Source organism: Cupressus sempervirens, chromosome 3, assembly GCF_028749045.1.
Source record: "Cupressus sempervirens isolate cs-2001-9-10 chromosome 3, ASM2874904v1, whole genome shotgun sequence".
In the NCBI taxonomy this organism is placed as follows: domain Eukaryota; kingdom Viridiplantae; phylum Streptophyta; class Pinopsida; order Cupressales; family Cupressaceae; genus Cupressus; species Cupressus sempervirens.
In genome coordinates, this window is record NC_143120.1 from 188,265,415 (window position 1) to 188,337,503 (window position 72,089).

At 35.7% G+C, this 72,089-nt stretch overlaps 1 protein-coding gene across 4 annotated transcripts; it reads left to right on the plus strand.

Annotated features, from left to right (window-relative positions):
• Positions 1–25,212: 25,212 nt before the first annotated feature.
• Positions 25,213–48,180, plus strand: LOC149565435 (ADP-ribosylation factor GTPase-activating protein AGD5-like). 4 transcript variants are annotated; one of them, XM_089818966.1, is made up of 12 exons: positions 25,213–25,411; positions 27,566–27,624; positions 34,754–34,844; positions 36,379–36,465; positions 36,999–37,053; positions 37,210–37,318; positions 37,557–37,893; positions 45,888–46,077; positions 46,221–46,441; positions 46,532–46,816; positions 46,921–46,979; positions 47,723–48,180. In XM_089818966.1, the coding sequence occupies exons 6-12, from the start codon at positions 37,212–37,214 to the stop codon at positions 47,898–47,900; spliced, it is 1,377 nt and encodes a 458-aa protein (XP_089675092.1). In that variant the 5' UTR covers positions 25,213–25,411; positions 27,566–27,624; positions 34,754–34,844; positions 36,379–36,465; positions 36,999–37,053; positions 37,210–37,211; the 3' UTR covers positions 47,901–48,180. The 4 variants fall into 4 exon arrangements, with proteins under 4 accessions (XP_089675092.1, XP_089675093.1, XP_089675089.1 ...); XM_089818967.1 differs by having other exon boundaries at positions 45,891–46,077; XM_089818963.1 differs by lacking the exon at positions 36,379–36,465.
• The last annotated feature ends 23,909 nt before the right edge of the window (positions 48,181–72,089 follow it).

The following is a 72,089-nucleotide window of genomic DNA, read 5'->3' on the forward strand; positions in this document are numbered from 1 at the left end:
TTAAAAATTTGAAATCGCAAGAGCGCACATCATGCATTAAATTTAAATAAAGTAAAGAAAGGAAATGGGTGGGGGTCACGTGACTTTCTCCCCTAGCAAACACAAAAAAAAAAATTCTTATGTTAAAAGTTTATCTTTGATATATGTTTTGATTTGGTGGGAAACTAAAAGTTCAATGTATTTAGTTTAGTTTGTTTTTTATTTTAAAGATTAATTCTAAATCACTTTTTCTTTTTTTTTTTGAAAAAAGAGGGGTAAAAATTTATTCATTGAAAGCTAAGTTACAAGACAAGGGCCAAAGGCCCAAAATAGCATTACATACTCTTGTCCTCTAGTAACATCTGATGAATGATCTCACAATACTCAAAAGGTAACTCATCCCTACCATTAATAACCCATCTTCCCACATTCTCTGAAGCCCACTTTGCAAGACAATCTGCCACTATGTTCCATTCACAAGGGATATGACGAAAGGAGACCGAGTCTAAGGAACTACATATACTAAGAATTTGTTTGGCCAAAGAGGCAAGTTGCCAACTAACATCTTCCAACCTCCGGTTATTCAGCATATCCACAACAATCTGAGAGTCAAACTCGAAAATGATCTTCCTCCACCCTAACAAACATCCATGCTCAATAGCAACTTTAATAGCCAAGGCCTCCATCAGGTTATTAGAGTGTTGACCCTTATAAACAGAGAGGAGAAAAATCGCTCCACCATCATTGCCTCTACCAATAGCCCCAATACCAGCATGACTCGAGTTCCCTTGAGAAGACCCATCTGTATTGATCTTCAAGAACCCAGTCGGGGGAGGAGACCACCTCCCATCTTGACACACCCACTGCTTACCATGGCTTGGTGTTTTACTGGGAGTACATCCTTGCTAGTTATCTCTCAAGTTCAGATTCTTTACAATAACCTGATCCCCATGATCTATATTAACAGACATATCACACTTTGCATAGATTGTCTCCTGGAGCCTATTAAGAATCAACTTCCACAATTGGGAACTTCCTAGTTTGGAATCACAAAAGATTATGTGATTCCTTTCTAGCCAGAGGTTCCAATGAATGAAGATTGGACCCACCAACCAGGCAATCTATAAGAAGGAGGTCTTCGCTGGAGGTCTGCCCAAGCTTTCCCATAACTCAATAATGGAAGAAGCATGAATACAACCATGACAGCAAGCCTCCCACCATCTATGCCATATCTCTCTCGAAAAAGGGCAGAGGAAAAACAAGTGGGAGACACACTCTTCATTATGCATACATAGAACGCAAACCAAAGGTCCCTGAAAACCTCATTTGTGAAGATTCTCCCAAGTGAGGCATTTCTTCTGAGCTAACAACCATAAGAAAAAGTTACACTTGAACCACAAAAAGTTGTTCCAAACCTTCTTCCACCAGTTCACTTCAACCAGACCGTATAAGTTCCTGTCAAGAATAGCATAGCCTTGAGCCACTGTAAATTTACCTTTTGGACTAGGACTCCAAGCCAAGCTATCCCTCCCATTGAGAGAGCTACAAAACCTATCCTCCAGAACTCTAGAGAGAAGGGTTTGATCCTCATCAGAGCCACCCATCAGCCACTCCTAAGAATCCTTCCAGCAAGTCATCTCAATCTACCCCAGGTGCTTAACAGTCTTAAAATGCTCCACTTTAAGCCAACCTGCATCAGTGAAAGATTGGGAAAGGGGGAGAAGCTAGGGATAACTAGAGAGAATGGGAGGATGTCCATCCCACGAGTCCTACCAGATAAAAGTATTTGAGCCCCTGTGACAAATCCAGAAGAGCCCCTCCTTAACTAGTTGGGCTCCCTTCTTAAGAGTATCACCCAAGGAAGACGTGGCACCTCAGAGCAATCTACACCAGGAAAGTACTTATGGGAAAGAATCATATCCCAATCTTGATCTTGATTGTTACACCATCACTAGTATAATTTGGCACCCAAGGTCGTGACAACAAGTGCCATCGAGCAAAGCCTAAGGCCACCCGCATGTTTCGGCCTACACACATACTCCCACCTGACCAGACCAAAGGAATTGTCGAGATAAGGCATCAAATTCCCTTACAAAATTAGAGGGGGGAACTTGAACACAACACCTGTAAATGGGAAGAGATTGCACCACAATCTTAAGCAACACCACTCACCCAACAGAAGATAACCATCTATACATCCAGTGACCTACCTTACTCTTGAATTTTTCCAAAATAGCCTACCAATAAGCCATCCACTAAGCACCTAAGACCAAAGGAACTCCAAGATACATTAGAGGAAGGGAACCAATTTGGAATCTAAGAATTATGGCAATCCTATTTTGAATAAGTTGAGGAGTATTAAAGAAATAAATAGAAGACTTTTCATCATTAAGTCTCTGTCTTGAGGCTTTTAGATAGATATCCAAAGCTTTCCTGATATTCACTATCTCACTGATTCTAGCCATGCCCATCAATTCGGTATCATCCACAAACTGAAGATGAGAACATGAAGGAAAGTTCCTATTCCAATTCCAACCTTGGATAAAACCCTGTTGCACCCGAGCTTTTAAAAATCACCTTCTGCCATGATAATGAACAAGTAGGGAGAAAGGGGGTCACCTTGTCGAAGTTCCTGAGAGGCACCAAACAGCTCTGAAGGCTCTCCATTAATGAGAACTGAGTAGGATGGCAATGCCACATAGCTAAGAACCCATTCGACCCACTCCACAGCAAACCCAAAAGTCAAAAGAATTTTTTGTAAGAACTCCCAACTCACCCGATCATAAGCCTTGGCCATGTCCAATTTAATGAACATAGCTTTCTCCTTAGAAGTAGCCATAGAGTGGACTACCTCCATTGCTATCACATTTCCATCCAAAATTTTTCTTCCATCCACAAAGCCACCCTATTCAACAGAGATCAAAAAACCAAGGAATGGCTTGAGCCTCTCAGCAATCAATTTGGTGATGATCTTGTAGACAACATTGCATAATGCTATAGGCCTAAATTGGTCCAACCGATCAGCCCCTTCCTTCTAAGGTATGAGAGCCAAGAAGGTAGAATTTAAAGACTTCAGCATTTGTTTATTCATGTATGATTCCTGGACCATGTCCAGGAGATCATACTTTACTATCTCCCAAAATTCTTGGAAAAACTTAATCGAAAACCTGTATGGACCAGGGGCCTTACCTTTCTTCATATTGAACATAATTTTCTCCATTTTTAGAAGCAAGATAGGGCTTAAAAGGGTGGCATTCATCTCTACAGAGACTAGGTGAGGGATACAATCCAATTTATCACGCTCCTCAGGCCCAACACAAGGATCCTCCCTAGAAAAGAGACCAGAGAAGTAATTGACCACTTCCCTAGAAATATCTTCACAAAAAAAAATATGAATTCCATCCTCTAAGACAAGAGAGGAGATAGAGTTCCCATGCCTTCGAGTCTTCACAAAGTTGTGGAAAAAGGCAGTGTTCCTATCCCCTTCCTAGAGCAAATCAATATGGGATTTCTACTTTCAAAAAATCTCCTCCCGAAGCTCCCATTCTTCCAGCTCCTTAAGAGCTAGGGACTCAACTTCACTCATCTTAGAATTCAATCCTAGGTCCCAAATTTGATGGGTAATCCTATCTAGCTTGGTTTAAGTAGTAGTCTTCTGGGCATGTAGATACCCGAAGCATTGTTTATTCCATCTCTTAAGCCTATATTTCACATGTTGAAGTCTCTTACTAAAAGTATACATGGCTATACCATGACCAGGCATCCCCTCATACCACCAATCCACCATAAGATTAGGTAAAGACAAGTCTTTGAGCCACATCAGTTGGAATTTGAAAGATGGATTCTTGGTGACTCTGTATGAAGTGATGGAAAGCTTAATGGGCCAATGATCTGATCCCCTCCAGTCAAGAATTTTAGAACTGGTGATCCACCTGTTGTCCATCCAATAACAAGAAACCAAAAATCTGTCAAGCCTTTCTGAGATAGCCTCACCACCACATGTACGGTTATTCCAAGTAAAGACACCATTAAATGAGTTCACATCAATGAGAAACAATGAGCCAATCATATATCTGAGCAGATTTGAGGATTGGTCCAGCCTAGCTAACCCTCCTCTTTTTTCCCCCAGGCTAATAACTGCATTAAAATATCCTACCATAATCCATGGGAGATAAGGTTCCAGGGATCTGATGAATCTAATATGGATCCATAACAGGGATTTACCTGGAAAGTCCATAGGAGCATAAATATTGGATAAGAAGCATCTTTCTCCATTCTCAAAGCTAGTGGCAACCAAAGAAATGGAAGACCGGCTGGAGATCCACCATAATGGGGAGACTTTCCTTGGGTCCCATAAGCATGCCACCCCTCCTAAACTATTCACGACACCCACCCCTTGCCAAGAGCCCTAGGGCTAGATATACGCAACACAATTAGCCAATTCATCCAATGAAAGTTTAGTTTCCTGAATGAAGACCATATCAGGAGACTAAGACTCAATTAATTTGCAAACAACCTTTTGTCTAGGGATATTGTTCAACCCCCTTACATTCCATGATAACACAATCATTTATGGGGTTGAGAAAAATGAGAATCAATGTGTATCATAGACCCAGACTCCACCAAATTTTCCCCCATTATCTTCACTTTCTCTTGATCAGTCTTCCTACCACTTTTAACTGGTTTGTCTAAAGGCCCCTTCTTAAAGGGTTTCTATAGAATGCCTAAAACAATAGGAGCCTTATTACTTTTTGCAGAGTCTGATGTCCCCTTAGACCTATGGGAGTCAGTGGCCACCAAGACTGGTCCCTGCGAACCCTGTGAACCACGAAGATCCTCGATAACCTGAACGGGAGGGGGCAAATCAATATCCAACTGCTCGACTTGTAGGTCCCCTATAACTAGAATCTGATCCTCTCTCTGCATATCTACTTCTTGAGTCTCATACTGAACTTTGGCCTCAGAAGAGAACTCGACTAGAATACCTTCCTCTTGGACCATATCTCCAAGAGCCTCAGACTTGTTAAATGTGCCATCAGTCTGCTTGTTTGTCCAAGTTCTCTTCTTACCTTTGCCCTTATTACAGGATTTAACCTGAGTAAGCCCCTCACTGTCAATGGGTCTATTAGATACCTTGGCCTTTCCCTTATCCTCTCTAGGAGGACTAGGAGCATCCAAGGGAGGGTTCTTATACCTGGGGCATTTGTGAAGAAGATGCCCATATTCACGAAAAATTTTGCATCTAAATGGTAGGGTCTCGTAATCCAACTATTGAATCTAGGAAACAGAACTCAAACATATCTCCATAGAATCTTGCAATGGATTATTTAAATCAACTTCTACACAAATACGAGCAAAAGAAATTACCTTTCGATCTTGAGTCCGTGTAGCCGATCCCATAGGTTTTCCAAGAAGCATAGAGATTGAGTGAAGAATATCTTCCCTGCAGAATTCCAAAGAAAGTCTCGGCAAGTGAACCCACACCAGGACCTGAGAGGGGATTTCTTCGGCAAAGTTAAAGCCCGTGTGCCAAGGCTTGACAAATAGCCCCACCTGGTTAAAGGAATAAGGGCCACCTTCAAAGGCCTTATTCCTATTCGACATGCATGAGAAGATGACCATAAAGTAATTGTTAGCCGCTAACAGAATCTCCATATCTCCCTCCAGGTTCCACACACGACGAGCTCGGGAATCCAACAAAGGTAGCGAAAGGTGAAGGTCGAAAAATTTGCAAATAAGAGCATGATTGCACCAGTACTCGACATCCTTCGAAACTTGTTTAGGTTTAATAACCAATATTGGCCGGCCCTCGACTTTCTATAGACATCCATTAGTTTTTTGTAATTGGAACTTCCCATTTAAGGAGGTTTCTCCTTCCCCTAATTGGGGTTTACCCTTCAGAGCCATACTACTGGCATGCACCCCTAAATCCAGTTCACCCATCTCCAACTCTCCACCAGAAGGTAGGGGAGAGGCGACACTAAGATCCCCCATTCACCCCAAACCCCGATTAAGAAAAAGAAGAGGGAAAGACGTGGAAAAAGCCCCTCAACCCCTCACCACCACCGACCCTCCCCATAGACGCAGCTAAGGTCAAAGCCGCTGTAGGCTTTCACCCACGGGTAGAAAAAGAAAAAAGATACAGTGCAAAAAATGTGCTCCCAAACTACAGCACGTAGCAGCCCCCGCACCAGAGGAAACACACCTTAGGGACCAAGGGAGATTGCAGGTCAGGCCTACGTGCCCTAGCACAATAGACGTGCGTTGTTTTCCTTCATCGCAGTCCTACTCTCTCCTTAGAAGCTGGAGTATTTATCAATTCTAAATCACTTTAAGTAGTAAGTAGTTTAAGTTGTTTTATTTTATTGCAATTCATAAATGATATTGAATTTTATTATTATTGTTAAATATATTATAAGTTAGTATTATTTATTATTTGTTCGTATATATGTGTATTTATTTTTCTTAGAAAAATAAAAATAAAATGTATATAATATTTATTAATTTTAGTTTAAAAAAATATGTTTAAAAGAAGAAGGTACATATTTATTTATCTGAAATTTGAGTAATGATTTATTTGTTGTGTTAAATTAGTAGGGAAAATTTTAAACAATATATTTTTGGTCAAAATTGAACTTCAATTATCAAATTGGTTATTTTAATCAATTGGATTCAAATTTGTTATAGGTTCTTTTGGTATACCTTCTTGCATGAGGTGATATATATATATGGTTGATTTGAAATCTTGATGTGATTTTTTTTTGTGTGAGTTGTGTAGTCTGTAGTTGACCAATTAGGTGAACACCAGATGCTTTTGTAATTCTTTGTATAATTTTTATTTGTTTTGGATGTTGTAATGGGCTTATGTTTTAAGCTGGAAGTTGCACTTATGGGTTTTTCTATGTGTTGCATTTATGTTTACTTGGATTAGGAGAACCAACTTGTTGTCAAGTTGCTTGTTAAGGAGCCGAGTTTGATCTTTATGGGTGTTGTGGTATAAGACACAATTGTGTTGTATGTGCTTAGGAGAGGTTGTCTAGGTACATGTCTTTGGGAGCAGCTTGTAGTAGGGGTCTGAGACCTGAAGTGGTCAGTGCTAGGGTAACCTATTGTAACTTATGTAATAAGTGATAATCTAGTAATTAATATTTTGGGGAAACACACTAAAAAGATAAGTTAGAGATATTTGCCTTGCCCATGCCTTGAGTGCTTGTATAAACTAAGGATGAGAATGGGATGACAATATGACTAGTTTTCCTTGTCTTCTTGAGAGGGTTTTCTAGTTTCACATGTGTCATATTGAGGGTCCAGGGTTTAGAGTAACCAGTCCAGGGTAACTCAATGCTTGAGGGTCGGGGGTCTATTGAGAGATCGGTCTAGGGTAACTCAAGTAGTTTGACCATGTGATGACAATCCCTAAAATGTAGCTTGAGTCTCCTCTATAGTTTTTTTATCTATTTTCCATTAGTGGTGTCGTTATTGGTGGTGTACTTATTGTTGGATGTATTTAATGTGGTTATTTATTTTGATTGATGGTGATTGGTGATTTATGGTTGATGTGCTTTTGACATGTGGCTTTTGTCTTGAGGTGGATATCTTTCGTTGACTTTATCTTATGATCTTGGTATTCAATTTATGCTTGGTTCATTTATGATGTTTGGATATGCGGTGTTGGTATTGGATTGAGTGTTCTTTCTTTTTGGATTATCTTATCTTCTTGAGTAGTATGTGTTACCTTTGAAGTAGTTTTGGCTTTTAGGATTCCTATCCTAGGAATGTTTTATGTTTGATTAGCCATTTGTGGATTGTTCATTATCTTCCCTGCACAGTGGGAGTGGAAGCTTGATTAGGTAACCACACAGTTGGGAGGTAGTGTCTTCTTACCATTTGGGTCCCCCTCACATTGCTAGCTATGAGATGTTCATTACAGGAGATGTACCTTTATCATTCTTATTTCTTATCTTAGAGACTTTTTTTCAGTTGATGTAATAATGCTATCATGTATTCTAATGTATTATATCTATTCTCACATACTTTGTGACATGTGTAGTGGATGTTATTTATTGGATGTACTTTCATTGTATTAGTTATACTTATGCATTTGCTTCTGAATGTAGAAAATATGGTTTTGATTAAATAACCAAGTAGAGGAGTAATATATGGTGTATGCTGATAGTATCTTTTGGAAAACTTGTACTCTTCTAGATAGAGATATGTAATTGTAATTCCATTTGTTGAGTTTATTGACAATCTTCTCCTCGATCCATTCCCACATTGAACTCAAATTTGGTAGGACTGAAAAAGGTATTCCCAAATATCTCACAATGTGTGTATGGCCTCCCTAGAAAAAACCAAACTTACAATACCATGTTGGAGGCTACACCTCCCATCCTAGCATTATGGACTTTGCTATGGACACTTTGCTTCTTGAGGCTTTACAAAATATATCCAACTTATTCGATAGATTACTAATGTTGTCCTCTATCAGTTCATTGAGGAGAGAAGAGTCATCTGCAAATTACACATTGTTGATTTCCTCCATGTTAGGTAACCTAATTTCTCTGACCCTAGGTGACAGAGTATTTTCTCTGAGGATGTAATGCAAACTATCAGTTGTAATTACAAATACGGAGGGGGCAAGAGGGCAACCTTGTCTTATAGATCTTGTAAGTCTAAAAGGTTCTTATATAATGACATTGACTTCTATAGTAGTGTTGGCTTCTTCTATTAGGGTGAGCACCATTTTGATAAAATTCCTTGGGGAATCCCAAGCATCCCATTATTAGCTCTATGAATTTCCACTCAATTCTATCATATTCCTTTTCATAGTCTATCATAAAGATACTTGCATGTTACCTAGATTCTTTGGCCCATTCCATAGTTTCCCAACAGGTAATAAGGTTTTCTAGAATGTCTCTACCTTTGAAAAATCTAGTTTGTGTGGAGTTAATCACATATGGTAACACTTCTTTGAGCCTAAGGGAAAGTATTTTTGTAAGGATTTTGTATGGGACATTTAGGAGTGTGATAGGTCTCTAGCTCTTGATCAGGGTTTTATCACTTTCCTTGGGCATGAGCTTGATAAGTCCTAAATTGATACTAGCCCCTAGTGATCCATGTTTTATACCTTCTTGATATAACATCAACAGGTCTTGCTAGATCCATTCTATGTGTGTTTTGTAGAATTCCATTGGTATTATATCTAGCCCTGGGGCATCATTATTCATCTAAGATATGGCTTGAATAATCTCTTGTTTAGAGATAGGGGCACTTGGTCTATATTTATCTTCACCTGACACCTTTTCTAGGGTTAGTTTCCTAATTTTGATTCTTTCAATTTCCACACCCAACATTTATTCTTTTGATGTAAATAGGCTATGATAAAATTGAGCAAAAGCTTCTACAATCCCTCTAGGTTCAACAACTAGATTGTCACCCTCTCTGATAGTTCCAATTTTGTCTCTACCCTCTTTATTCTTAAGAATCTTAAAAAAGTATTTAGAATGTTTGTCTCCATGCTCAATCCAATTAATCCTTGCTCTAGTTTTAGCCCCTCAATCTTTATATGTTGGATTCTTCTTAGTGCATCTCTAGCTTCTACTAGAGCCTATTGGAGAGAACAATCTTGTGTATTAGATTGTAGGTTTCCTTCTGCTTCAACTAGAATATTATGTTGTCTCCTTTCTTCTCATATCTTTGGCCCTCTTTTTCCCCATAGGCTTAAATACTTGTTTCCAACTTTCAATCATTGTGTTCCACCTAATGTTAGCATCTAGATGTTTAACTACATAATGGTTGAACCATCTTACCATAATTATGGCAACATTGAGATCATCATCTTTTAGAAGGGTTATATTTAGGGAAAATCCTTCAACTCTAGGTATGTCATCCTTTGACTTGCTAATCTAGATAATATTGGAAATAATGGGATGATGATCAGATAGTGTAAAGGGGAAAACCAACACACTAGACTCATCCTCTAAATTTTGGAAGCTAAAAGTATTTCTATTGACATAGAATATGTTTGGCCTAGAATAGATTTTATTTTTTCCTTTCTAGAAGTTAGTACATGTACACCAAATTCCTTTATGTTCATTTCTCTTACTAGTTGTTGGATCAAAATAGTAGATGTTTTCCTATCATTTTGTTCCAAAAAAACTTCTCTTCTCCTTTCCACTCAAATCTGCATCCCCCTGTCTTGTCTTGCTAGTCCTCTATCATGTTGAAGTTACAACAACTATCTAGGGTATATTGTGTATCAGGGTTATCAATTTCCATAGAGAGATCCTATTTGTATGGTCATTTGGTACATATATTAAGAAAATCCCAAACTTCTCACCTAGATGATCTAATACTATCCAAACAACCCTATTATAGGGTGAGGGGGCCCAATCAATAACAAGGTTCTTCCACTTTAGGCTAACTAGTATCATAGTCCCTCCTCTACCTTTCTCATGATTAGTAAGGTAGGGCTTTGCATCTTCCCAAATATGTTTCAATGCAATGTCAATCTAGAAACCAATAGCCTTGATTTCCTGAAGCATTAAAAAATCTACGTCCTTTGTTGACATTACAGTTAGGTTTGTTTATTAGTGACACACACTTATTTAGACAGCTAATAGTTATCAAGCTTATTGTATAGTTAATAGTATTAACCAAGCATTTTAGACTCTACCAAGTTCTACAGTTGCTACCAAGTTCAAGGAATAGTATTCAGTTTACATCGAGTAGTTTATACTAGGTTGGTGATTATCAATGTAAACCAAACTTCTTAGTGTTTACCTAGTTTCTTAGTGCAAACTGAGTTCTACAGTGGTTACCGAGTTTGCAGTTATAGTGATGTGAATCCAATGTTGACCAAGCCACATAGTGTCAACCAAGTGATTTAGTTTATACCGAGCTCATAGTAATAGCATTGACCAGGTTATGTAGTGTGAATCAAGTGATTCAGTTTATATGCCAAGTTTCATAGCATTCACCAAATCACCACTGTAGACCAAGTTCAAACTATTTGGAAGTGATCAATATGGATTGAGCTTCTATGTCTACCAAATGCATGATGATGACGAGCATTGATAGTGGATGCCATGTATTAGAACCTCACTGAGTTAATCTTCAAAACCCAAGTTCTTGTAGTTGGGCCAACTTTGTGTATTTTGTGTAAACTTTTATTGTAGCTGACTTTGATAATTAGTAAATTGGATTGGCATATATGTAATGTATTGTATCACATCCAAATATGATATGTAATGTGTAAATAATGATATAAAGAGCAGAAGCATGAAGTAAAAGGCTACAGTTGTATAAGGAGAAACAAATAGTTATCTATCACAACAAGGTTATCATTACACTCAAAGGAATCTCATTTAGCAAATCAAGTTGCAGATTAGAGATCAGAAACTGGTTCATCCTAATAGGTGGAACAGTTAAATCCTTTCACAAGGTAGACTTAACAATCTTTTGTAAATCTCTTTACTGAGTGCATACTTTATTGTATGCTTGTAAATCCTTTTGCAAGGTGGACCTAGCAGTATTTATTGCTCCCCATAGGGCAGATCATCAGAAGTGATCATTCTAAGCCTTAATAGGCCAACTTTATACTGCAGCACTAAAGCTTTTAGGTATCATCCCCACCCCAGTTTTACTTTCTATTTGGAAGGTTTTTGGGTCACCATATTGTGTGTCAAAGTGTTATGAATGTTTTAATGCTTTCAGTTTTTCATGCGTGCAATTAGATCATAATACACATAAAGGATTAATTGGTAAATAAGGATTAAGTTTTATTGGTTACTAATTCACCCCTCCCCTCTCAATAACTTAGCCTATCACATATATTTCAAACAATTGGTATCAAAGCATTGTGGTTCTTAGGAAAGAAGTTTAACAGCTTGAGCAAAGATTTAAAGCAATGGAGGTATTCGGACTTGACAAGGCTATTGAGAATGAAAAGCTAGATTTGGAATCGGCTATTGGGTAACTCAAGAAAGCAAAAGAGAAACTCTCTCACTCCTTGAAAAGAAGAAAAGATCTTGCAATTTAAATGAATGACCAACTTTACATTGAAGAAAGAATTGAAGACATCCATTTAGAAAGTAATTTAGATGAAGCAAATGAAGCAATCAAAGAACTATTAGAAAAGAATGGTAAACTTCAAGAAGAAGTTAGAAAACTGAAAAGAAAGCAAGAAATTCAATCAGTAAAATTGTGTGAAGTCATGGAAGAGAAAAAAAAGATAAAAGAAGAGTTAGAAGGAAAGAATAATGAAAGTCAATACCTATCTCTTTAGCAGGTAGACTTCATTGATTAGCTTACCAATGCACATGAAGAAATCATGAATCTAAGATCAGAGAATGAAATATTGTAGAATGATCTAAACATTGAAAGGCAAACCAATGAGAGGATGATGAAATCTCAAGCATACATGGATCAACTAAATGAGAAAATCCAATACAAACAAAAAGGAAAAGCAGGAATTGGATATATAGAAGAAGGTGAATCATCTAAGCAAGCAGCTCAAAAGAATCAAAGACCTACTTGTAGTCATTGTGGTAAACTAGGTCATAAATCAAACAAATGTTGGAGAAATAGGAAAGCTAAATTCAATGGAAAATGCTACAACTGTAATCAACATGGTCATAGAGCTAATGAATTAAAGAGAAATCTAAATTTGAAGGCAAATGTCACAAATCCTCTATATGCAAAACAAAGATATTGAATCGAGTAGAATAGATTGTAAAGGCTATATTTGGTTGGGACTATAACACTTGGTGCAAATGTCATTATTGTGGAGAATTTGGACATTGGAATGAATTGTGTAAATAAGGACAAGAGACACCACTAGGAAATGTTTTATTCATATAGAACTTGGTCATCTTGCCAAGAACTGTATGAATACTAGAAGAATTGAAGATGAAAAGAAAGCCAAGGTTGACAACATCAAAAAGTAGATGAGACAACAATAGATTCTAAAATCTTCTGAGAATGCAAGTCTTAGCAATGAAGCACATCTCACTCAAGAATTGGGTGACTCAAGCATTTCTACTTGATCTCCCACAAGGAGAATTGGAACTAGGTTTCTGAAGTAGACATCTTACATCAGTTCTAGTCAGCATAATGGAAGATCCATATCAGCATTCAAGATGTAAAGGGATCACCGAGTATCATAGAAAATACTAGTCATTACTGAGCGAGGTTGGGTTGCAAGATCCTACCAAGTAAGGTCAGGAGATACTAAGTTTTGTGAGGACATCGAGTCGTGAATGTTCCTACCGAGCATTTAATGCAAGCCGAGTGGAAGACATTTTGTCATCAACCAAGTGATCATACCAAGTATTTATGGTGAAGGCAAATTTTGATAAAAATGGCAAAATCAAATTCATTTGTCATCGTGAATTTTCAAGAGCTATTTGTGCATAGCGATTTTAGTACATTTGAGCGATCTGTGTGAATTGCTATTGAAGATTTTCATTTTTTTTAAAACCTACCAAGCGATGGCATCCTCCAACAACAAGACAAAGAAAGGGTCAGAAATATTGTTTCGAGGCGTTGAATAGAAGGCACCTAACTTCAAGCTTAGTCCGGTAGTTGCAGAAACCTTAGATCCAACTGGAGCACAATCTCCAATCCTAGCCAAGGTACTATTGATTAATGTTATTCTTTCACATTTTTTATGTTCTATCCAAGATATAGGAACCCTAGAAATGGATGAAACATTGGAGAAATTGTGTGTGAATGGTGTGTTAAAACCAGAGCATCAACATCTATAAGCGAAGGGTTTGACTCACATTCCACATATGCCACGAGATTTTCATATTAAGTGGATAAGATTTATCCTCAACTGCATGCATAATGGGAAATTATGGTTGGAGCAACCTATTATGATAACAAAGAAAATGATCCATAGGATCAAAGGTCTTCCAATGCTAACCAAGACAAAAATGATAAAACCCTAAGTCAGGTAGAATTGGAGAAGAAAACCCTTGCCAAATGGGATGGAAGGGGAGTGAAGATCAGTTGTGTTGCTGATATGGAGCTAAAGTTTGGAATACATGTCATTGCACATAAGATATACAACTCTAGTTGTCTAAGCAATGTATCTTGTGAAGAAGTGGATCTCACATTCAAAGTGGTCAAGAACAATATGTCATTTGATCTTTACCAAGTTGATTTTGAATCAGTTCAACAAAAATATGGAAAGCATCAAAACTTCAAAGAACAACCCTTGTAAGTTTGGTTCACTCTTAGCTTGTTTATTTTTCTTTGTGCAAAAGTTCTTCCTATCAAAAGGTGCAATTGTATGAAGAAAAGATGTACCTATTCATTACCAAATCAATGAGTATGTAGCAGAAATGGGAGAAAACAATGTCAGTATAATGGATAACCATTTTGATGCATTTAAGGACAAGATGCATAATATATTCAATATATCTAAGAAACTTGTAGAAGACTACAAAGATGATATTTGTTTAATGGTTGATTGTGATAAAGTGTATATACAAGCAATCAAACCAAGAATTGTATGGATCAAGCCTCTAAGTTTTGAGGTTAATATAGATGAAACCAAAGATAATATTGAAGCATTATTAAATGAGCTAGTTGATCCAAAGGCCACGTATTTTGGCACATATGAAAGCTAAGGCTAGAATTGAAGTTGAAATAAAACTCCCTCAGGTAGTCAACAAAGGGAAGAAAAGAATAGCAAAACTGAAACAAGCAAGCTCTACTCACCTACTGAGAGAAGGTAAAGGAGATGACATTGAAGAAGATGATGTAGAAGATGGAGAGAATTTGGAAGAAGAAGAGCTTGTCAAGAAGAAAGGTAAGGTTATTATAACCAAACTTGCAAAGATGACATCTACTACAGTATTTACAAGGAGGACATCTAGAAAGTAACTAAAGTTGGGTGAAGAAGCAGAGGATATAATTTTCAAAAAGCCTCTACCCACCTTTCAGGAAAGATTAAAAGAAATTGATTCGGGAGCTGACATAACAAATTTCATATTATTGAGATATGAAATCAGAACTACAGAGGAGAAGCAACAAGTTGAAGACATGATTGTGTCAAAGCTAGGTAAATGGAAATACTCTCTAGATCAACTTGCACAATAGATTCCCAATTAACTAATGGAGAAAATTAAGCCAAGATGGGAGCATGCAAAGAAAGCTACAAAAGATATTTTTGATCAGACCCTGAGGTGACTCATGCTGAGCTTGAATGATAAAGAAATAAAAGATTCCATCAAGAAGAATGAAGAAAAACTTACTTTGAGATTTAACACTTGTCTGATATTGATAAATGACATTGAACATGTGGTAAGGAATGCAACCAACACATGGAAGAACATTTATAATCATCACAAACATAGTGATTTTTTTGTTGATGTCAGTGACAAGGAAGATGACAAGGAAGATAAAATTGATGATGACGAGATAACACATTATGACAATATACTTGATGAGGAACAAGAACATGAAGCTACTAAGGAAGATCTCCCTAAGGTTCAAAACATTAAGGAGACCAACCCTAAGAAGATTGTAGTAGTGGTCGTAGCCTCTCTTCCTCATTCTCCAAGCAAAAGATTGAAGACATCAAGTTCAGAGAAAGCTACTGTAGAATTGGTTGTGTCAAACATTGCAAGTTCAAGGACTCAACCAATCTTCACACCTGTTCAGCTCAATATTTCATTGACATAAGTGACTAGCACTTCATCTATCGAGCAGTCAGTACTTCCTCCTCCATTAGTTTTGATCACTCAACATCAAGGTATTTCTTTAATAAATGTAATATCTACTTTTTCTACTAGTCTTACTATTTCTACTATTGTTTTTATTCCTAGCATGCAAATAATAAGTACAAGGACAGTTGAGACCAAGCCTCAACTGAGTATACAATTTTTAAGTAAAGGCAAAGAAAAGGAAGAAGACATTTATCTTGATGAGGAGATAGTTATCCCAAATTGGGATATCTCCATTCTCAATCCTGATCAAATGCATATAGTTGGAGAGCTACTACAAAAGGAAGCTAAGCAACAAAGGCTTAGAGAAGAAAGAAATAAAGAATTTCAAGTACTTGAAGATGCAAAGAATATTCTTGCAAAGGCACCCAACACTAAGGTTGACACTTCTCAACAAATTTTGGCTCACTTAGCAGAAGTAGTCCAGAAATTCAACGAAGATTTGAATGGACAAGAGAAATTGTTGCAAAGAGCAGAGAAGAAATTTGAGAATAAAGTTTTGGAGCTAGTAGCATAAAAGATTGCAATTCGCCAAGTAGACTTGTCAACTATTCTAGGATCATTGGAAACCTTTTGCAACCTATTCAGTAAACTTTGTGACACGTCAATTTTCACCAACGAAATTAAAGATAAACTTTCAAAGATTGATGAAGATTTGAAGGTAAGTGCACAACAGTTGTCACTTGATTCGAGTTTAGTTTTTCTCACTATACAAAGATTAGATTTCTAACTGATATGCAGGCATAATTGCTAAGGGAAGAAGCCAGGATAAGAGCTACACTTGTAGACATACAAGGCATGATTCTCCTGAACATGGATGCATTGCAAAAACATATTGCACATGCTAAAACCCTCATCCATGATAACAACTTCTCCATTGCTAACCACATGATAGGACTATCAGTAGAAGTTCAAATTGCATTGCACACAAACAAGGTGTTGCAAGAAAATTGGGACAAGACAATGACACTGATTCTAAAGGTACATTCTAATTTCTTGTCACATTTTGGTATTACTATATAGAATACACCTTTGGCATTTATGTCAAAATGGGGGAGAAGATGTATATAAAATATGTTAAGGGGGAGAAGATGTAAATGTATAACATGTAAAACATATTGTCAAAGATGAGAAGATGTGATGTATAAAGGGGAGAAGATGAGAAGATGTGTGTGTGTGTGTGTGTGTGTGTATACATAAATATTGATATATAAAAGTATGGGGGAGCATCATAATATCATACCATCATATTATATACATGTACAGATATTTAGATAAACATCTCTTACAAAAGCAATTTTGAAAAATCTAAAAAACATAATACTTTATAGAATTGGAGACATAGAATGAAGACCAAAGATTGTTTGAATTTTTGAGAATTTAGTTTGATTGATTAAGTTTTTTTGTCACTAATGCCAAAGGGGGGTATTGTTGACATTACAATCAAGTTTTTTTATTAGTGAGACACACTTATTTAGACAGCCAAAAGCCACTGAGCTTATTGTACAGTTAATAGTGTTAACCAAGCATTTCAGACTCTACCAAGTTCTATAGTTGCTACCGATTTCAAGGAACAAGATTCAGTTTACACCAAGAAATTTCTACCAAGTTGGTGATTATCAGTGTAAACCGAGCTTCTTGGTGTTTACCAAGTTTTTTAGTGCAAACCGAGTTCTATAGTGGTTATCAAGTTCGCAGTTATAGTAATGTGAATCTAGTGTTGACCGAGCCATATAGTGTCAACCAAGTGATTCAGTTTATACCAAGCTTGTAGTAATAGCATTGACCAAGTTATGCTGTGTGAATCAAGTGATTCGGTTTATATGCCTTGTTTTGCAGTATTCATCGAGTCACTAGTGCAGATCAAGTTTAGACTACTTGGAAGTGATCAGTATGGATTTAGCTTCTATGTCTACAGAATGCATGATGATGTCGAGCATTGACAGTGGATGTCAAGTATTAGAATCTCACCAAGTTAGTCTTTAGAACTTGAGTTCTTGCAATTGGGTCGACTTTGTGTATTTTGTGTAAACTTGTATTGTAGTAGACTTTGATGATTTATAAATTGGATTGGTATATATGTAATGTATTGTATCACATCCAGATATGATATGTAATTTGTGAACAATGATATGAAGAGCAGAAGTGCAAAGTAAAAGACTACAACAATATAAGGAGCAACAAAGATTTATCTATCACAACAAGGTGATCATTGCACTCAAGGGAATCTCATTCAACAAATCAAGTTGCAGATCAGAGATCAACCATTGGTTTATCCTAATAGGTGGAACAACTAAATCCTTTCACAAGGTAGACTTAACAATCTTTCGTAAATCTCTTTACTAAGTGCATACTTCATTTAATGTTTGTAAATCCTTTTGCAAGGTGGACCTAACAGTCCTTATTGCTCCTAATAGGGCAGATCATCAGAAGTGATCATTGTAAGCCTTAACAGGCCAACTTTATACTATAATACTAAAGCTTGTGGGTATCATCCCCACCCGAGTTTTACTTTCTATTTGGAGGGTTTTTGGGTCACCATATTGCATGTCAAAGTGTTATGAATGTTTTAATGCTTTCAATTTTCAATGCATGTAATTAGATTAGAATACACATAAATGATTAAAAGGTAAGTGAGGATTAAGTTTTATTGGTTACTGATTCACCCCTCCCCTCTCAATAACTTAGCCTATCATATATATTTCCAACAGTCCTTATGTGCTTTGAGAAACCTTTTGATTACGTATTTCCTATTTTAGGATTCTAGACCCCTAACATTCCATGAGATGTATTTGGCCATTAGAAAATGGATTGATAGATAAGTTTACCTTTAAGAGATTTAAATCTTTTGAAATATTTAGCCAAGTGATCTTTCTAAGTCATAGATTGCTTGGTCATGGTGGAAGCTTTATGGGGTCTTCCTTGCATTCTACTACTCCCTTGTTCGCCATCCTTCAACTTATCCCTCGGGATTCCTTCATCAGTTTTATCCTCCAACTTCCTCCTAGGTCTCCACTCTTTTTTCCTTGCATTAAACATGAAATTTACCTTTCCCTCCATGCAACTTCTCTAGGAGTCTAACTTTTCTTTTGCCTTGTCTTCCATATCCCGATCTTCCTTACCAATTTCACTCAAAGTTCTATTTCAAAGGCTATCTTTCTCCTACACTACCCACACATCGAGATTACACATGGATCTTCACCAGCTAGGATGACTATCATCTCAAAATCATTAAGTTTATCCTCTGCTTCATATGAGTCTATGGTGGTGACAAGCCCATCACTCATGGGTAACTCTGTAAGGTTATTCTATTCATCCCTATCAGAGGTAGGGGGAGATATCCTAGAATCTTACCCCTTAAGGAGAGCTTCTACTTCCTATGGTAGAGGTAAAACTGGGTAGCAATTGGAGTCTGTTATGAATTCTTGACCTGATCTTTTCTTGATTTTCTCCAGCACAATTTGTTGGGCATTCATTGTTCTATGTGACAGATTCCTTAGGGCCAACTTAGTGGTTTCTGGTGAAAGGATAGGTAAGGAAGGGTTAAAAGGATCTTGGGTAGATGACCAAATATCATTCTCAATTAGGGGTTTGAAGGAGGCTTGAAGGGCATCCAACTCTAAATAAAGGTTCTCTGAAACCTTATGAGAGTCAATGTTCAAATTAGGGATCCTATCAAGAAAGTCCTTTCTATCTTTAATAATATATTTGGTTTTCCCTTTCATGTTTCTCGAGTATTTATGGCTTCCCAAGTTTTCGATTAGTTTATTATTGTGAATTAGGGGACAGTTCTTCTGGATGTAGCCATTCTTCCTGTATAGAAAACAGGAATTGACACCAACCAGATACAACATAGGAAAAATGCAATTCTTATCCTGAATAAGGAAGGAAATATCACAAGGGAGATCTTTACCTGGGTCAATGGCAATTACAATCCTAACATCCAAGTGAGTTAGTAGATTGGACGATTTATTAATTTTTATTACTTTTCTTATTGGGTCATAAGATTGTGGGACAACATTCCAAAGAAAAGGTGGGAATTTTCTAATTGACACCCTCCAAGGTGCTGAGAGGGCCATGATTTCATTATTAGCAACATTGGGAGACTACAGGATGACACAAACCATTGAGTTTCCAATTCTCCAAAATTGTCTCTCCACCATAATTTTTTTGAGATCTAGGGTCTTCAAAAATGATTAAAAAGAGGTCACTTTGAATCATTCTACAAAACAAAAACTTAAATCCTAGTTTCTTTACCCACTGGTTTTGCAACCATTCGTTTAGGTATGTCCCGACAAGGAGTTTTTTGATATCTTAGGTGGCTAGGAAGATGGTAGTGTCTCTAAAGCCTGCTAATTTCATTCTCTATTACTTTGTTCATCTATAAATTATGAACAAGGACATATGAGAGAGGGGACAAATCCTTATCTGCACCTCCTTCTCAATCGATATCTCCATTTCCTTGCCTCACCCTTTCAAATTTCGCTCCATCAAGAATCTCTGGCTCATTCCTTAACCCTTGTGCAAATGATCTTGAGAACCTTGTAAGTTGAGAGAGATTTTTGTTGGTTTGCAAGTGGTGTATCTTGCAACGTGTTGCCTAGAGATGAAGTACCCATTACAACCCCAAATTATATGCAACATTAAATGCCCCAGGCAATTTGATTTGTCACCTAGGGCAAGTTGCAGGGCTCGTACCCTTGGTTGTAGAGAAATTTTTTCCATCATGGACTTTAAATATTAGCATTAGTTAAATTAATAAATATGTTTTCTAAAAATGTCTTTCTTATTAAAAAATGAAGTGGGAATAATTTAAATAAAGTTTATTCTAATTAAAAGTAAAAAGCATGCACAAGGAAATTAAATAAATTTTAAAAAAAAAAGTTTATTTAATGAGAGGCCTTTGCATGGTAAAAAATAAAAAAACCTACATAGAGTTAAAACTATTTATCAAGAGATTTGAGCTCATTTCCACACACATAGGTCTTGGGGAGCAAAATTTGGAATTGGAGCAGAAGATTTGTTGAAAGTTTTTGAGGGTTTGGATTTGCATTCATTCATAGGTTGTCTCAAATTTTAGTTGTTGTTTTGAGGTAGGGTTTGAAAACCCATTGTAGAATTTTATGAAAAAATTTGTTGACTTTGTGTCTTCCTGGGTGCTTGCATAATGCTTATTAATTTATTGTATCAATTTTTGGATAAGGATTATGTTGTAGATTTTGAAAAGGAAAACTTATTAATTAAGAAAACATGAATGAGAAAAATTTAGAAAATTATTATGACTGTATTCTTTTAAAACCCTTTATAATATAGGAAAAATTCAATTATAGAAATTGGAAGAAAATAAAAAGAACAACTAGGTTTCGAACTTTAAATTTGTCATGTGATTAACATGAATTTTCTAAATAAAAATAAGTATTCTTCTTATATCTAAAATAATGCAATTATAAAATTTATTAGAAAAATAAAAGATCAACTGAGAGGAAAGCATGTCGTAGCTAAAGTTATACATACATATAAAAATAAATATACTAAATATAGAAAACTAGGTATATTATGGTTGCATGATTTGATTCCAGGTATATTATGGTTGCATGATTTGAGGAATCAAAGGCATGCGAAACTACTAATTGCATGCTTATTTTTATTTTATAAAAATATATCTAATTTTTAATATTTATTTAAAAAATATTTTTTTAATGATTAATTATTAATTTCAGATATTAAAAAAATATTAACTAAAAAAATTATTTATTTATTTTAAAAATTAAATAAATAAATAATACTTATTTTCTTATTAGTGAGTTTTTAATATTAATTCTTTTAAAAAAACTCTTTGTGGGTTATAATTTGTTATGTATTTATTAATGTAATTGGAGTTATAAGTTAATAAATATATATTTGTGACATAACCTATATTTTGAGAAAAGTCATAGTTGAGTTAACTATATAATCATCTAGTTATGAATATTTAAATATTATAAGAGAAATTGTAAATAGTTTAATTATAATAATAATTTCAAGTTTGAGTTATCTCAAGTTGCATTATGAATTAAATGAAAAGTAAATATTAATATTAGACTTAAATAGAAATCAAATAAATATTTTAGAAATGAAATTGATATTAAGATTTAATTTAATAATATACATTTATGTTATTGTATAAATGATTCATGATTTAAGATTGTTTATAATTAATAACATGATAATATTGCATGATTGATACCTTTATCCAACTGTGAAACAATTATAAAATTAAAAACTTGAATTTGACGCAAATCATTTTTTATGGAATTATATTTTTTTAAAAAGGACTAAATAACTACACGGGTTTTAAATGTATGTCAAAATGTCATGTTTTATCTTGTGATGTTTTTTCTGGGGAAACCTAGTGGTTTGGCCAAATAGGATTGTTTACCAAAGGCTTGGGAAGTGATGGTCTTATGATGTTGCTATGTGATATTGTTTTGTCATGATTATTTTATTCCCAACCAATGTGCTATATTCACATATTTTTGTGATGAGACTAAGTTCTTTTTTGTAAGCTCTTGCATTGTGATTTTCTTGGTGTAACCTATGAGGTTTTTGATCAATTATCTATTGGTGCTTTCTAGTTGCTTGTATAGGACTGAGGTGAATATTGTGATTTTCTTGGTGTGACCTATGAGGTTTCGATTAATTATCTATCGGTACTTTCCAGTTTCTTGTATAGGACTGAGGTGAATATTGTGATTTTATGAGTTATACTTTTTATGAGCTTATGGTACCTATTATCTATGTGTATGCTGGGAAGTGGCTTGCAATGGAGCCCGAAGCCCCAAATAGTTTGTCTAGGTAAGTCATTATAAGTTGTATTGATAAGTGATAACATTTCATTAATGGGGTTAAAATGAATTAACAAGAGTCAATATATTACCTCGCCCATGCCTCAAGTTATAGTATAGGCTAGGATGGGAGTAGAGAGCATGCTTGGTTGCGTCATTACCTTATTAGTATGCCTTGTCTGTAAGGAAGGATATTGATGCCACATATAATTACTAGGGGGACGAAGTCCAGAGAGACTGCCAGGGTAACCTTAGAGTTGACTTGTGTGATGATACTTGCCCACACACATATTAGGTTTCCTATGTGTCTTTGTTGCCTCTGGGATAAGATTTTACTTGTGTAATTGGTACTTTTGAGATAGATTGCTATCAGGATTCCTTGACCTAGATTTTGTTATGACTTTTGGATTGTTATTTGTTTGGGACTTGGGATTATCTCCTCAACATAATGGGAGGGGGCCATTTAGGTTCCACAAGGTTTGGGTGGTAGTGTTTCTTATACCATTGAGATTTGACAATTGGATGTTGATGTTGGATGTACATTGTGCAGTTGTTCTATTCTTCTTATCATGTGATTCTGTTCTATGGTCATATTCTGGTATATTGTATTTTGATTATTTGAGATCTTATGGGATGTTGTATCTTATCATGATGTATATTATTTTAGCATTTCATACCATGTGACTTGCACAAAGGATGATTATGAATTTTGGTTATGTCACGTGACATCTTATGTACTTGTATATTCTTTCATGTATTTTTTTACATGTGGTTATTCCTTGACATGGACTTTGTTTACTTATAAGATTTAATCTTATTAAAACTTATGTATGTGGTTCACCAATATGGAACCCTTGAGAGATGTGATTGTTATTATACAACTTATGTATGCATATGATTTATTGCTTCTGCAATGTTAACTCTTGATTGTTTTAAACTTACACAAAAAATGTTTAGCAAACTTAGTGACATAATAAGTTAATTTCTTTTGGGTTCCTTGGCGAGGCATTGCAAGAGGTATCATATGTTCCTAAAGAACTCATCGACACAATGCTAATGACTTCATTTACAACCCATAAATAGTGATCCTAGAAAACCAAAATAGTTAAGACACTTGACCCAATGATCATTAATATAACACTTCATAATGCTATTACTTCTTCCTACTCGGTTTAGATGAACTCAACATTGACACTAATAGGAACTAGACAATACATGTCCCTTGTTTCTATATATATTATTTAAAAACAATTTTTATATTTTAAATAAATTAAATATTTTTATAATAGAGAAAAAAATCTTGTATATGATTTACTAAAAATGTAATTTTAAACATGAAGTTAGCTATAGCCCCTTCTTATAGTTCTGTGATTAGAACCAATAATGGACATTGGGATTAATCTATAAAATTTCCTTACAGTTCTCAAATCAATGTATGGATGAATCCAAAATAATATGCATGTAGTAACTATATAAATACAAAATGAGTGTAATTTTTTTTCTTCTAATATTATATTTATCACAATCTTATAAATCATATATTATTCTCCTTAAATATTTATAAATAAAATAAAAAAGCTAACAAATATTTATGACATGTTATTTTAAGACTAAAAGATGTAACTTTTAAAAACACAAGTTGAAGAAAGTATATGTCAAAATAAAAATAACAAATGAAAAAAAAATTGAAATTTGTTCATAAGATTGTTCTCAATTATAACAAGTGACATGTAGTGGCGTGTACTTGATGTTTTAGTGAATTGCAATACAAATGAAAATGTATAAGCATAGTAATAACTTTTATTATAAGATTATTTTATTTGTTTGTTAATAGCTAAAACTTGAGACAATAATTGTTTATTTTTAATTTTAAAATTAAAATTTTATTTGAAGTATAATATTTGTTCATGTAATTTAAAATAGCTTTGTTTTAATATATATTATGTTTGAAATAATTCACAAATCTAATTATTCTTCTTAAAATAAATAAATCCTTAATATTTGATAAGTTAATGAAAAATTCTAAAAATATTTATTTTTATTCTTTAACATTTATTTTAATTGTTAAAGAACACTTACATTAATATTATTCCTTTCTTGTTCAAAACTACTAAACCACTATTCTTATTATAGTTAATTGATTTTAAAATAACACATTAAAATATCTATTAACATCTTTCACATAATTTTATGTAAGATAGTAAATTAATGATACCACTAAAAATCTTCTACATTAAAAAAAATATTCCTTTCACAATTTCTAATTATTATTATTATTTTAAAAGCCACATTCCTATTAAAAACTTGAAATACGATTATTGAATTATATATCGTGAACCAAAAATCAGCAGCTCTCCCAAGGTCCATCTGTTTTTTCGGGTCCATTTGTTTTTTTGGAGATCTGTTTTTAGGGTCCATTTGTTTTTTCGGATGCTGGTTTCCAAATTTTATTAATAATAATAATATACAGTCAAATATGCGTATGCTGGATAGACAGGTGCCCTACTTTTGAAGGTCAAAGCGTGTGATGGAGATATACTCCACCAATTCCTCTCAATCATTATAAGAATCATTTCTTTTATGCCCACTACTCTCCAACCGATCAATGACGCGGCATTGCCAAGATAATACAAGCCCAAAAATCCATAACAGGGATAAAAATAAAATTAAAACCTAATTTGAATTCGATCTTGATCGTGCGGGCGCTGCATTTTGGACATTACCAAATTTCCTTTTCCGACTTCTGGTCTGTCTATCGACGTTTGTATATTCTTTCGCTTTGTGTTTTCCAAATCCAATTCATTGCAGCCAATGAGTATGGTGTCCAACGATAAGGCCGCTGTAACGAAAGAGCTTAATGACAAGCACCGACGGGTAACTGAATTATGCTTGGTTACCCCTTCATTTTTCTTTAAATTGTATGCCTTTTGGGGTTTCTCGCTCGCCCGATCTGTAAATCTAATGTTCGATTTATATACGATGATTTAGGTTTTGTGGTACCACATAGTTAGTTGTTAAAATTGTTAAAAAAAAACATTGTTGAGTTCTTTCATCGTTATAGATTTAGGGCTGTTGAATTGTTCGCTTCCAATTAATTTTATATCAATGAATTGTGTCTATGTTAACGACGTCAAACTTGGGGTAGCGATTGCACATTCGGATGAATCGAAATCAAATGATAATCGAAGTGCCAAAACCAGAAAATAATTGTGAAAACGTATCATTAAATGTTTCAATGCTTTCTATTTTGGCATGTTATTCAAGATAGTTTCTTTTATTCGATAAGAATTTTACAGATAGAACAAGGCTTTAAGAAAAATGTTAGGGTCTCAGACGTACTTATCAAAGAAATGGGGCAAATGTCAAAAGACCGTGACATATGACAACTTAAGGTATGACCATGAATATCTGCAATCAGGGTCACTTGTATTTTTGACCATGCTTCTTTGAAAGGACATACTTTTGATATTCTCCCTTTGGTCTCCGAAAGAGCTTCTCTGAATTAGAATATATTGAACACCCAAAGCTTCCTCATTTTGAATCGGATGGGGTTTAATTGTCACGAATTTGTTCTCCCATAGCCACTTTGCTCGACTCTGGTTGAGGAGGTAAATGATCTGTATATTTATTGTCCTTTTTTGACTCCCCACTTCTCGAAAATTTGGAAAGTGGCGTTGGCAACCCTTTTCCTTGACGTTACAATCAGAAGGGCATCAACATCAGTGTCAGAGTGGGATTTCAGACATTAGACTCTTATTCGTCATGTAAGCATAAATCCTTTGAGTCAATTCTGAGTGCGGTGCTTGGGCATTTTTATGTTCACTTAGTTGTCTCTTTGATGTCCATTGTAATTGTCTGCTTGCTATCAAGAATGCTATTGGGATCCTTATCTATTATGGTTCCATCCTTCTCCATCACTTACCAAGCTTTCTATTCAGAATTCAATGAGCTTTGCGTTCTCTCTTTTTTTTTTGTTTTTGGGAGAAAAATGCCCTGAATACTTGTAGTTGAAGTGGAATCGACATTTCAAAGCTAGTTTTTTGTTCTATTGTTGTATTAAACATGTCATCCATCAGTATTAGCACTGATTGACGAGGCTTCCATGAGGCAATCATGCCACGAGATAAGAGCCCAGAGGATACCCATGAATATATTTCATAATTTGTGATGAAGCGTGGCAAGTCTAACACACAACTAGCTATGTTTTGAAACAAATTGTTGAATACTTAATAATCAAACTGGCTTGGCCCATTATCGCTATACCATTCTTGAATATTTAGCCGTTGTTAGCACATTCGTAAGCATAACTACAATGCTCCAACAAAGCAAAATAATAGTTATAAATATTAAAATTCTCATTTAAAATGCCTGAGAAAGACTTAAATACTTACACAGTATAGACAACTGGTTTGCAGTTTAGTTAATTTCATATCGGCTAGAATTGTAAGCCAGTAGTGAATTATATAGTATTATAAGCTCCAATATCTTTAACAATGAAGAAAGAAATTAAAGGGTGAAAGTCCCGGAAAAATGGGTGCTCGCATGTAAGTGGGCTCTCTTGCCTTGTAATTATCATAACTAGGAAAGAATAATGTCAGTATGAATGTCTATACATAGAGGTGATAGTCCAATGACAGAAAACATACACAGCTTTAATCCCGTAAGAATTAAAATTCTGACATGATAAAGTTAATTTGTTCCTGTTTTGGTTTTTTATTATGTCCCACCATTCATATTATAAATTTTTAAATTTTCAATGTTGGTCATCTCCATCTAATACAGTGTACACCAAGTTTCCTGGTGCTAAATTAAGCCACTAGATTAATTTTGTTTTCTCTGTAAGTTCAACTCAATAAAACTGATTGTGTGATGTTTTGTAAATGAACGATCAGTATGGTTTTCTTTTAATCTAATCTGCAAGTAATACACATTTCCTGGTCTCTCTTATATCACTTTTATATTTACAAATTGACGTGTATTTTTTTGTCACCATGTCTCAAATTGTCAATGGAAATGTCTGTGATGCAGATATTGGAAAGTCTTCTAAGGCTGCCTGACAATAGGGAGTGTGCTGATTGCAAAAGCAAGTATGTATTCAGTAAACTGCAGGTTTTCTTGAATAAGTAGACAGTTTTTTTTTGATTAAACGTACACATTTTGTTTGATAGTGAATTTGGGTGTCGTTTGGTGTATATAAAATTTTCTTTTACTTCACATGAGCTGCATACAAGTAATCCATATTTTATTTATTATTTCAGAAGCTGGAGAATAATAAAATCCAGAAGATGATGAGCTACAATTTTTACATAAATTTTGTTAAAACTCAGCTATTTAAGATTAATGGAGCCATGGAAAAAGGAGTAGCAAGGTGTATTATTGTGAAGATTAGCTGTTACAATTTTTTTGAAAATGTGCTTTTTTAAGATCAAGGCAGCCATGGGAAAAGGAGTAGAAAGGTGCACTGCATATAAAATTTTCTTTTACTTCACATGAGCTGCATACAAGTAATCCATATTTTATTTATTATTTCAGAAGCTGGAGAATAATAAAATCCAGAAGATGATGAGCTACAATTATTACATAAATTTTGTTAAAACACATCTTTTTAAGATTAATGGAGCCATGGAAAAAGGAGTAGCAAGGTGTATTATTGTGAAGATTAGCTGTTACAATTTTTTTGAAAATGTGCTTTTTTAAGATTAAGGCAGCCATGGGAAAAGGAGTAGAAAGGTGCACTGCATATAATGTTCATATTATCTGATATATTTTGTAGCTTGCTGCACATTTATGATTGTATTCTTGTATGAGGTGCTATTTTTCACGGGCTATATGGGTCATTTTTAATACTCTATACATTTTCACACAATGTAGTTATAAAAATATTTATCTAATTAAATCTATCAATACATCTTTGGATGTTATTTTCTGTATGTGAATATAATGCTTAGTTGCATATTTTTAATTTTAAATCTGCAACCAGGGCTAGCACTTTTTAAAGTATTTTGGTATTCTTAGAAAAATACCCAAAAGTCCAAATATATTCCAATACATATTATATAAATATAATAGAATGATCAATCTATTATTTATCATTATCCAATAATGATAAATAATGATAAATCTATTATTTATCATTATTTATATATAATAATATAAATATGTATATATCTTTTATAAAGTTTCTTGAAATAAAAAATATGCAATATAAATATATTCCAGTTAGAATGAGTTTATATATATATATATAATAGATTTTAAAAAAGTACTTTAGAATGATAGATATATTCCAGTTAGAATATTGGATATTTACCTCATTCTAATTGTAGAAATTCTGGTATTTTGAGAAAAATCCTGGGCCAGCACTGACAATGACAATAAACTCTGCTATTATAATTTACAAGATTATAAATACTTAAAGTTTTAGGCTTCTGTACATTATCTGATTGGTGTGGCAGGGAGATGCATCTGCCACCCCCTGGGAGACATCTTTGAGATAGGATTGCATCTTCCATACAGGAAATGTACCAGGCATGTCTCCAGGCATCCCATTTTCTAGACAACGCTAAATTTTACAGTGTTTCCCCTGACAAAACCGGAAATCAAATAATGAACAAGAAAAAAAATCCTAAAAAATCTTGTTAATTTGTGTACTGCAATTATTTCATTTAAAAAACACCCGAGTTTCAACCATCATTTATGAATTTTTCTGAGCCTACTGTGAATAATCTTTATCTTCTCGTGAATGAACCCAACGGATTTGGCATGCAGGAATAAACTGCCTCTCATGTGATCCTACACTTGCTCCCTGTGTATGTTGAGGGGCTTCACTTTTACAATTGAAATATTAAAAGCTATATTTAGCTTTTAATTTTGGCATGAACAAAAAGAAAAATAAAATTATAAAACATTATGCTTGGCTATTATACATGGTGCAGGTGGAACCTCCAAAAATCAATGATTACATGCAGAAAAATCCTTGTGCATGGATGGCAATTACGGAAGGTGGTCTTCTCCCTTTCATGGAGACGATGGAAGGGCATGATGAAAATAACTCAAACTAGTTTGTCAATTCTTGGAACGACAGGAAAGTTACAATAAATTTCATTACTTTCCAAGTCAATGAGGAGATTATCGCCATGGCTACTGGTTTATCCTTGGAGGGCAGGAAAAGGCAAAATGCGAGCAAGGTACTGGATGAAACCAGTCTCAATAGATTTTAAGAAAGATGAAGCCCCAATCAAGCATAGAGGTGGGTTTAATCGAGAGGAACTACCAGAGCTATGGGACAAGTAATATCTCTTGATAATGAAGTATCTCACTCTTGAGGGTAGATTTGGTGTTTGCTATTACTACCACTTCCCTTTACTAAATCACTCTAGGCACCATGATGAAATCTCTATCCCGTTCTTCTTATTGCATTATTTAGAGGCCACAATGATGGATGTTAGGGACAGGAAAGAGAAAGACAAATAATTTGTGATATTACACCAGGGGCTCATTATTCGCCTTTATGACTAAAATTTAGCCTTGTACCCTCCCTGTTGTGTTGCCATGCATAATGCCTAGGGTCCATTGTATCCTCCGAGAGCTGTGGGTGGAACTTGCTTTGTGATCCCTACTCCTCAGCCACCCCCATCATTCATTCCCTCTTGGACCTCCAAAAAACAGAAAAAATATATGGTTAGGGCCTAGGTGAATGTTAAGAAAACAAAATTTGAAGACCCCATGAATGTTGAATTGGTGGAGTCCGAAGATGATCATGAGGGTGGCAGCAGGAGGCTTGATAGATTGGCAAAAAGGAAGGCGAGGTGGAAGTAGATGGCTAATAGGAGAATGGAAATGAAGGAAGAGGAGTTGGGGTTGGAGGTGAGCGTAAAGAAAAAACATAGGAGGAAGGAGAATGCTGTTAGGGACAATACATTGAGGAGAAAAAGGAGACCTTGGATTCAAATGTGGGTGAAGTGAAGAAGAAGATGGTTCCCAATCTTGACTCCACCCATGTGAAGGTGAAGTGAAGTTGAGGAGGAAGAGGAGACCTTGGATTCAAATGTGGGTGAAGTGAAGAAGAAGATGGATCCCAGCCTTGACTCCACCCATGTGTCTGTGAACTTTACTAGTAACATTGTGGACTTCACCTCCCCTGCCATAAATGGTACCTCCCCTATGACAACTACTCCCCCAACAGAGGCTATGACAAAAGGAAATGAAAAGTTTTTTTTAGCCCTACCGTGCTGCAAGTCTATGATTCAGGTATGCTTAATGATAGGTGTGCTAGTTGCTAGGGTCTGGAGAACTCCATGGAGAGCCAGAAACAATATTTACTCCCTGCAGGTCAATTTTGCCTCCTTAGATGAGAGCTTCAACACACTTACATAATTCACTGTAAGGTTATGCATGCGACAACCACTATGCACAACTCTTACATCAGGATAAAGAGGAAGCAATGCTGGAGGGTGGAGATTCTAAGAAACTTTACGAATTCTTGTCAGATTATTGGACAAGGATCCTCCTATTGAGGTCGGAGAAGGATTTGGCAAAAATTTAGTTCTATTATTTATTATGCTTTGTTTACAGTGCTGTGGATCTCGTGGGATGAACCAGTTGTGAATGTTTTGGACTGGCCCTACGTGGTATTTTATGGTTTTAAAAATTTTTGCTCGTAGCTTTAGGATTATTTTTATTATTATGGTTTTCATGATGAATATTGCTCTGAACAATATTAGTGTTATGTTAGATAAGTACTTTGACTGACTTTGTAGGTTTTGTGGGGATGGTCTTTTGATATTACATATGGGGGCTGTGAATCAGCTGGTTTTTTGTTGCTGGTTGTCTTTTGTTAATAGATCTCCCATTGTTTTGTTCTTAAGGGCCAGCTCCCTATTTTTGGTTTCTTTAATATAAAAAACAAAAGAAGATCATAACAAAGCTGCCTTATTAATTTGTTGTAATATGATATAAAAGAGTGCTAAATTTTTTTTACCTTATTTATTTTGGAGAAACAAAGAAACCTACAATAATCATTATAATCATTTTAGGCTTGTCAATTATGACATATAAGTTCTTACAATTAATCAAATTGTTGGAATCATTAAACTCTACTCAAAATTAAATTAAATAATTCATGCAATTCAGTCTCTAAGTTCAACATATATAAAGTCGTTTTGGTATATACATGTGTATATATCACTCCATATATTTGTATATCTGCCAACTTTGTATTAATTGTTTGTTAAGTATATAATAAAAGGAATTTGGGATGCTATGGAAATGCTCTATAATTATAAAAAAGTAGTTTTTGACTTTTTTTCTTCAATTTCTCACATCTTTTTTTGTAAGTACAATGTTCTCCCAATTTCTTTTTGAAAAAATCCTGCTCCTTTGGTTCGCTGATTTATTCCCCAAATGATTTATCCTTCTATGGTTTGATCAATATTCCCTAGGGAGTGACTTGTGGTAACCCTAATGATAGCATTCTACAAAAGCTCTATGAGCATCACAAGGGGAAAGCCCATGGATAACTTAGTTGGCTCTCCTGCCTGTTGTGGAGTTAGGACGGGGGATTCTTTTGTTTGACCACCGCTGTCTTCATGAGCACTTATGGAACAATTAATTGTTGGTCACAAAAAGGACGTGGCGCACTATTAATGGTCCATGTGGGGTCTCTAATTATCTAGTTGTCTGTCTCAGCTACATGTGAAAGTGTCTGATAGGCCAGAATAATGAAATCAAGCAATAATAATAAAATTATAAATGGTAAGTCATCTTTTGATTCAGTAGGGTAGACCAACATGCTGTGAAAAGATTAAATCCTAGTTACCGGATTTGTACCTTGGATGCCGGATCTGGATCCAGATTCGTGCCTGGATTCGTCCGGATTTGTCTAATTTTAAAAATTTTAAAAATTTTTTTCTCTTTATAATCGTAATGACTTTGATTCATAGATTCATACTACAATCATGGATTCATACTAGAATCATAAATTTGTACTATACGAAATGATTTAGTTTTAGAATTATAGATGTTTCTCTTATTTTTTTGTATATTTAATGCATATATAAAAATATTTAGATATATATACACACACACACACAAATGCTTACGAATCATAATAGGATTATTTTTTTCACCAATCCACGGATCTGATTCATGTGCCTGAATCAGATTTGTATCCCGAATCAGCAACTATGGATTAAATGGTACATTCTTATTGAGCAGATTTAAGCAAATCAGGGAACACCATGTAGCACATATAGGTGTACTTAATTTCTTTAACTGATTTAATGAGTATTCATAGGGTTTTTGATGGTAAAAATAGTTTTGGGCGTTTGTTCATTCAGAGACCATAATTGTTGGCTTCATTTTTGCTTCTATCTAGAAATTTAAAAGGCTGTCTTATCAAGTTATATGTATTGGTGGTGGAGGTATTAGACTACTTTTTATTGTCCACTGAAAGCTTTGATGTATAGAATCTCCAGCATTACAAAGCTCAATGTGGAGAAACTATAGCCTTTGGAAACAGGATATGGAGGATCTGCTGACCTGAAACGTTAATAGTTAGTAACAGTAGATCCAAAAGAGTCAAACAAGCAGTGAGGGTAGTTTACCCAAGTCTTACAGTCACTTGGGTGAGGTATACAAAATATTAGCTCAAGATTTTCCAAGGATCCGAGATTCCATATTCCTTTGGGAATGACTCCAAACGAGACTTGGGAAAAGCTAAAGAGCTCTGAGCAAGCCAAATGAAGCAAGGGTTTTTCAACTTCAAAAAGATCTTATGACTCTTGAGGTTTGATCTAAATAGGGCACTGTGTCTCAAATCTAAGAGCTTCTGTTGTAATTGAAAGTTCCATGATAAATTTAGATCATCCATAGTTTGCAAACTTTCCAAGTACTCCCTGAGTTGCTGAGTACTCTCTATTTTTTTGCTCGGCTAGTACTCACAAGTTTAACTCTCGTGTTCTTAGAGACATAAAACCATGGGTAAAAATGTTGATGCAGCCTGCAGGTAAAAATGCTGGTTACAATGCCCTTTTCACATGCTGTTTTTGCTATGAAACCATGCATTTTCTCTTTCAAGATGTCTTTTTTTAATTTAATACATTTTGTAATGGAATTTTACAAAACAAATATGTTTCATTAAGAGATTTCAATTTTTAATTCTTTCTAATTTGCTGAGTTTTTGTTGAGTTTTCCCTGAGTTGAAAATTTTGGGCTTGCTGAGTACTTTCCAGCCCAAGTCTGTACATTATGAGATTATCCTTATTAATCTATAGGCTTCTTTTGGTGCATTCCATTTCTAGGTTTTGCTGAAGAAATTTTAAATTCCCAAGATGCTTTGAAATCTAGGCTGTTCTTGTATGTGCTGTTAAGGTGTTGACAGGTCAATTTATCTGGAGATGACTCTCAAAACTGAGGGCAGTTGTGATCAGCTGGCTTTGTTTGATGGCCTAAAGTTCTATCTAGTAGAGGAGGGACATATTTTGAGCCTTATTACTGAGTCGCTCTTTATGTGTGGTGCCTTTGCTCTTTGCTTAGGAATGGTCTTTTGGGATCACATTTTAATTATTATTTCACTTCATTTCTGTCTTCTGTGATCTTACTTATAGGAATGCGTGTGTGGACCTACCTTTTATCGAGAGCTTCTTAAGTTACAGTGACTGTAAGGAAATGCCCAAGATGAATGTCAGGTTTATTTGCCAATTATTATTACTACTATTCTTGTTATGCGATAGCCATATATAATTATTATGATTGTGTAAACCTTTGTATCTGATATGGGAGATTTGATGTTGCAAGTATGTTTTTAAGTTGTTGGGTTTACTTTTTACGTACAATTCTATCATTAAATTTTTTGTTTGTGAAGGATACAATGTATGCTAGAAGGTCAGTCCATATAGACAGTGAAAAATATCTAACCTTTTACCTCTGTACCTGTTAATTATAATGTTAACTATAATTAAATAATAAAACATCTTATTTAGATATTTATTGTTACTTTGCCTGAAGACCTAGCCCTGTTCATTTTAGTTGATATAATATAAAGATATTTATCCATTAGAGATAATGGTTTTTTTTTTTAGAGTCAGCCAAGGATATTTGAACTGTAAGTGTTTGCTCTTGAGCTTCATAAAGCTTCATGACTGTTCACTAGCAAGCTTCCAAATGTTATATTATCATAGGTTGTATTTTAATAAAAATGTATTTGTCTGAATGCAGAGGCCCAAGGTGGGCAAGTGTGAACCTAGGTATCTTTGTGTGCATCCAATGTTCAGGAATACACAGAAGTCTGGGTGTGCACATTTCAAAGGTATTTTTTTCCTATAAAATTTCGCACCACTTTATCCATATTTTCCTTTATTTATGCTTTTTTTTGTAATTTACTTTCCATATTTCTTTTGGAAACTGGTTCATTAAATCAAAGCAATTAATATTATCTTATACAAAACTAAAATCAGATTGGTATAAATTTATAAAACTCTAAGCCAACATGTTTGATTGTGTGAAAAGCTGATATTTTTGTTCCAGATGACAAATGTTGGATACTTGAGTGTAATGATCATTATCCTGTTCTTAGTGTTTGAGAACTTATACTACATATATATATCAGGCTTGTGCATGACAATAGTTAGGTCTGAATCTTATTGATGTTGAAATGTACTCAATCAAATCCATGAGCTACTAAGTGAATTCAAATGGATAGCGGAAATCTGATAACATTGAAGTCTTTCCTCCCATTGTAGTTGCCAGGTTCAAAAAATTAAAAAAATTCATTGTTGGGCGGTCTGCAATAAGTTTTTATTGGAGTTGAAAACTCTTGATTGAATTGGACAAGTCTGTCTGGTTCAAAGAATTCATGTCTGTCTGGATTTGAACAAAAATCAATCTAATAACTTTCATTTGTCCAAGGTACAATTATATCTACACATGAGACTCTTTAAAGTCTCTATTCATCAGTTGGCTTGGTAGATGAAGATTTTAACCCAAAATCCAAGGATATGATCACTCCGTTTCAGAGTTCCTACATGACTTTCTATGTCTAAGAGGCTGAGCTTGACACTGTTGTCATATTGTCTTACATGCAGGTTATGAGTTTGAGAACATTGTTAATATGATAATATCTAATGATGATGGATCATGGTGTGTGATTTAAAATATTGATGGTTAAGCTTTTTTTTCACACAATCCAATTCAGAAACTAGGAACAACATTGCTAATATCTAAAATTTAAATCTAAATATAGGAAGCAAGGATCTGGTAAGTTCATAAGATAATGCTCAAGAAATATTACAAGGCAGAGGACCAGTTGCAAAGAGCGATGGGATTAAAAACTGTTATTTGCCACATTTTTTCTTTTCTTTTGCAGTATTGGAATTTAAAAGTTTTTTGGTTTTATTTTTTCGTTGATGTACCTTTTTGCATGTTTCTAGCAAGTAAAAATTATGCCTTATTTTTTTTTGATTTACTTTTATTTACATTTAAAATTTTCTTATTTGCCACTGTTTTAAGTTGCATCTGGAACCAGCTTTTTAACTCTTAAATTACAAGTACAGATGTTGTATTCATGTTTTATTAAACTATAGAATGGATGCACAGATTAAATTATAGAATCATTTGTTGATCTTAAGTATGACAGTTAGCACAAATGGCAGCATTGTCAAACATGAGCTCCATTTTTTCCATTATTCACAAGACCAATTGGCAGATGATGGACACTGTCAAGGTTCAGTTTGAAGACGTTTACTAGTGATTATGTTCCAGCATGTAATATGATCAATTGATTTTCTTCAATTGCTTGATCTGGAAGAGTTGCGTAAGGTATTGCTTTCTATTTTTGCTGTCAGGAAGCTGGAGGCTTATCCCTAACTCTGGTCATTGGTGCAATTGTCACATGATGCTGAGATCTGTCTGTGTCATGGTTGCAGCAAGAGGTAGACCTCTGGCTAGCCACTTCTGATAGGCCTTGTTGAGCAGAAGCTCTCTGATTATGCCAACAATGATTTCCATCAAAGCCTTTTAGATGATCAATTGTTTTCTTGCTTACAAGTTCTTGCAAAGGATGCAATCTCGAATCATGTTAAACCAAAATGGTTCAACTTTCATTGACAATTGACAAAACCAAATAGTATATTTGGAAATATTTCATTGGAATGAATATTTTCTTGTGTCACTACAAATTTCTTTTCTGTTGAGACTTTCCTTAGGATTTTTGACAAAACAGCAATGAGTTTGTGTCTATGAATAATTTAGACATCAGAGTTAAGAGCAATCATTGCTGTTCAAAATGCATGTAATGTGAAATAAAATCCATTGCAATTTTTTGAAGATGAGTTCATTAGATCCTTTAGTTGTAAAATAGTAGTCATCAGGATGTGTGCTAGTTCTAATTTTGTAACCTGCATGGACTATGTTTAATTTATTTTTGTCTTGGGGCTTGTCTCTGACCTTTTATTTTGATTTGTAGGTTCGATCTGCTACCCTAGACACATGGCTTCCAGAGCAAGTCAGCTTCATCCAGAGTAAGACCTCTAGAAAACCACTCATCCATGGTCCTCTCATAAAGTGCTTCTTTGAAAACTATGCCTTGTGTTTTTATGTAGGTTAGCAGCTTTCTTGCTAGAATACTAGTAGCTTAAAAGTTTTTTATGCATTATATCACATGATTTTTATTGCAGACATGGGCAATACCAGGGCAAATGCTTACTGGGAAGCTGAACTTCCACCAAGTTTCAAGAGACCTTCAGAAAATGATCGAGCTGGTCTTGAACAGTTTATTCGTGCAAAGTGAGTTTCCATGATTTGCATTATATTTCTTGTTTATTAGAATTCAAGTGTCAAACTATTTAATTCAATCATTAAGATTTATAATAATTGGTTAAGCTCACTCAAAATATTGCTGTCATAATGTGATGTTATATAAATTCTGGTATGCAATCTGTCCAATAGCTATCCCCACATCTTGCAAATCTCTTATCGACTGATTCTAAACTTCCTTTCATGTCGTGGTCAAAACCTTTGTCAGGTACGAGGCAAGAAGATGGGTTGCACGAAATGTAAGGACAGCCTCAAAAACACAGGAGGAAAAATGCTTACCTGCAGATAAACAGCAGATTCTTACTAATGAAAAAGAACACAGAGATTATGTTTCTTCAGAAAGGCATCATAGTTATAATGGAGATGCAAGTCGAGCTGGGAACGAGAATGATCATTCTCATGTGAGGAATGTTAGAGATTGGGAGCATGTACAAAGTACGCATCAGTCTGGGCCATCGAAACCTTGTTTAAATCCAAGTTCTCCTCTCTCTTCCTCTTCCTCTTCTATCACTAAGACATCAAAATCTCCTGAGCGACCACATCATGTAAGTTTTTTTATAACCATTAAGAAAGGAAAACAAAACATTTACCAGGCAAATTTACTCGTGCCACTTCCATATTGCCAGAAAAAAAATCTCATCTTTTTGTGTTTTGATTTTTGATTTTCAAAATTTTCAACTGTTTACTGTAAAAGCAGGGCATATAAGTCACAGGAAATATTGATTCAACTTCCCAAGGTTTTTTCTCTTATTAATTGGCATACTGGGAAAATTCTTTAGTATACCATGCCAATGGGACTCATGTTTCCCAATGTATGGTTGCAAATCTAACACATACCGCTAAACTTTATAACAGTCATATTAGCCATTTGATAGCCAATCTGAAATTACAACTTAACTTGAGCAGGAGCATTACAAATTATCATTTAACATAAGCAGGAGGAAAGCTGGGCTGAAGAGACAAAAAGATAGCTAGACCTAAATAGAAAAGCTTGAAGGCATAGTATTCAGATGGGAAATGTATCCAGCTGTGTGCTTCTTGTTAGCCTGCTTCAGGGAAAAACTCATAATTAGTTCAGGCTTTGCAAGGCATAGAGTCGAATTCAACCCTACTTGTTTGTGGAGTGGATCAAATCTCAGCAAACAAATAACCACTAAAATATTATTAGTTAAATATATACATGTAATAGCAAATTCATCCAATCAACATTTTCATGTCAAACTGTGCACTGAAGTCTGAAACCAATATGCAGAGGCATGACTGAATTTTACTTGAATTAGAAATTAATTTCTTTGTATTTAACCAAAATGGTTTACACAGTTAAAAATCCAACGTGTAATCTGTTCAGAAATATTTGTCTGCTGGTAAAAGTGTTTTTTCTTTGTTGAAAGCATCACAACCCTGTCAAAGGGACCTACAGGACTTGTAAACTTTCCTACAGTAAGGAAATGATTGTTCACCATGTTCTTTTTCTTTTGGGGTAGAATATCAAATACAGCAAGTGCAAAATATTATCCACTGAGATGTTTGAACTTGGACGAGGAATGACTTGGCTTAGAGTTGCATGTATATATAGATCTAAATTTATCAAGTTGCTGGCCGAAGTTCTGTCACCGTCCCCATTTGCTTGCTAGTTCCTTGTTTCTCTGGCTACACCATTACTCTTCCTAACTTTTTCTAGTAGGTTTTCTGCTAAGCTTCCGGTTACTGCAAAGACCCAATGAATTTCTGATGCTGTTCCAAGTACACTCATAACACACAAGCTTTCACTTGACATTGTTCAAGCATAATTAATGACATATAATTATGAGATTATATGCTGCAAGGTCCAATGAACTTGAACAATTATCCATTCCAAATAGATTGTTGTTATAAAAAAATACAAAGATTTAAATTTAAAAAACCAACTCTACAATATGCATAAACTAAGAAAAAGTAATAAGAATTCAAAACAAACACCAAGTGACTTACCCACAATCTAGAGTCCTCCCCGGGCACTTTTAAAAAGCAAATCCCAATAAATTAATATTTTCCAAAATGCAGAAATGGGAAAATCATAATTTTTTTTTGTGAAATAGGTTTACTTTTGTGAAAAAACTTTTAGTATGGATGTATTTTAGGATTTTAGACACTTTTTAGTTTGTTAATTGTCTTTAATGTTTAAAAAATACTTCAAAAGTTGTTTTAGACTTCTTTTAAGATTTTGATTGTTGCATTGGATGTGCCCGAGAGCAGACATGTTGCGTCTTCGATGACCTCAAGCCGTTCGTGTTGTGAGATTGTTACTCTAATGGGGTTGGTGTTGCATCGGGACCTCGAGGGGATTTAGCCAACAACATTGAATTAGATCTAATAATGCACCAATCCCACCAGTTTTTAGATTTAACATAGATATAGGTAAAACTAACTTGCCTTGGAGTGCAAGGCAACTTAGAATTTATTTTAGAAGTGCAGTCAACTAAAACCTTAGATCCTTCCCTTGTAGTGCATGACAAGTACAACATAGCTTGGGAAGGAAAGCTCTACATGCTTTATGAGTGACAAAGGTTCCTTCAAATATTATGACAAGTTTGGGCTTCTTGTAAACTGCTTAGTAGTCTTTTCTACTAATGACTTCATCGATACCATGAAAATTAAACGATATTTTTCCCGCAGCTCTGTAAGAGTCATATAACTATACTAGTAGTAATCTCTTTATCTTCTCTATAAGAGTTATATACCTATAAATTTTAATGTTTTTGTTCTAATCTAACAAACTCTAAATGTCTATGTGATCTTGTAAACCCTGTATTTCTCTTTGTTTACACATTAATGCCAATAACTTAGCATAAAGCTTTTGAATATATATAATTATTCAAACCTAACACTAACCTAGATTACAAAATACCTTTTATGCATCAACCTGAATTATGTGTACTGCAATGAAAAGCAATGTCTGGTTGTGGGAACAAATATTTGATAGTTGGAAGTTACATTTTGAAAAGCAACACTAATTTGTGCACAAATTAAGTATTAAAGGTGAGGAAACATGTAATGTCCCCAATTTCACCGATTTATACATAAACAACAATTCCAATAGTGGATTGCCAAAATTAAATTTTTGTTTGATGTCAATTATTTGAGAAAATAATGTACATATACATTCATTGGAGCATACGGAGTTCTTAAAGTATGTAGTATAACTTCTTTATAATGATCATCTTGGTAGGAACTTCGAGAGGGCACCAGTAAATCGTGCAGGCTAACTAAGCCCAAGAGCACATCACATTCACTCTAAGTTACTGGTTCAAATGCAGATTCGGGAAGCAGGTACTGGACGTGGATGTGGGAGGAAGCGTATATATATATATATATATATATATATATATATATATATATATATATATATATATATATATATATATATATATATATATATATGTATGTATGTATGTATGTATGTATGTATGTATGTATGTATGTATGTATGTATCATTATATATATAATATATGCAAAGAGATGCAAGAAATATACAAAACAAATCATTTGATAGTATGACTATGATACTTAACCCTTTATTAAAATTCAAGATGTTTTGAAATTCATATGAATATGTGCTTGTTCAACATTAGAGTTTAGTCTTAGACAATAATTTATAATTGGTCATGTTTAAGATCCAATAGAATAAAAACTTATTTCATGATTGAAGATTCAATCAAGTAATATGCTTCAGAGTCTGAATCATAAGGATTTGCAAGAAAATCCACATTCTCATCATCATTTCCAATTGTTGAAAGATAATTTGAACCAAAAAGGGTTCCACTTAATCTAGATTCACCACGTGACACGCTATCATCGTCATCACCATCTCTGGCTGTAGTAAGATCATGAAGTGTTGCATCCAAATCTGCACTCAGGGGCTACATCCCAAAGCTTTGTTGCCCCTTGTAATGATCATTCTTACATGACAAAAGATGCAAGTTGGCGTGGACAAAGACCACATCCTAGCTTTCTTGGAGCCCAATTGGTTACGGTTCACTGAATGGATGAAGGAGTATGTAATCCAATTCCTTTTAGCAACAAAAGAACTAGCAATCTAGATAGTGGTCAAAGAACATACAAATGAAAAACAAATTAATTTTAAAGAATGTGTGAAACACTAAATTCTAGAATGCAAGTGGTAAACATAAAATAAAATAAATTTAAAACTTACTTCTAATAGGACCTTGATTACAAGAGTTGAAGATGCTTGAAAGGTTGACCATACATGTACCACCATGTGATAGCTCCCATTCTATTGTAGTCCTTTACTGCAAATGGAGAATGCTTTAATCCCGAAGCAAACAACCCAAATTCTAGCCTCACTTTTTCATGCATTTCTTCTAGTTGGAAGAGTCTTGTAAGAGCTTTGTGGCACCCTTTAACAACCTCCTCATCTACAAATGGTGCAACTCTAATCGGCATACCAAGTACCCCCTCACTATAGTACCAAGGAGATAAGGCATATGGAAGGAGGTGCAATGGGGTAGTCATCTTCTCTTAGTGATGGTGGATGATGACTCCCACTTGATTGTATAAGACTTTGTTTTGTGTGGGATCACTCTCATGTGCTTGTATAGAATGCTTTACCTTCTCAACCATGGTGTCCATGTCATCATACACATCCCCCAAGTGAGGTGTATCTTTATTAAAAAAATCGAAGCATAGTCACAATGGGCTTAGTGAAATCCAATACATATGCCACACGAGCCCACCATCTCTCACCCAAGACCAAATTTTTGACCCTTTGGCCTCATTCTGAATTTGAGGCCTTCCATATGCCCCATTGATTAGACATGACCATTTGGTAAAATTCATCTTTTACCTTTAGAAGCCGTCTCATAACAATTGTAAGAGATGCAAAAAGAGTCTCAACAACCTAAGCAAGTTATCAATATGTCAATTGACAGTAAATATAAATTTTAACTAAATTACAAATCAGTGAAATTTAGTGATATCAAAAAATTAATTTACCTTCAGCAACTCCAATTTGGAGTATGTTCTAAAAATGGACCGTGACTTGTGGTGGTTTGTCACAAATATTTGTATCTCCTCCCCCTCTTGGTATATTTTCTTCACCCAATCTTTTTGAGTGCCAATCTTCTACATGACCAAGTTAAGGTAGTGTACGATGCATGGGGTGCAAAAAATATGGTCATACTGACTCTCAACCAAAGCACCCACACCCTTGCAATTTTTGGCATTGTCTGTGGCCACATGTACCACACTCTCACTACCCACCATCTCGATGGCCTCAATGAGAATTCTAGAAATGAACTCGGAATCCTTCACTTCCCCCTCACAATCAACAACTTTCAAAAACATTGCCCCTTTGGGGGACACTGCAATCACATTTATCAGTGGCCAATTTCTTCTATCCTTCCAACCATTTGACACAATAGTTAGACTTGGAGTTTTCCAAGATTTTTTGACTGGTTGAAGGTTTTTCTCTCCATGTGTCTTCTCTTGTTGCAATAGGGTTGTACACACCTTTTCATACCTTGGGCTTGTGTAATCGACTGGTCCTTCCTTGATTGCTGCCACCATTTCCTTCCAATATGGTGATCTCACAAAGTTGAAAGGAAGCCCATTTGCATAGAGGCAATGTGTAGTAGCTTCATCAACATGGTCTCTTGAGTCCATTTTAAATGTTGTGTACAATGAACCTCTTTTGCGGGTTGAAATTCCCACTTCTTCCTCATCCTCTCTTGATACAGGTACTTTCAAGAATGGGTATTGGGAGGATACACTTGGTTCAGTGGGTGCATGCGTCTTGCTCTCTGAGAATGGAGGTTGATAGTAGCTTTTTTGGTTATCTTTTGACCAATGCATCAACATCTTTTTGTTCTCTTACAAATGAAACTATTTCTGCACTAGTCATCCTAGTACCATGTTTGTCTTTGCACATTCCAAATCCTTTGCCAGCAAGGACCATAAAATGAAGCTTCACCTGGGAATATGAGCCATTCAAAGGTTTTCCTTCGTTACTTTCACAATAATTGCACTTCCAATAGTACAAGCCATCTCTTGAAACCTGTGATATCCTTGTATGTCTCCACAAAGGAGGTCCTATATCAATTTCGAAATTATCAGTCCCTTTCTCTCATTGCCTACCCACTAAACATTGACTACCATTGGCTGCCATTGTTGCACAATGAAATCTGGTTTTTTGCAACCTATAATAAGAAAATAAATAAATTTTAGTTAGGAAAACAATAATGAACATGAAGCATACACAAGTGTGAAAAAAAGAAAAAAACCTACTAAAATAGATACCCAAACTTGCTTTTTTCATTTTGTTTCTTTAAAAAAAATTGAAAAAAAAACTTTAAAATTTTCTCTAAAAACTTGTAAAAATTCATCAAAATACTCAGGAATGGGATCAAACACTTACCTTAAATCCTTAAAATACCTTTCAAGAAGCTATCTCTCACCGTCCTATCATCAAAATACTCAGGAATGGGATCAAACACTTACCTTAAATCCTTAAAATACCTTTCAAGAAGCTATCTCTCACCGTCCTATCGATCCTCTTTGAAAATGCTTAATTTGCCTTAACAAAGAAAGTAACAAAATGACTTGTCAATGCTTCAACATTCACCTTTAGAGTCATTTTAGGGTTTCCTTGCAAAAAAAGACCTAAAGAAATTAATTAGAGCACATGCAAATTAAAAAAACTGAGTTTTTGGCTTTTTTAATAGTTTTCTGGGCGCTAGGCCCACAGATGCCTCCACAAGACATCTGGATGCATCTGGCATCCATCCGCTTCCGCCTTCACTTCCTGCATCAAGCAGACACATTGGTAACTTAGCATTCACATTATGTTAAACCTGCGCATATCCTTTGAGTGGTAGGAACATCCAGTTATGAGCACTTTCCTCCTTGGCGTATCCACAAGTGGCAGGAGTGTCCAACTATGACCAATTTCATCCCTTGGGAAATCAACTTGCCTCTCAGCCCACAAGAGGCAGCAATGTCCAACTACAACCAATTCCATCCACTTGGGTTGAGACACTTAGTTCAGTAGAGCCAATAAACCACATCTGACTATCTTATTTCCTCCAACTCTTATCATATATTTCAGCATAATAAATGCATAATCATATCACTCAAATTAACATTTACATCAAGTGTAATAAATGTATAACCATATTACCCAAATTGCATAGTATGACATATGTCAAGCATAATTATACCGTTCATGCAAAACAGTCTTAAATCAGCATTTCAGCCATAGGCTGATGTATATCTGAATCTGATTCTCTAATATCAGAATATTCCTTCAGATTGATTTCCTTATGTCAGATTTGTCCTTGATTGATCTTTTAGTACATTAGTGAATGATGGTTGAATGATTGTTGATTTGATAATTGAATGATTTTTCATTGATGATCGATGAGTGATTATTGAATGATGCTGATTTGACCACTGAATTGTTTTTAATTTGATCCCAAGATGAAGTGACGATTGATTTGGACTTGATAACTGTTTGTTTGACTTTCTGACTGATTTTTGCTTGATTTCTTGAGGGGTTCATGATTGATGGATGAATGAAGGATCTGTTTTGATGGATTCATAATTGAAGATTCAAAAGTGACCCTTGAATGATCAGAATGATCACTTTTATACTTCATTGGTGAAAGGGTCACCATCATTCGCAAGCCTTGAGTCACCATCCTCCATCAGTGCCATTTGAGAGTAATAAATTATTTCCCAAATTGATCTCTTGTGAATGTCTTCCTCAAATGAACCCTTCATCCCTGTATATCTTCCCATATGAAGGAGAGTTGCACCTTTCCATCATGTCTGCCCCTTCTGAATGGTCACAAGATCTCACAATTACCAAACTTTGAAAGAGTCACCACCCTTCATCATTTCTGCCCTTCCAGAGAGACAAGTTTCCATAATTACCACCTTTGAGAGAGTCACAACCCTTGACCGTTTCTATCCTTAGGGAGAGTCACTACCTTTCATAATTACAAGCCTTTCAGAGAGACAAAACCCTTAATCATTGCAGTCCTTTGAAAGATTCACCTCCTTATTTTCTTCTCATTCCTTTCTTCTTCCATTATTCCTCCTTTAATTCGTATGCTTCATATTTTCTTCCTTTTACCAGAGCCCCTTTAAATGAACTCTCCTCCCTTTTATATTTTACATCGAGGGAATCACAACTCTTCATTGCATATCTCTTGACCTTTCATCAAACTTAATTAAGTTGTAGTTATATTAGATTATTTAATTTATTTATTTTAATATTCTAATTGTTTTATTATTATTTAAAATTCCATGCTTCAAGAAGCTTCCACCCTTAAACAAATTTGTCAAGTCATAAAGTTGAATGAAGTTTTCCAGTAGTAGTTTAAGCTTTGCAATGTCGAATAAGCTAAAGATGAATGGGAATTCATATTTAAGAAGCTTCTCAGCTATTATTTGAATTTCCAATATATTCATGATTTCAATCCAAAACAAACCATTTTTTAACACACTTTAGCTGTGATCTAATTATATTCCATTGGACAGAAGATTCCATCAGCATCAACAACTGGTGCTGCATCTGTTATTGGAGATGCAAAGAGTTCTGTTGCTAGTAATCCTAAGATTGATCCAGCAACTGAGCTTTTCAACCTCTTGAGAATTGAAGATCCCACACCTCTCAGCAATGAGGCATCTACTTCCCAAGCAGATGATAAACCATGGGCAGCATTTCAGTGTAAGTGCTTGTCAATTTTTGTTGCACTGAAATTCATTTACCTTGACATTGGAGGTGTTATTAATGTAGAAGCTGAACTTTAAAGCTGCTTTTACCATTAAGTTTCAAAAGACAGGAATTAACACCTTCTCTTGATCTTTTAGCTGCAGAAGCAACAGAACCAGGTGGAAAAGATCTTGGAAGAGTGAATGTGACAGCTAAAAATGATGTAATTGCAGGACTAGAGGACTTATTCAAAGCATCACCTCCAGTTATGGATAAGCAAGGACAGTCACATTTTCCAGCAGATATGAAAAAAGATATTCCAGCACAGCCCCAGGTGGCAACTTATGCAAAAGACAATATAATGAGTCAGTTTGAAAAGGTAATTGGTGCCTTGCAGTTCATTAAAGCAACATAGGATAAACTTCCAATGTTTTTGGTCATTCAATTAATTGACTAATTATGCATTCAGACTGCTATGGCTTCTCCATATGTTCTGCATCAACAACAAGTTGCAGCACTTTTGGCTCAACAGCAGTCATGGATGATAGCTGCTGGAACAGCAACTGGGGGCAAGCAAGCAGCTTTGTACCACGGACAGCAACGACAACATGCTTTTCAAAATAATGGAATTATACCACCATTGGATAATTTTGGACGATCAGGTCAGGGCTGGCCAGCCCCAGGTATCAATTCTCAATTTCCTGGGTTTACACAGGGTATGGGGCCACAAAACGGTCTCCTTTCAGCACCCCAGGTAGCAACAGACATTGATTAATTCTTTCCCATTTTAAATTCAAGTCATTAGTGTGGATTAGCTCTATCTCAATCTAAAATGTGTTTCTTTTTATGCTTATACAGGCTAACGGTTTTGTGCAAACTAGTACATTATGCCCTCAAGCATTTGGAGGAGTTCCCAGGTATCTTTTTGTAATTTTTTTCGAATGGATAAATATTTTCTGACAGTAAATAACTAAGTGTGTTGCATACAAGTAGTAGATGTAATCAGTGCAAAACAGTGAAATTTAACACTATCAGATTTCCACAATCCATTTCAATATACAATTGATTTCTAGATTCGATTGTGTCTTTTTTTTTATCATCAATGTTTCGGATCACTCTGTGATCCATCATCAGGATGAGAGAGCAAAGGATATGAAAGAAAGAAAAATATGATGGATCACAGAGTGTGATCCAAAAAGTTGATGATAAAAAAACAGACAATCGAATCCAGAAACCAATTGTGCAATGTGAAATTTGCAGTTTTGTTTTAGGTCCAGTTTTTGCGCTGCAAGTTTGAAGACCCCCTTTATATCAAGGTTTGCCTTATCTAGACTTACACAGTTGGACAAGTAGGCTTTAGTTGGTATGAGCTTTCCAGTACATTTACACAATTGGACAAGTATGCTTTAGTTGTTATGAGCTTTCCAGTACATTAGGTAGATGTGCAAGCTTCTGTTTCAAACTCTATATTTTAGGCCCAAAATTTCAGATCACACTCTTCAGTGATTCACTAAAGAAAACCAGGGTCAGCCGATCCGAAGAATATAGGATCAGCCATTTGCCAGAGTATAGGGCCATACTTAGCCCAAAAGTTATTTGTATATTTCATGACAAAGTATTTTTAATTTATTGTACTACTCACGTATTTCCATTCTCGCAGTGTGTACAACATGGCAATTCCTAGCAGTACGGGGGCCTATACATTCTCAGAATCTTCCTCCGGGGGACCACACTCAGCTGTGCGATCTACCGTAGCTCCTTCTGCAAGCACAAGCTCCACTTCTGCTAACGGTTATGACCTGTCTTCACTTATGGCTGGGACATTTTCAAAACAGTAGATGATTTATGGGCCAATGTGAATGGGCACCATCGAGAAAGAGATATTTGGATGCCCGAAGGCAAATAATATAATTGAATTCCTATTGATCTGTAATTTTAACATTAATGTGTCTTCATTAAGATAGATTAGAGTAGTTTCATTTTGTGCCAGGATGATTTGCGGTTCATTGTGGAAGTGAACTGCTATCAGAAAAGTTATTCGTCTTGGCTTTTTCAAATGATCAAATATGCATTTTGCTTGGATATTCGGAAAATGGATGCCCGGTGCTGTTAAAGTGAGGACATGTGTGGTTTCTTCATTTATTCTTTTCGATGTCGTTTGCAAGATTTCATATGTAACAGCTATCCGCATCCCACGATCATCTTTTTATATTTTCTCTATTTTTTTAGTTTTCAACAATTAAAATACAGAATATCTTAATATTCATTAGCATGCAGGCGGTTATTTTTATGATATATGATGGTGAATGCATGCTATTGGCGAACTTTTCAGAATGGTGAAAATTTAGGCTGCTTTTGCGTAAATAAAGTAAGATTAATAATAGTGTGATCGTGAGATTTGCATGCCCATTGGATTATTATTATTTTGTTTTATAATAAAATAGTACAATAACTGGCAATTGCACCGTCCTTGTATTATAAAAAACCTTTTAAATAGAGAAAGAAATATTATTTATTTATATGATCATTAATTTATTTTATAGGAAAAATTAAAAAACAGATTTACATCCTTTCACAAATATATTTTAAACTGATATGAACTATAAAAACTTGAAAAATATAAAAATTATGAACTATAAATTTTTAAAATAAATTATAAAAAAACAATTTAACGAATAAATTAAAATTAGTAAAAAGCTAAAACTTAAATTAGTTTTAAAAATCAAACTAAAGACTCATGATTAACTTACTATTTCATGGGGCAAGGAAAAAATATTTTTGGAAACCAAGGTAAAACAACTTCTATCAACTTAATTATAAATTATTTTAAAAAAAAAATTAATTGTAAGAAATGTAAAGTGGTAGTGCATAAAATCTTCTTTGTTCAAAAGACAAAAGATATACGAATCGAAGTACAAATGAAATATAATGATATATTATAATTTTAATGTTATCTTTTAGCTTTTTGTTAAATATATAAATAAAATATAATAATAATAAATAGGTTATTACATGTACTAGAGTGGTTTTTCAAGGCTTTACCTCATCTTAGCTTACCCTTGGATGGCCAAGGAAAAAAAACTAAAAAAAAATGTTTTCTAAACAGTTGAATACAAATATAAACTATAATAACAAAAATATAGTGAAACTTGATAATATACTCAAAGTCTTACTGATAATTTAATATTAATTATAATTTGGTAATATAGGAACAAAGTAATATTAATTATAATATAACTCAAATATCTATTTGTGACTTTATGAAGTATGATTTTTTTTTTTTTGGTAATAGATAATTTATGTGAACTTTGAAATGAAATTAAAGTTTCAAAACGAGAGGCCATTCATCATAATAAAAAATATAAATATAAATTATATCTCATATATAATCATATGTAGGTTTATTTGATAGAAGCTACCAAACATCAATACTCTCTCTTAGCTAGGGAGGATAAATACATGTATTACCTCAAAAGTAATATCAAGTTAGCAAGATTAAGGATATCTTTGATATCAAGGGTGTTGGTCTCCTACAATATTAACATATGATATTCATCAAATACTTAATAAGCTTTGATATCACATTTGATATCAAAAGTATTGGTCGCCCAGAATACATGTTATTCACCAATTTACATGAGTGTTTGATATCACATCTGATATCACGAGTATTGGCCTTCTAGAACATCAACGATATTCACCAAATACTCTTTGAGTAATGACCTTCTAGAATGTTGCTATGCAAGATATTCACCAAATGTCGTGACTAATGGCCTATATTATTTGACGTGAAGTCTACTCTATCAATTATAGTTCAAAAATTTCTTCTTGGAAATGTAGGGTTGTAGAGTTGTTACCAGTCCATCCATTGTTGAAAAAATGAAAGTATTTTACATATTATTTGACAATGTATTGCCAAAATATAGAACAATAGTATTTTTATATTCTACTCAATTTTGGAATAACCAATAACTATTACACTATAAATTTTTGTAATGCATTATGTCCAAATTTGTTTGAATAATTAGTAAGTGTGAAATTATTAGATGATGTTTGCAAATTTACTTCACCATTCCTTCATTTTGTAGTAACTGGTTGGCAATAGAATGTATAATATTTCTTTAGTTACTATAACACTAAATAATTAAAAAATTTCCTTTGAAAATAACTCAATTTTCACGCATAGTTTTAATTACTTAATTTTTTGTTGTTCACCAATTTTTTATATATGAATGTCTTGATGATAGTAATTATCATTTTAGTAAGATACAAAATTCTTTAATTTCAAATGAATCTATTGTGCTAAACACATTTTTAAAGTGAATATCAAAGTTGTGGTGCCAAAAGGGGGGTATAAGTGGACACCTTTTTCCTGAAATCTGCAAATTTTGAACTTCAACAAGAATTTGAAGATAGTTACGCTCAAAATTTTCAGATATGACAAAAAAAAAGTCGTAGTCCTTTGAATCTAGTTTTTAAACTACTAATTTTTTTCCAAAATGGTTTAGTTTTAGGTCCTCAAAAAAGGGGGCCACAAAAAGTGGTACTGTTTATTCCAAAAAAACATAGCACAGTACAAAGTGTGGCCCCCCTAAAATTTTAACTTTTTTTTTGAAATTTTTTAATCGCTCTGGTCAAAAGTTACTTAACACTATGTAGTTTATCCCAGATTTTTCGAGTAATTTTATAATGTCTATTTTTTTTTGAACGAATTTTTTAACTAGACACATCCCAAAAATGTGAAATATCTGTGTGCTCTCCCTAGAAATAATTGAAAACTAATCTAAAATCAAAACCTTTTTTTTTCAAAGTGTGTAGAATGGAGTCTAGTTTCTAAAAAACTAAGTTGTTACAAAATTCGATGAACGAGCTAAAATCTATAGCCCAATTAGTACATGGTGGTTTTTGACAAAAAATGAACATACATTCAAAAGAAATTATAGATGAAAGGCTTGAAATAGTTCAAATTAAAAATAAATTATATGGTTAGATAGCTAACACAGAGACCTATAATGCTATGTAACCTGATCTTATCGATACCCAACCACGAGAAATCTTGAAGGGGAGCACAAAAGAAAAAATAATCATTTTTTGTATGTTTGTTGGAAAACACGTCTTAGGCCTGTTCATCAAATCCAAATCTTTGGGTTGGATCTCCAAGGCAAAACCAAGCCTTAGGCTTGGGTTTGATTAAGGTTTAAATAGCGCGTGCGCCCTATAGAGCGCACGCGCTATTTAAACCTCAATTCTAAATAGCGCGTGCGCACTATAGGACGCAAGCACTATAGTGCGCACACACTATTAAGATGTAAGTTGCAAAAGAGAATTAGGTGGGGGGGATAGGGGAATGGCTATGTGTGTGCATGAAAGCGATAGAGAGAAAGTAGGGGATAGGAGAGGGGAGAGAGTACAGGATGGGAGAGAGAAAGAGTACGAGTGGCAAAGAGAGTATAGGATGAGAGAGAGAGAGAGTAGGTGTGGCAAAGAGAGGAAGTGTGAGAGAGAGTACGGGTGGAAAAGAGAGAGTGCGGGATGGGGGAAAGAGATTTAAAGTAGGGGATGGGAGAGAGAGGAAGTGTGAGAGAGAGTACAGGTTGGGAGAGAGAGATTAAGAGTAGGGGATGGAGGAGAGAGAGAGTAGGTGATGGGAGACATAGTGGGAGAGGAAGAACTTGAGAGAGAGGAGGATGGGAGTGCATGTTTGTGTGAGAGAGAGAGTATGCAATGGGAGAGGGGGAAGACAAAGTAGCTCAAGAGAGAGTAGGGGATGGAAGAGAGAGTAGGCGATGGGAGAGGGAGTGGGAGAGGGGGAGACAGGGGGGAATAGAAATGTGTGTAAGAGAGAGAGAGAGAGAGAGAGAGAGAGAGAGAGTAGGGGATAGGAGAGAGTGTGAAAATTTAAGAGAGACTAGAGGGTAGCAGAGAGAGAGAGAGAGAGTGGAGAGGGAGAGAGTAAGAGTGAGAGTGAGAGAGAGAGTAGGCAGTGGGAGAGGGAGAGCAAGTGAGAGAAAAGGTAGGGGATGGAAGAGGAGAGAGGGGGGATGGGTGTGTGTGTGTGTGTCAAAGAGAGAGAGTCAAGAATGAGAGAGGGGAGAGAGAGATAGAGAGAGTAGGCAATGGTAGAGAGAGAGAGAGAGAGAGAGAGAGAGAGAGAGAGAGAGAGTAGGTGGTGGGAGAGGGAGTGGGAGGGAGAGAGAGGTGGAATGGAAGCATTTATGAGAGATAGAGTAGGGGATGGGAGAGAGTAGGCAATGGGACAAGGACTGCGAGAGAGAGAGAGAGGGGGGGAATGGGAATGTGGATTTATTTATAAGAGAGATAGTGTATTTATTTATAAGAGAGATAGAGTAAAGGATGGGAGAGAGTGTGAGAGTTTGAGAGAAAGTAGTAGGGGATGGGAGAGAGAGTGAGAGTAAGGGATGGGGGAGAGAGAGAGAGAGAGAGAGAGAGAGAGAGAGAGAGAGAGAGAGAGAGAGAACTTGAGAGAGATAGATAGTAGGCAGTAGGAGAGGGAGTGGGAGAGGGAGAGGGAGAGGGAGAGAAATAGGGGGGATGGGAGTGTGTGTGACAGATGTAGAGAGTAGGGGATGGGAGAGAAGAAGAAGAGTGGGGGGATAAGAGTGTGTGTATCTATGAAAGTGAGAGAGTAGGGGATGGGAGAGAGTGTGAAAGTGTGAAAGTAGGGGGTGGCAGAGAGAGAGTACAACAATGGGGGAGAGAAAGTAGGCGATGGGAGAGGAAAAGAGAGAGGGGGGATGGGAGTGTGTGTGTAAGAGAGATAGAGCAGGGGATGGGAGAGAGTGTGAGAGTGTGAGAGTAGGGGGTGGATGAGATAGAGAGTACGACAATGGGGGAGGGAAAGTAGGCAGTGGGAGAGGGAAAGAGAGAGGGGGGATGGGGGTGTATGTGTAAGAGAGATAGAGTAGGGGATAGGAGAGAGTGAGAGTGTGAGAGAGTAGGGGATGGGAGAGGAGATAGAGAGTAGGGGATGGGGGAGAGTGTGAGAGTGTGAGAGTAGGGGATGGGAGATGAGAGAGAGAGCAAGGGATGGGGGAGAGAAAGTAGGCAATGGGAGAGAGAGTGGGAGAGGCAGAGAGAGCTTGTACAAGATGGGAGAGAGAGAGAGAGTAGAGAGGGAGAGAGAGAACTTGAGAGAGAGAGATAGTAGGTGGTAGTAGTGTGAGTGTGAGAGAGAGTAGGGGGTGGTAGAGAGAGTATGACGATGGGGGAGAGAAAGTAGGCAGTGGGAGAGGGAGAGAGGGGGAATGGGAATGTGTGTAAGAGTGACAAATTAGGGGATGGAAGAGAAGAGAGAGAGTAGGGGATGGGGGAGAGAAATTAGGTGGTAGGAGAGGGAGAGAGATAGGGGGATAAGAGTGTGTGTGAGAGATCTAAAGAGCCGGGGATGGGAGAGGAGAGGGGGTGAGAGAGGTAGAGAGAGTAGGTGGTGGGAGAGGGAGAGTGAGAGAGAGTAAAGGATGGGAGAGAGTAGGAAGAGAGAGAGGGAGGGAATGGGAGAGACAGTAGGGAGGATAGAGAGTAGGGAGGATGGGGAGTGATGTGTTTTGAGAAAGTAGGGGGTGGCAGAGAGAGAGTACGATGATGGGGGAGAGAAAGTAGGCGGTGGGAGAGGAAAAGAGAGAGGGGGGATGGGAGTGTGTGTGTAAGAGAGACAGAGCAGGGGATGGGACAGAGTGTAAGAGTGTGAGAGTAGGGGGTGGCAGAGAGAGAGAGTACGACGATGGGGGAGAGAAAGTAGGCAGTGGGAGAAGGAAAGAGAGAGGGGGGGATGGGGGTGTATTTGTAAGAGAGATAGAGTAGGGGATGAGAGAGAGTGAGAGTGTGAGAGAGTAGGGGATGGGAGAGAAGAGAGAGAGTAGGGGATGGGGGAGAGTGTGAGAGTGTGAGAGAGTAGGGGATGAGAGTGATGCAGAGCCCTCTGTATTTATCTTCAAGGAATCTTATTTCAACTCAAGGGATTCACAATAGGCTGGTACACCCTCAAGGAACCAAGAACATCTCAAAGATTACAACAAAGAACCCTGACATTATACACCGATAAAGACAACATCTTCACTCACACAATCAGATTTCTATGTCTGATTGCATTGTTTATAACTTCAGTTATATATATCTTCTTAAAAAAAAATTTGGAGGAGTTGTTAAAAATTAGTAATTATAAAACATATCCAAATCTGAGACCAATCCAATAAGCAGATTATAAATTACGTACTCTGAACCAAGACCCATATTTTTTGTCATAAACCAGAGACAAAACTGGTAACCCTGCCTAGGACATCAAATATATTTCACAATTTTTTTTAAAAGAATCTCAAACCAATTCCACATTATCCATCTATGATTCTAGTTTCCAAATCTGTAAGCCATTTATTTTTCCCATTCATATATAATTTTTCAAGCACAAATCCCTGCCTTCATCTTGAATGGATATATCTAAAAACCAGTTTTCACTCAAATCATCATAACTTTTCCAAATATAAATAAAAATGATTCAAACCAGTTGGAAATGAAAGGTAGTTCACATATATTTCCAAAAAATATCATTAGAGATCTTGAGTCTCCAAAATATGTCCGTATCACACGCTGCAACATGACTGTATTCAGTGAATCTCAAATCTGCAAACATCCACTTTCACCAAAATACCCATAACTTATTCATTTCTTCATAAAATTGAACCAAACCAAAGGCATGAGAAGAAGGATTCATCATACTATATATACAATACTATATTACATGGTTTCCAGGCTGTACATGGACGTACAAGGCCTGGAAACTACTCTAAAACTTAAAAAACCAATCAAAACCACAACAATAAAATGCACCAAAAATGTATCAAAGTATTTTCTCTTCTTCCAATTGATTTGGTTCGACCATACAATGGTTTTTATATCCATTTGACAGTTATAAACCTTCCTAACTACCCCCAAGACCAACCATATACCCTTTTACATCATTTTTCTATTATTAACAACTTTCTCAAAGTTGCATTTTACAACTTTTTTACGCAACTTTTACATTTTTGACAAAAAATGGCTTCATAGCCTTTACAACTTGACCCAAATACAATACAAATGACTCAAATGAATTTATATGGATGTCAATAGATCCATTCACCAATTAAATAAACATTTTTACATTATTTATCATATTAAGACCTCCTTTGACAACTTATTACAAATGGCTTCTCTAGCTTTTATATCTTTGTCTTCCTGAAATTTAGGTGCCTCTGCACCATACTCCCAACCTTGAAAAGTTTCCAAGTCCCTTGGAAACATGGAATCAATAACCTGCAAGAAAAAAATATTAGATCAAAATCCTCATCTTTTCCTTTGCCTCTTCATGCCTTTATCACCATCATCTTATCCCTTAAGGACACAGGACTGTCCTCAAAATCATCTTCTCAAATACTCCTTTTAGTGGAGCATTAATGGCTGCAACTTCCATGGTGCCTTATCAGTAAGAGATCCATCTTTACCATTGCTGCTTCAAACTCACCACAAACAACTCTCCCCTATGCCTCACCTAGGAGTCCTCCTCTTTGCCTCTCTCCCTAGTATTTTGGCAATCAACTAGACCAATCCATGGCCCTTGATCATTCATCTTACCCAACAGTAGATCTTGGAAGATGCCTCACCTTCTTTGTGCCATGCACCTTCTACCCAGCTTTATCTCCATTGGAGAATGGTTATGATAGACCTTCTCTTGTCTACCCATACATCTCAACCTTCGTGTGCAGCAAGATGGATAAGCACCTACAACCAAAACTCATCAACAAAACAAATACAAATTCTTCAAGGTCCTAGTGTGGATTGCCTCTCTTGGCGCTCTACCCACACACTCAAGATCTTCAAGCTCTGATACCAATCTGGTACAGAGCCCTCTGTATTTATCTTAAAGGAATCTTATTTCAACTCAAGGGATTCACAATAGGCTGGTACACCCTCAAGGAACCAAGAACATCTCAAAGATTACAACAAAGAACCCTGACATTATACACCGATAAAGACAACATCTTCACTCACACAATCAGATTTCTATGTCTGATTGCATTGTTTATAACTTCAGTTATATATATCTTCTTAAAAAAAATTTGGAGGAGTTGTTAGAAATTATTAATTCTAAAACATATCCAAATCTGAGACCAATCCAATAAGCAGATTATAAATTACGTACTCTGAACCAAGACCCATATTTTCTGTCATAAACCAGAGACAAAACTGGTAACCCTGCCTAGGACATCAAATATATTTCACAATTTTTTTAAAAATAATCTCAAACCAATTCCACATTATCCATCTATGATTCTAGTTTCCAAATCTGTAAGCCATTTATTTTTCCCATTCATATATAATTTTTCAAGCACAAATTCCTGCCTTCATCTTGAATGGATATATCTAAAAACCAGTTTTCACTCAAATCATCATAACTTTTTCAAATCTAAATAAAAATGATTCAAACCAGTTGGAAATGAAAGGTAGTTCACATATATTTCCAAAAAATATCATTAGAGATCTTGAGTCTCCAAAATATGTCCACATCACACGCTGCAACATGACTGTATTCAGTGAATCTCAAATCTGCAAACATCCACTTTCACCAAAATACCCATAACTTATTCATTTCTTCATAAAATTGAACCAAACCAAAAGCATGAGAAGAAGGATTCATCATACTATATATCCAATACTATATTACATGGTTTCCAGGCTGTACATGGCCGTACAAGGCCTGAAAAATACTCTAAAACTTAAAAAACCAATCAAAACCACAACAATAAAATGCACCAAAAATGTATCAAAGTATTTCCTCTTCTTCCAATTGATTTGGTTCGACCATACAATGGTTTTTATATCCATTTGACAGTTATAAACCTTCCTAACTACCCCCAAGACCAACCATATACCCTTTTACATCATTTTTCTATTATTAACAACTTTCTCAAAGTTGCATTTTACAACTTTTTTACGCAACTTTTACATTTTTGACAAAAAATGGCTTCATAGCTTTTACAACTTGACCCAAATACAATACAAATGACTCAAATGAATTTATATGGATGTCAATAGATCCATTCACCAATTAAATAAATATTTTTACATTATTTATCATATTAAGAACTCCTTTGACAACTTATTACAAATGGCTTCTCTAGCTTTTATATTTTTGTCTTCCTAAAATTTAGGTGCCTCTGCACCAGAGAGACGAGAGAGAGAGAGCAGGGGATGGGGGAGAGAAAGTAGGTGATGGGAGAGAGAGTGGGAGAGGCAGAGAGAGCTTGTACAAGATGGGGGAGAGAGAGTAGAGAGGGAGAGAGAGAGAACTTGAGAGAGAGATAGTAGGTAGTAGTAGTGTGAGTGTGAGTGTGAGAGAGAGTAGGGGGTGGTAGAGAGAGTACGACGATGGGGGAGAGAAAGTAGGCGGCGGGAGAGGGAGAGAGAGGGGGAATGGGAATGTGTGTAAGAGAGACAAAGTAGGGGATGGGAGAGAAGAGAGAGAGTAGGGGATGGGGGAGAGGAATTAGGTTGTAGGAGAGCGAGAGGGAGAGAGATAGGGGGGATAAGAGTGTGTGTGAGAGATCTAAAGAGTCAGGGATGGGAGAGGAGAGGTGGTGAGAGAGGTAGAGAGAGTAGGTTGTGGGAGAGGGAGGGTGAGAGAGAGTAAAGGATGGGAGAGAGTAGGAAGAGAGAGAGGGAGGGGATGGGAGAGAGAGTAGGGAGGATGGGGAGTGATGTGTTTTGAGATAGTGCGTATGCACTATAGTGCGTACGTGCTTTATAGTGCGTACGAGCTATAGTGCGTACACACTATCTCAAATCACCAAAAAATGGTCAAAAACCAACCTTGGGGCCCATTTCATCCATTTTTAACTTTTGGTCTGTTATGCTCTGTTATTTCGACAGAAAACACAGGTTTCAACATCTAGCAAACACTATTTCAACACTTTTGGAAGTTAGCAAACACCAAATTCAATCATTGGATACGTGATTTGAAGAATTTTGAATATTCTTTTAATAGAAAAGGTTAGTGCAATCCATTTTAAATATTGTTTGTCGATATATAGATACAAATTTGATTATAATTTGATATGTTATGTAATATATAGTGAATTCATTAAAAATTGTATGTTTGAATGAAATGTTATTTCGAAATGGTTAGAAATTTGACAAGTCGTTTGATATATATTGTGTATTCATTCAAATAATTATAATTTTTATATGTAATTGAATAATTTGTAATTTACACATTTTAAGTAATTCGGATGTTTGAATAATTTGACATGTAGAAATCATCATCATGCCAAGGAAGAAACCAAAGATTCAAACAAATGCAGATAGGGAGAGAGATTTGACAATTAAAAGAGATAAAATGAAATTACTACGTGAATAAAGAAAATTGCAAAGCAATGATGAAGAATTAACTTTCGAAGAGGATCAAGAACCACCAGTACAAAGAAACAAGGAGGAAGAATTAGAAAGACAAAGAGAACGAATGAGATTGTTACGCTCAAGAAGACAATTGAATTGTGAAGCTACACCATCCTCCAATGTTGGAGTCATATCGTCCGCTACACCATCTTCGAATGTTGGAGTCATATCATCCACTACACCATCTTCCAATGTTGAAGTCATATCATCCTCTCATGTTGAAGAGACACTGATTTATAGATCCGACGATATACACACTCCATCATGTCATGTTGAAAGCACAACATCAACACATCAAGTAGGTGATATTCCATCTTTTACATCTTATTGCCAAGGCACATCATCTTCAGTTCAAGGTACGCAATACACTCAACCTTATATTGATGTTCAAAATGTTGAGAGAATTGAAGAGATTATAACACCTTCTAGAATTTGTTTTAGAAAACCAAAATATTTGATTGATATTGATACTAACATTTTGAAATCAATGCCTGACAAGATTAGCAAGCGTACTTGTCAAAGAAAAGTTAATCATATGTGGAGATTATTTTTTGAAGAATTAAATATTACAGGTCAATGCCAATTATTTGTTGAAATGATGAGGAATTTGAAATTTAGGCCTATCATGAAGATTCTTGGGCTAAGAATGATGGATGATTCAAATGAAAGAAATATTGTAAAGAATCTAATGAGTGCTTATGACAAAGTGGGTTCTAAATCATGCACCAAAGATAGTAATATCACAAGACGAGTACTCACATCGACAATAGTAAGTAGCCAAATGAAGAAAGCTCGACTCATGAGAAAGACAAGAAAAATATAAAAATTGGTAGAGGTACCTTAAGGAGAGCCATGCTAAGGCGTGAGAGATTAGAAGATCCAACAAAAAATGAGTTATGGACATTTAGCGGTAGACTACCGAGAAAGGATAAAGAAATTAGTGAAGCCTTGAAATCATTGATCAAAGATTTTTGGAAAAATAACACACGTGTTTCTCCTAATCAAAGAGATGTTGTAAGAAGGAGGATTGGTAGCCGAAATCGTGAGCCACATGTGAAACATTTTTTGGACTCAACTCAGACACAATTTTTTGCAAAATTTATTGGTATGTATCCTCAAATTCGAATAAGTCAAATATTTTTTGAGATGGGTAAACCTTTTTATGTGAAAATAAATCACACATGCACAACTTGTTGTTGTAGGATGCATATTGAATTTTCTAACCATTTTGATGTTTTTAGGCACATATGCATAGTTTTGCATTCTCAGTTTGTTTTGCAGGATTGTGACATAAAAGAGCCACCAAGATCTTAAAGGGAATTCATATCCAACATTTTATGTGAAATAGGGGACGACCAACAATTTTACAAGACATCATGCTTGGATGGTACGTGCTTATTTTGTGGTTCTTTGCAACTTTTATCAACTTGTCAACATATGGATAGTACACATGCAATTGGAAATGAAATAGTAGATTACGAAAAATTCAAGATAGTGACATATGCTCTAAAAGATGGGAAACATGGTAAAAGATGTGATCTAGTTATTGAAAAGATTCCAGTGTATGAGTTCATGAAGATTTTTTGTGAAAAGATTATGTACGAGTATGCAAGGCATCCCCATAGAGCTCGATGGTTGGATTTGCTATTCAAGTTGTGCAAGGATACGTTTCCATTGGATACCATTGTTTCGGTTGTAGATTTTGCAGAGAACTACACACTACAACCACAAAATGAGGTGCAAGCAAAGTATTATACATCTCAACAGGTTTCTATATTTGTTCACATAACATTCATGCATTCACCTACAAGTACAGAGGATGACAGGAAGATTTTGAGGGAGTACCATTTTTACATCAGCGATGATCGATCACATTCTACGGAGTTTGTACATGGTTGTTTTCAACTATTTTATGGAGATTTGGCTAACAGGGGCATATCATATCGTCAACACATTATTTGGTCAAACAATTGTGCATCTCAATTCAAGAATGCACGGATGTTCTATTGGTTGAGCAGGATGCACATGTTGTGTAGAATTCAATATATGTGGAATTTCACAGAGGCTAGTCATGGTAAGGGAGAGCACGATGGTGCAGGCGCATGCATTAAAAGAGCCTTGGCTCGTGAAGAACTAAAGTACAAAGATGGAGCAATATTGATAGATGCAAAATCCATCGTCCAATGGTGTAACGCTACAATGGGTCTAGGTAAGGAAGGTGAGTCTACAGTTCGTAGATTTTTTTGGTTGATAGATAATACTAACATTGCACCATATCAAGATTGTTGCACACTAACAGGATCTAGTGAGTTACACTCTTTTAGAAGCTCTGATGCAGGTTCATGGAGTATCCACACACAAAAAATGGCATGCTATTTTCCATCATGTGCAGAGGAAAATTGGGATGACTGTGAGTCAACTAAATGGGTGGACAAATGGGATATATGGGTTTTGGACCCAATTGACACCTATCGTCTCCCACAAGCACTGGAAATGGTAGAGATGGATTCATCTATTGACTTTGACCGCTTGTCAGATTTAGTGCAACCTAATTATATATATATATATATATATATATATATATCTTTTTAATTTCAATATGTAACTTTATAACTTTTACCCAAGTATTTTCTGAATTAATGACCGCATTTTGTACATTTGTCATTGCAGGCCATGTTTTTGTTATTATTGCACCTGAAGACAATGAAGAAGGGACAAACTATTATTTGTGTCGTTGTGTTGAAGCCAAACAAAAATTGGATCACTCGGTTATAGATGGTGAAGGTTTAGAGTACCATGTCGGTGCGGTGGTTGTAACAGGCACATGGCTTAGACGATATCCTATGAAGAATCCTAACTTGTGGTTATTCGAGGATTGACAAATAGAGAGGAAGATTCTTCATTATTCAAACCTTGTTGTCGCATCAAATGTCCACTTGATAAAATATGGTGGAAAACCACATAATAAGATTCTTTGGAAAGTTCGCGAGTCAGACCATGAGGCAATACTTGAGACATTAAAATGTCGAGCAGATCCAGTTGGCTCATTAGATTGAATTGGAAGAGAGAGAAAAAGTGATCAATTGGATCCAAATACAATGTTACAACCTCTTCCCCTCAATGTAAAATTCTCATTGATTGCATTTTGTAAATTTTTAAGTCACTATCAACCTCTATATCATTGTATTCTTCTTATCATCAAATTACACAACAATGAGAATATGAACGATGACTTCTTCACATGAACCTAACAATTATAAATGCTACACCTTAATAAATGTTTGGGCTTAGTCTTTACTATTCGAGCTTATAATACAATACATTGGCTTCATTTGTATTTGGAAGTATTTATTATGTTTGTTCCAAAAGTCATTCTTCATTTGCCAATATGAAAATGCGACTATCATGAAAGGCATAGTCTTATAATTTGTAATTTGTATAATGGTATAAAAGCTTGGTTGTGGGTTTGAATCCATTGCCCCCATGACCCTCCTTCTCATGCATTTATTCTATTTATTCTTCTACCTCCTCCTCTGCTTGGCCATTTTGCAACACCATCTAGATGGAACTCTAGCCTTCCTCAAAACCATTATACATGACCTCTCCTTCTTCAAGATATTCTATAAAAAGTTCCTCAACCCTTGAACCTTTCAAAACCCCAATCTCAATGGAAGGCTTCTAGACCAAAGGAACTAGTAGATCCGGTTCTTTAAGAGAAAGAGACAACAAATCCAATTTTCTAGTGACTAGATGGAAAATTGGGGAAATCATTTCAATTAGTTGTAAATCGAAAGGAATTATAAGTAAACTATATCAATATAATAAGTAACTTAGTAATTATATCAATATAATTTAATTACTAAGGAAATGAATTTATTACTCTAACATATAGTACATTATTTTGCAAACAAAGGTGTTGAATTTGATGCTTAATAGATTTACATACATGTGTAATAAATAATAAGTGTTGTAGCTTTGGGATCAACACTATAAAATGAAGGATGTCATACTACATTCATAGAGGTACCAAAATATTTTATTTGATATGGAGACAAAAGAAAATGTGTATTCTTCATAACTGCATTTGAGTCTCATGTATTATCATTTTCAGCGATTGACATCAGAGATACCTTTACATCTTCATCATTGTATTGATCAACGAGTCCTTATTGCACTCACTAGTTCTAAGCCAATGACTAAGGTATGAAAGAGTTTACATTAAAATTTCATTAGTACTGAAATTCAATATAAAATTCATAAGCACAATCGAGTGGTAACTTTGATGGTTTTTGTAGGGTCTTATTATTCCTGACCATCAATGTATCCCTGAGGTGTATATACAGAGGAATTATCAGCTAGTTGTAATAAAATATTAATTTTTATGTGTAAATATATTTTATTTTTATATATAAAATAGTTATTTATTCATATATAATTTTGATTGTAACATGTCGAGTTACAAAAGATTCTAGACTAATGGACTAGTGAGCATGTTAGGAAGACCTCATTATATACACTGGTCATCTCCCACTTGTTGGCAATTAAAGACAATTAGGGATTTATTTTGTTCCCCTAGTTGGAAAGAGTATATATCTAATGATGTACATTTTACACCTATATGGCATTATTGGGCATATGTTTTGTATAATTTTTTCTATGTATGTCATTTTTTACATATATTTCATGTATGACATTATTAGACATATGCTTATGATGTTTCAAATTATTGATAAATGAATTATATGATATTGTTAGACCTTATGGAATCAACTTTGATTTTTTGTTATCACATTGGTTTGATGCTTGTATTCAATCAATCAACATATTTTCCTTTTAATTCTTCCACATTTGGCATATCCATCTAACAATGAACTTATGATACTCCCATAATGGTTTTATGGTGGATGTCCCTCTCTTTTTTAAATTCCAATTTTATTCACCTACATGAGTAAGGGAGATCAATTCCATTTCTTTCAATTGTATTTAAAGGTCATTAAAGTTTTTTCAAACAATGTGATTAAATAAATATTATTCAGCATTTACCTTTATCATCAAGGTTGATTCATTCTTCCTCTTATTTTACCAAATAATTTGGATGAATCACTCATGGCTCCTTACATTTCTTGAAGAAAATTTTCAAAGACTTTGCAACATGTCTTCTCTTCTTCCATATAGTTCATGTTCATTGAAGACATTTGGTCAAACAATATATATGCTTTGTATATTCTCACAACACCAATAGTCATGGTACAATGCTTACAAGATCCATGGTTGAAGAGAAGCTATGTGAAGCTTCTAGAACCATGGACCTATACTTAATTTAGTATTATTGCATCCATGTTACTTATGAAAGTGGAACTTTCACATAGATAAGTAGGGAAACCAAAATTGAAAGCCAAACTTAACATAGAAAAGTAAAGCAAGCCTCAACTATATTCTCATTAAACACTGTGAATTCAAATATCTTTGACAGGGCATATCTCGGAGCTCATGCAAGATATGGATGAGGTTTTAGTTCTTACAGGACCGTGTTGCAGAGACCTACAATAACCTCTCTCGCTTTTTGGAGATCGCATTCCGTTTTCATTCTACAACGCCATCTCGGGTGATGTTGAAACTTGCAGTGTTGGCGAGTACAAAGTTGCAAACTGCCAAATCTCTCTCATCTTTCATCGTGGGATCAAAATGTCTACTCCATTAGCTCTGAGTGGCCAGGTAAACCTTATCCCCAACCTCGTCTTGTCCCCTTCAGTGCTCGAACGTTCTCAGGCACGCTGAACAGGAATGTCCCTAAGGGTCACTAAATGCCACAGGGTTGCAATCTTTGACGGGGCATATCTCAGAGCTCGTGCGAGATATGGATGAGATTCCAGTCCCTACAAGACCGTGTTGCAGAGACCTACAATAAATTCTCTCACTTTTTGGAGATCGCATTCCATTTTCATTCTACAACGCCATCTCGGGTGATGCTGAAACTTGTAGTGTTGGCCAGTACAAAGTTGCCAACTGCCAAATCTCTCTCATCTTTCGTCGTGGGATCAAACTATCTGCTCCATTAGCTCAGGGTGGCTGGGTAAACCCTATCCCCAACCTCGTCTTGTCCCCTTCAGTGCTCGAACGTTCTCAGGCACGCTGAACCAGAATGTCCCTAAGGGTCACTAAATGCCACAGGGTTGCAATCTTTGACGAGGCATATCTCGGAGCTCGTGTGAGATATGGATGAGATTCTAATTCCTACAGGACTGTGTTGCAGAGACCTACAATAACCTCTCTCACTTTTTGGAGATCGCATTTCGTTTTCATTCTACAACGCCATCTCGGGTGATGTTGAAACTTGCAGTGTTGGCCAGTACAAAGTTGCCAACTGCCAAATCTCTCTCATCTTTCATCGTGGGATCAAACTGTCTGCTCCATTAGCTCTGGGTGGCTGGGTAAACCCTATCCCCAACCTCATCTTGTTCCCTTTAGTGCTCGAACGTTCTTAGGCACGCTGAACCAGAATGTCCCTAAGGGTCACTAAATCCCACAGGGCTACAATATTTGACGGGGCATATCTCGGAGCTCGTGCGAGATATGGATGAGATTCCAGTTCCTACAGGACCATGTTACAGAGACCTACAATAACCTCTCTCGCTTTTTGGAGATCACATTCCGTTTTGATTCTACAATGCCATCTCGAGTGATGTTGAAACAGTGTTGGCCAGTACAAAGTTGCCAACTGCCAAATCTCTCTCATCTTTCGTCGTGGGATCAAACTATTTGCTCCATTAGCTCCGGATGGCCAGGAAAACCCTATCCCCAACCTCGTCTTGTCCCCTTCAGTGCTCAAACGTTCTCAGGCACGCTGAACCAGAATGTCCCTAAGGGTCACTAAATCCCACAGGGATGCAATCTTTGACAGGGCATATCTCAGAGCTCGTGCGAGATATGGATGAGATTCTAGTTCCTACAGGACCGTGTTGCAGAGATCTACAATAACCTCTCTCGCTTTTTGGAGATCGCATTTCCTTTTCATTCTACAATGCCATCTCAGGTGATGTTGAAACTTGCAGTGTTGGCCAGTACAAAGTTGCCAACTGCTAAATCTCTCTCATCTTTCATCGTGGGATCAAATTGTCTGCTCCGTTAGCTCCGGGTGGCCGGGTAAACCCTATCCCCAACCTCGTCTTGTCCCCTTCAGTGCTCGAACGTTCTCAGGCATGTTGAACCGGAATGTCCCTAAGGGTCACTAAATGCCACAGGGCTGCAATCTTTGACGGGGCATATCTCAGAGCTCGTGCGAGCTATGGATGAGATTCCAATTCCTACAGGACTATGTTGCAGAGACCTACAATAACCTCTCTCTCTTTTTGGAGATTGCATTCTGTTTTCATTCTACAATGCCATCTCGGGTGATGCTGAAACTTACAGTGTTGGCCAGTACAAAGTTGCCAACTGCCAAATTTCTCTCATCTTTCGTCGTGGGATCAAACTGTTTGCTCCATTAGCTCCGGGTGGTCGGGTAAACCCTATCCCCAACCTCGTCTTGTCCCCTTCAGTGCTCGAACTTTCTCAGGCACACTAAACTGGAATGTCCCTAAGGGTCACTAAATCCCACAGGGCTGCAATCTTTGATGAGGCATATCTCAGAGCTCGTGCGAGATATGGATAAGATTCTAGTTCCTACAGGACCGTGTTGCAGAGACCTACAATAACCTCTCTCACTTTTTGGAGATCGCATTTTGTTTTCATTCTACAATGCCATCTCGGGTGATGTTGAAACTTGCAGTGTTGGCCCGTACAAAGTTGCCAACTGCCAAATCTCTCTCATCTTTCGTCGTGGGATCAAACTATCTGCTCCATTAGCTTCGAGTGGCCGGGTAAACCCTTTCCCCAACCTCTTCTTGTCCCCTTCAGTGCTCGAACGTTCTCAGGCACGCTGAACCAGAATGTCCCTAAGGGTCACTAAATGCCACAGGGCTGCAATCTTTGACGGGGCATATCTCGGAGCTTGTGCGAGATATGGATGAGATTCTAGTTCCTACAGGACTGTGTTGCAAAGACCTACAATAACCTCTCTCACTTTTTGGAGATCCCATTCCGTTTTCATTCTACAATGCCATCTCGGGTGATGCGTATCTTAATTATATTGTTGGAAAGCGTATCTAGCATGTCATTTTTGGAAAGAAAAATCATGGAACTTTTTAAATGTTTCATAAGTTAATGAAATGTGTTACTACCAGATTATGTAAACTTAGGATTATATGATCTCCAAGAGTTTGGTTATGTTCTTTAGCACACCTGGACGCAAGGTAGTGTGTAGCTTCTACTCCCTCTTTGTGAGTGATGTTAGTCACTTTGTATATGTAAATTGGTTTTCAATTGGGTATGTTATTTTCAACCTTAATGGTAAATGAAGGATTAGCTTGAATCAGCTTGTAACTATCTAGCCACTAGATTTTCTATGATTCCATCAAATGTGGGTTTTGTTTGTATTTATTTATTTATTTATTTGTTGTGCTCTTGACCTTTGAGGCTTTGAATTTAAACTTGTGCACTTTGGTTTTTGAAATTTTATGTTCTTGAGGTGGCTAGGAGGTATGTTCTATGTTGCTAGTTATGTGTTGTGATGTTCTCTATCAGGTTCAATGTGAAAAATTGATAGAATGTATAAGGGAATTCAAAATTTATGCTTGTAACACAAATGGCCATTCAAAATTGATAATGATTACAATATGTGAAATAGCCTTACGAGAACTTGTAATGCTCTTGTGAACATCGTGTTAATTCTTGTAAGAATCCCTAAGATGCTTGTTATACTCAAAATTTTGTTGAAATTGAATTAATTTTTATCCTGTCGGTTAATTGGCTTAGGGTGATATATGCTTCTTGGATGGAATAATGAGTTCGTGATTAACTCTGTATTAAGATTCATAGCATCTTCTAGTTATTTGCAAAGGAAATTTATAAATTAAGCTAATGTCATATGGCTTGCTTGAGAAAGATGTCCATGTTCTTATTGATGGGTACTAATGACTGTCCACATTTAGTTCTTCAATATCCTATCTGACAAGCTTTCCATAGACATTTCTTTGCCATACTAAGTATTTTTGAAAACATATTTGAGTAGAAGCACTATAGTAGATACTACATGATGTTTTAACAAATAAAGTAATGGGTTAAAGACTATTATTTCCAAGGTATTATGTTATAGTATTTTAATTGTAATGATCTTAGACTAATGATATTCTTGAAGGTAACTTTGACATGCAGCAAGAAAGACAACCTACAGCCAAGGCTATATTGTGCCTACAACCAAAGCCATAAATGCTCATAGCCAAAGCCACTAGTGCACATAGCCAAAGCCATGGATGCTTATAGCCAAAGTTACGAGTGTTCGCAGCCAAAGCCATGAGTACATGAAGTCGATGATCACAATTGTTTACAACTATTCACCAGAAACAACTTCTTTTTAGTTTTTGAGAAATACTAATAAAGCAAAAAATAACATCTACTAGTTGGTAGACATAATGGAAATTCTCTAGCAATTGAATTTAATTTCATACATGCACATATCCAATTTAATGTCATACACGAACATATCTAATTTAACGTCATACATGAACAAACATATAATATAAAATGATAACCAATAATGTCATATACATTAACAAACACATAATATATTATGATAACCAATAATGTCGTATATGAACAAACATATCATATATTAACCAATAATGTCATACATCAAATAAATATCATACATCAAATATAGAATGTCATATGTACATCAAATGTATGTCGAATATGTCTCTCTGATGCCTATATATATATACATGGGGAAGGAAACAAGTCTCTCTCTCTCTCTCTCTCTCTCTCTCTCTCTCTCTCTCTATATATATATATATATATATATATATATATATATATATATATATATGTATCGAATATCTCAACTACATCTTTTCCTTCCCATGAGGGGAAGGAAACAAGTCTCTCGACGTCCTCTGCCATCGTGTGGAGGGAGACAGTGGAGATGACGGGGCCCTCTTGACACGCTCACTTGACCTTTTGTTGAGGCTCTTCTCCAGGTCCAACTGATACAAAGAAAGTAGATATGAATCAATATTTATTATACGTTGAAATCAAATATATGTACACACAAAATAAATTATTTTCTTACTGCCAACAAATAGTTACTCTGTAAGTCCACCTCAAATGCTCGTGGACGATCAGGCGTGACAAGACCCTACAACAATTCAATAAATATAATCACTTATAAATAACATTAGAAATTTTGAGATTAACTATTATAAAAAATAACTAAAACGAAGAAAATTCTTTCATACCTTCGTCAGTGGCTATGAGCTAGCCACAGTTGCGGCCACTCCACTATCAACAGACTGTCGCAGATGAGGAGGTGTGTCTGACATCATGAGCTGCATGTCATACAATACACATTATATCTAACATGAAACATGGAATAAATATAATCAAATGAATTAAATTAACATGAAACAACTGTACCTGTGTGAAGCTTGTATGATGTCTCTGCTCTGTGTCTGTGGTAAAGGTTGAGGGTCCTGTGGAGAACTGATGCGCATGCATAATTTTTTTTGTCAATCCTTAATATGATTACATAATAAATATATGTATTAATTAAAATGATTAAATTGATACATACCTCAGGACTCGTCGAAGGGACAAAAAATGGGCATGGAGGATCGCTGCTAGGCCCAGCAACACTTTGACCCTAAATTTTGAACAATGTCAATAAATGCTAATTAATTAATCATTCACTATACATATGAAATGTGATCAAATTAGTAATTTACCTGTGTGTCAATGCCAAATGTCTCGTTCAGGAACTCATCGGTGACAAGCCCATCATCCGCACCATCTCCGGCATGAGTGCCAAATGTGCATAGGGATCCGCATGAAGTGCACATGTGACCACGACGCATAGAAGGCTCCCCCTCAACTAATGGGCTTGTGGAATGGATGAGGGTCTGTGTCAAAGCATTAATGGTCCCTAGAGTGCTGGCCTCTACATGTTCCTTCACAACTGAAGGAATAATCACATGCTCATGCTGTGGATGGACCACAGGTGCCCTAACTACATTAGGGTCACGACGTGCTCCTGGCCTCTCAAATGATGACCCCCCACCTCTACCCTGGGAGTCTAACATATCAAAATAATTGGGGATCTCCCCAAGGACAAACTCACAATATAATTTCTTCAAAAAATACATGGGGACATCGTGATTGTTGCAAGGAGGGGCATCAAAAACCATCCACCATCTATCCCAAAAATTATTTCTAATAGCATCGTGTATGCACCAATGGATGGAAAATCATTTAGTACCCTCTCTAACAGTATTTGGCTCACCGGGTTTTCTAAATAATGCACATATACTACCTTTTGATATTTCTTTTTTTTAACATCTTCATATGACAATTTATTTGCATAAAATCTTTTTTGTTCATCCCTCTTAGCCCGCCAAATATCTAACTGACCACTAACTAAGGCTATCTGAGTGTTAATGGATTTGAGGGATGATGGCAATTGAGCCCTCATTGGATTGGTTTGTCCGGATTCTTTCAACTGAGCAATGAGTCTTTCTAATTCAGTTTTGCCTCTCTGTATTTCATTTCTTATATTTTCTTGTGTGCCTGGTAGAGGTCTTGCAATTGGTTCGGGTTGTGGAATTTGTTGTTCTTCTTGAGGAGGGTTTTGATTTTGAAGTTCTTGAGGGTTTTGTGGATTTTTCGGTTAATTATGGACATTTCCTAATAAAAAATCAATTGAAATCCAACTAAATAAACAAATCTAAATGAAATTTGTAAAAACCCTACAAAAGAATATCAAAAACCAATAAAACAATATGGAAAACATATTAAACAATGCAAAGTTAAGTTTATATCACTTACCTCATCGTCGTGGGTGTGCTCGTTGTCTTGGATTTTGTCGGCGAGGAGGCATTTTGGCAAATGGTGGTGAATTTTTGCTGTCAAAGCCGCGTACGCGCTCTTGGAGAGCCAAAAAACAAAATGAAAATGATGGGCTGTGGGTCTGCAGCCCATCATATAACTTTTTGGACATCAGAATAGCGCGTACGCACTATTGCTTGGGTGACCCAAGCCATAGTGCGTACGTGCTATAGTGCATACGCGCTATTGAAAATTAGAAAAAAAAAAAAAAAAACTTGTCATCTTTTTGGCACCACAACTCGGTGCATATGCCCATATATAAAATACATAATATCATAAGAAACATATATTCAATAATATAATTTTATCACCATAGATAACTGTACTAAACTAATAATGTTCTCTTTCATTTGTCGCCATGACTACTAGCTAATATATATAAAATAAGTGTCTCAGAGGTTGTGTGTGTGTGTGTGTGTGTGTGTGTGTGTGTGTGACATAAGCTACCAAACATCAACTCTCCCTCTTAGCTAGGGAGGATAAACACACATATTACCTCAAAGTAATATCAAGTTAGCAAAATTAAGGATATCTTTGATCAGAAGATATCCATCATTTTCACATCAAGAGTATTGGTCTCCCAGGATATCAACATATGATATTCACCAAATACTCATTAAGGTTTGGTATCACATTTGATATCATGAGTATTGGTCTCCTAGAATACATCTTATTAACCAATTACTCAAAAGTGTTTGATATGGCCTCCCAGAATATCAATGATATTCTCCAAATACTCTTTGATTAATGACCTTCTAGAACATTGAGATGCAATATATTCACCAAATACTATAAGTAATGGCCTTCTAGAACATCAAGTCACATGATATTCACCAAGTACTCTGTGAGTAATGACCTTCAAGAGCATTACATTGCCTGATATTCACCAAGTACTGTGTAATGGCCTTCCAGAATATCAATTTGTAGAAAATTCACCATGTACTCAAAAAATGTTTATAAGGTTTGTGCACACACATTCTCATAATGCTTACCATATAAACATCCACCATGTAAAGTATAATCTCTCACGATCTGCATAAATATCGTAAGATACCCAAATAACAAAAATTAAGTTATTGTAAGATTGTCACCTTTCAAAAACTTCTCCAAATACAAGTGATGATCATTTGGAAGTTGTCACCTCCTCATGATGTACACAGGGGTAGGCCCATTAAAATCACATAGTCACGAGGTATATAAATGAATCATAGTACTCTTGACTGCTGTAATTTATTGATCACTGAAAAATCCACCTCAAGATGATTTACTCCCTCTAAATTAATATGACTGAGATCATCGAAGGTTGACTGAACCATATCCTCTATCTGCTCCCTCTCTTTCAAGGTGGCCTCTAATGAAATGTCAAGCTCCCTCTGAATCTTAATCTCCCTCTTCCTGCAGTAACATTCTTGGAAGAAAAGATCAAGGCACATACCTCTTATAATACATAAAAAATAAGAGATTATCTACAAAAAAAAATAAAGGTAGTTCTCAAGTTATTATAATCAGAAGATACTTATCTCATTTAGTATACTTAATGCAAATTGCTCCAATGAAGGTCCATATGTCCATTTAGCTCTTTTTACTAGAGCCTCCATGATTTCGAT

What these genes read in the sequence shown, in the direction of transcription:
- LOC149565435 (XM_089818963.1), top strand. Translation starts at nt 25,349, where the DNA reads ATGAGTATGGTGTCCAACGATAAGGCCGCTGTAACGAAAGAGCTTAAT. An exon ending in TGTGCTGATTGCAAAAGCAA is followed by an intron (nt 27,625 to 34,753) that starts GTATGTATTCAG and finishes GTCTGAATGCAG; the next exon opens with AGGCCCAAGGTGGGCAAGTG. An exon ending in ACCATGGGCAGCATTTCAGT is followed by an intron (nt 46,078 to 46,220) that starts GTAAGTGCTTGT and finishes TTGATCTTTTAG; the next exon opens with CTGCAGAAGCAACAGAACCA.